This window comes from Anolis sagrei, chromosome X, assembly GCF_037176765.1.
Source record: "Anolis sagrei isolate rAnoSag1 chromosome X, rAnoSag1.mat, whole genome shotgun sequence".
In the NCBI taxonomy this organism is placed as follows: Eukaryota; Metazoa; Chordata; class Lepidosauria; order Squamata; family Dactyloidae; genus Anolis; species Anolis sagrei.
In genome coordinates this window covers 72,479,874-72,551,962 of record NC_090034.1, presented here as the reverse complement: position 1 = coordinate 72,551,962, position 72,089 = coordinate 72,479,874, and the positions used below count along the sequence as shown (strand labels likewise).

Below are 72,089 nucleotides of genomic sequence, written 5' to 3'. Positions count from 1 at the left end.
CTGTTTGATACCAGATTCCACCTTAAATGGGTCACTTTGGGAGCTATTGCTGTCCAAAACTGTTGCCATAGGACGGGATACAAATGCCCTAACCCTCTCCTCTGTGCTTAACTCATGCCAGTAAATCCTCAACCCCATTGCCAACAGACTCAGGCTCACTATCAGGAACATCATCCCATTCCCATCATGAACATCAGACACAATCACAGGCTGATCAGGCTGACTTACAACATGAGGGGAAAGGGGGGAATGGGAGGAACTTTGCTATTCCCAGTAGACTCAGGTGAAAGCAAACTGGTACACGGTAGACTCCTGCAGCGGTGAGAGGATCCCTCTTGTCCTTTGCTGAACGTAGCATTTGTTGGATTTTCTTGGTGGGTTGGATTTTCTTGTGTTTCCTCATCAGCTTCCCTATGCGGTCAGTGGTTCCCTTGATGTATGGCAAGAACACTTTTCCTCTGGGTGGATCTTCATCTTTACTCTCGTGCCTTGTTCTTGGTCTTGCAGCTCTTCTGATGTCTGAGGTGGAGTATCCATTGGCCTGTAGAGCCCAGTTGAGGTGGTTCAGTTCATCTTGGAGGAGGTGGGGTTCACAGATTCTGTTTGCATGGTCTGCCAAGGCTTTAATGGTGCTTCTTTTTTGACTTGGGTGATGGTTGGAGTTTTTATGTAGATATCTATCTGTGTGTGGGGGTTTTCTGTAAACGGTGTTACCCAATTGTTGATCTAGTTTACGGATGACTAGGACATCTAGAAAAGGCAGTCTTCCTTCCTTTTCTTTTTCCATAGTGAACTGGATGTTTGGGTGGATGCTGTTAAGATGTTCCAGGAACCTGTTGAGTTCTTCTTCTCCGTGGCTCCAAATGGTGAAAGTGTCATCCACATATCTGAACCATATCGTGGGCTTTTTAGTTGCTGTTTCAAGAGCTTGTTTTTCAAAGTGTTCCATGTAGAAGTTAGCTATGACTGGGCTGAGAGGGCTCCCCATAGCTACTCCATCTTTCTGTTCATAGAACTCATTGTCCCACTGAAAGTAGCTGGTGGTGAGGCAATGGTGAAACAGAGCCGTGATGTCTTCTGGGAACCTCTGGTTGATGAGTGTCTTGGTGTCTGCAACTGGGACCATGGTAAATAGAGACACCACATCAAAGCTGATCGGTTTGTCGTTGGTATTTAGCTTGAGATTGCTGATTTTTTCAATGAAGTGGGCTGAGTCCTTGATGTAGTGTGTTGTGAGCCCAATGTGGCTTTGTAACTGTGCAGCAAGGAATTTTGCTAAGTCGTACGTGGGGGATCCAATGGCACTCACGATGGGTCTGAGTGGGGTGGAGTCCTTATGGGAGTTTATGGGAGTCCATAAAGCCTGGGTGGAAGGGCTTCCAATTTACGTAGCTGCTGTCGTATATCAAAGTTGACTGAGGAGTTCTTAATCAGAGTGTTGGTTTTTCTGGTTATTTTCGCTATATTCGCTATAATTACTTGGCCACAGTTTCCATCTACGAAATATTGAAAGGTATGGTGCAATGGAAAGGATCCAAGCTTTTGAACCACTGCCTAAATTCAGATGCTGTTGTGTGCTTTAGTTTTCTAAAAAAAGCCCAAATCAAGTTGATAGCTATGTTTAGGAAAGCAGACCTGCATAACATAGCCCTCCACATAATTATTCAGACAAAATTTCTCTTGGCTTCACTGGATTGTTTTAAATATGCCTAGGACTGCGGTCTTAAATTGCCTATATTTAAGTCATTGACTTAACTACCGTTCTGTAGGCTGCAGTTGGTGGTTTCCGATGGGAAATGCCATTTGTTACAAAGACTCCCCATAAGGAGTTGAAGCAACAATTCATTAAGGTTGGCCAGGTATTTTTCTCTTGCACTTTTGAAGGAAAGGTAGCAATTTTGTTTGAAATGGGTTTTATTTTTTAAAAACTGCAGTTGAAATACTGCTTACAATATTTCCCATACAGTCCTGTGTCTTTCTTTCTCTCTCTTAATAAATGTAGTAACTTTCCGTTCTGATGCGTCATGATGCAGACGGGCAGATCTGTGCGTCACTGGCCAATTTGTACAGAGAAAAGGCCAAGGAGAGGCTTTCTTCCCAGCTGAGTCATGCCTCCTGCATTGGCTCACTTTCATTCAAACGAAAGTTTAACTGTTTAACTTTTACCGCAGCATTTCTCATCCCTGGGGATCGGGACCCATGGGGGGGGGGGGGGTTCGCAAGAGGGTTTCACAGAGGTCACCAAAGACCATCAGAAAATATAAATTTCTGTTGATCGCAGGATCTCCTTTGGCAGAGAAGGCTGAAGATCTCACTGCTTGTCCTTCTCTTCCTTTTTGGAAACAGACGGTGAATCCTCCCACCAAAAGCCCTCCTCCGCTATGATTGGCTGGCCTCTCAGCTGGCCTCTCGGCCAAGGGGGGGGGGGGCTGTTTCTGACACTCCAAGCAGGAAGGGGAGAGCAGGTATGCTTGGCGCTTGGCAGCGTGGTGTGCATGTGTGGATGTGCGGGACTGTGGCGCAGCTGGCTGAGTGTCAGCTGCATCAAGATCACTTCTGACCAAAAGGTCATGAGTTCGAAGCCAGCCCGGGTCGGAGTGAGCTTCCGACCAATTGTGTAGCTTGTTGTTGACCTTTGCAACCCGAAAGACAGTTGCATCTGTCAAGTAGGAAAATTAGGTACCACCTATGTGTGGGGAGGCTAATTTGACTAATTTACGAGGCCCTAAAAAGACTCCAGCAAAGCACTCCAGCAAAAGCATGCGGGGATCATAGAATCATAGAATCAAAGAGTTGGAAGAGACCTCATGGGCCATCCAGTCCAACCCCAATCTGCCAAGAAGCAGGAATATTGACCCTTGATCATTTTAGTCGCCCTCCTCTGGACACATTCCAGCTTGTCAATATCTCTCTTGAATTGTGGTGCCCAGAATTGGACACAATATTCCAGGTGTGGTCTAACCAAGGCAGAATAGAGGGGTAGCATGACTTCCCTAGACACTATGCTCCTATTGATGCAGGCCAAAATCCCATTGGCTTTTTTTGCCGCCACATCATATTGTTGGCTCATGGGGAATGCGGAAGTACTTCATCAGTGTCGCAGATGGACGATGAAAGCGACAGCTCCCCTGGCGGCGTGAAAAGTTAAATAGCCTCTGACTGTCTGTCTATATTTGTTGTGTGTCTTTGGCATTGAATGTTTGCCATATATGTGTACATTGTAATCTGCCCTGAGTCCCCTGCGGGGTGAGAAGGGCGGAATATAAATACTGTAAATAAAATAAATAATGAGGGAAAGCATGCGCGACTGGAGGGAGGGTCGTGCCAGCGAGTCCCTTGGAGGCATGGGGGTTCTGTGTGGGAAGTTTGGCCCAATTCTATCATTGGTGGAGTTCAGAATGCTCTCTGATTGTAGGTGAACTCCACCAGTGTTCACGTTTGGGCATAATGAGTATTCATGACAAGTTTGAGTCTACAGTGCTCTCTGTATGTAGGTGTACTACAATTCCAACTCCAAAACTCAAGGTCAATGCCCACCAGCCCCTTCCAGTATTTTCTATTGGTCATGGGAGTTCTGTGTGCCAAGTTTGGTTCCATTTCATTGCTGGTGGAGTTCATAATGTTCTTGGATTGTAGGTGAACTATAAATCCCAGCAACTACAACTCCCAAATGACAAAATCAATCTCCCTCCCCAACCCCACCAGTAATCAAATTTGGGCCAAATTTGGTCCAGTGAATGAAAATACATCCTGCATATCATAATTTTACATTATGATTCATAACAGTAGCCAAATTACAGTTATGAAGTAGCAATGAAAATAGTGTTATGGTTGGGGGTCACCACAACATGAGGAAGTGTATTAAGAGATCACGGCATTAGGAAGATTGAGAACCAGTGCTATTGAGGATACAGGAAACAGTACAATAATTCATCAGAGGGCTTGGGGTGTTGTAAGGTAAATGTCGAGAGATTTGACCATGTGAGTTCAGTATGCCAATTTTGGTTCAATCCCATCATTGGTGGAGTTCAGAATGTTCTTTGATTGTAGGTGAGGTATCATTCCCAGCAACTTCCAAATGACAAAAGCAATCCCCCCCTCCCAACCCTACCAGTATACAAATTTGGGCATATTGGATATTTGTGCCAAATGTGTTCCAGTGAATGAAAACACATTGTGCATATCAGATATTTACATTACGATTCATAACAGCAGCACAATTACAGTTATGAAGTAGCAATGAAAATAATGTTATGGTTGGGGGTCACCACAACATGAGGAAGTATATTAAATGGTTCGCTGCATTAAAAGGTTGAGAAACACTGCTTTACCAGGTTATAATAATGGCTGCATCCTTCTGTATAAGAAATAGGAGAGCATGCCTTTGGTTCAGGGGTGGAAATTGTGGACCGTATATGTCCTTTGGGTGGCTGCAGTTTGGACTTTGACATAGAATCATAGAATCAAAGAGTTGGAAGAGACCTCATGGGCCATCCAGTCCAACCTCCTGCCAAGAAGCAGGAATATTGCATTCAAATCACCCTCGACAGATGGTCATCCAGCCCCTGTTTAAAAGCTTCCAAAGAAGGAGCCTCCACCACACTCCAGGGCAGAGAGTTCCACTGCTGAACGGCTCTCACAGTCAGGAAGTTCTTCCTCATGTTCAGATGGAATCTCCTTTCTTGTAGTTTGAAGCCATTGTTCCGCGTCCTAGTCTCCAGGGAAGCAGAAAGCAAGCTTGCTCCCTCCTCCCTGTGGCTTCCTCTCACATATTTATACATGGCTATCATATCTCCTCTCAGCCTTCTCTTCTTCAGGCTAAACATGCCCAGCTCCTTAAGCCGCTCCTCATAGGGCTTGTTCTCCAGACCCTTGATCATTTTAGTCACACTCCTCTGGACACATTCCAGCTTGTCAACATCGCCCTTCAATTGTGGTGCTCAGAATTGGACAGTATTCAAGATGTGGTCTAACCAAGACAGAATAGAGGGGTAGCATTACTTCCCTAGATCTAGACACTATGCTCCTATTGATGCAGGCCAAAATCCCATTGGCTTTTTTTGCCGCCACATCACATTGTTGGCTCATGTTTAACTTGTTGTCCATGAGGACTCCAAGATGTTATTTATCTCCTAATGTTTGGCTCAAAGTTCAGCCAAAATGCATATGCCTAATATATATACAATGAGAAGGGGACCTTGGTGTTGCTGGTCTGTTGTAGTGTGACAAAGACTTCACATAAAAGGGAAGGATGCTGATTTATTTCATTCTGGCTTATTGCCCTTGGAAAACTATAAATCCTTAAGGGAAGGTGCTGTGTTCGACAGCACCCCTAATTTCTCCCTCTCATATTTTTCACCAAAAATATTACACGTAGGTTTGGGAAGTTTTAAAATGCTATTGTAGGGCTACCGTGACCTTAGTAACTCCCCTTCCAAAAATGATAAAATAAGACCTAAAAGTGACCAGGCAGGAGGCCTTCCCAGAATGATCTGGCATTGCCAAGGGATGAATTGGTCATCCCTTGCAGGCCAGGCATGTGTTCTTCACTCACTGAGCAGGACTCCTAAATCATGCTTCTTCTCTCCTCAAAGTGCAAAGCAGACTGATAGATAATGCCTAAGCATTGAAGAAAGTCTAGGGGGTGCATCTATACTGTAGAATTAATGCATTTTGACACCACTTTAACTGCCATGGCTCAATGCCATGGAATCCTGGGAATTGTGGTTTGGTGAGGTGAGGGATTTGAGATCTTATTATGAAGCTTTTGGATTGGTATGGTGAAAAGACTGGATGACTTTGCAAAGATGAAATATCCTGACATTAGAGGGGGTAGACTTGAGAAGAGGCTGGCATGCCTACACCTGGTATGATAAAAAAAAGATAGAAAAGAATTTTTCAAATCATTACATAAGAGTAGGATTAATTAAAATCTGGGAAAGATATAAAGCGAGGTTCTACAGTAATACACCTCTTTGGGTGTCACCTTAAAAACTCTGGCATAGACACTGAGAACTGGGAAGCCCTGGCCCTTGAGCGCTCCAGCTGGAGGTCAGCTGTGACCAGCAGTGCTGCAGAATTTGAAGAGGCACGAATGGAGGGTGAAAGAGAGAAATGTGCCAGGAGGAAGGCGCGTCAAGCCAACCCCAACCGGGACCGCCTTCCACCTGGAAACCAATGCCCACACTGTGGAAGAATATGCAGAGCAAGAATAGGGCTCCACAGCCACATGCGGACCCACAAGGAAACCCATAATGGAAGACCATCTTACTCGTCCAATGAGGGATTGCCTAAATAAGTAAGTGGGTGTCACCATTGGAGGCTTTCCAAAGGAGGGAATTAGAGTGGCAGACATGGCCAACTTAATAATAATAATAATAATAATAATAATAATAATAATAATAATCTTTATTTATACCCCGCCACCATCTCCCCAGTGGGGACTCGGAGCGGCTTATATGGGGCCAAGCCCAGACAACATATTACAGCAATAAAATCAAACCATAAACAAAAACACATCAAAATACATTTTTTAAAAAATAAGTAACATTCTAAACACAATCACAATAATGATAACAATGGGCGGGCTACATATACAGAATAAAACAATTAAAAGGCTGTAATGAGATAAAAATAGGAGCAGGACATTTACGGGGAACTCAAAAAACACACAGAGTTGTGAGGCTAAACTTCCCATTTAGAGGGCGCGAGCTCCAATAGCAAAAAGAACATTGAGGGGTGCAAAATGTCATGGTGTGCACCTACTCACCAAAGGCGCAGTGGAAGAGCCAGGTTTTAAGGTTCTTTTTGAACATTTCTAGTGAAGGGGCTTTCCTGTTCTCTCCAGGCAAGGAGCTCCAAAGTCAGGGAGCCACAGAGGAGAAGGCTCTCTTCCTTGTACCCACAAGATGAGCTTGTGAGATTGGTAGGGGTGAGAGAAGAACCTCCCCGGAAGATCGAAGGGCCCGGGTTGGTACATGGAGAGAAATACGGTCACGAAGGTAGGCGGGTCCCAAACCGTTTAGGTGATATGTTGAAAAAAGCAAAAGGAAAATATGAATTGAAAGAGGAAAAAGAAATCAAACAGATGTTCAGCAATTTCTCATGGTTCCAACACAGGTAGGCCAAATAATTTTTTAAGAATGATAAAGACAAAGGTTTCGCAGAAAGAAATTTGTTTTGGGACAAAATTATGAAATCAAAAAGCAAAAAATCACTAAAATGTACAAAAAATTATTAGAATGGACTACAGAAACAGAACAGATAAAAGAATGCATGACTAAATGGGCAGCAAATATACCCCCCCATAAAATTAGAAAAATGGGAAAAAATGGAATCAGAGAATGAAATACACACATACGATTTGAGAGAAAACTGGTTTAAAATGATTTATAGATGGTATATTACGCCACAAACTATTTCAAAATGTTATAAAAATGCATCTAACCAGTGCTGGAAATGCAGACAACAAGTACTGGTAGGTATTTTTTTTCATACATGGCGGACCTGCTCAAAGGCCAAAAAATTCTGGAATAACATACATGGAGACATCCAAATGTTTTTACAAATCAAGATTCAAAAGGAACCAGAACATTTTTTTATTAGGAATGTTGGATCTAGACAACGATGTAGATAAAGAGATACTATTTAACTACCTGGCTATTGCTACAAGAATAGTATATGCGAAAAACTGGATGTCCAAAGAGACACCAAGAAAAGAAGAATGGTGAAACAAGATTCTGGAGATAATGAACAAGGACAAACTGACGTATTGGGTTTCTCCAAATCAGGGTCTACCCAAGAAACAAACAAACTAGTACCCAGTTAAGGAATACCTTGAACAAATGAACACATCACTTATAAAGAGAAAGGATCACAAGAGGACATATAGGGGACAAAGGGGAAGTAGAGGATTTTATCATTTAATTTTTTTTGTCGTGTCAGGAGCGACTTGACAAACTGCAAGTCGCTTCTGGTGTGAGAGAATTAGCCATCTGCAAGGACTTTGCCCAGGGGACGCCTGGATGATTTTGATGTTTTTATCATCCTTGTGGGAGGGTTCTCTCATGTCCCCGCATGAGGAGCTGGAGCTGATAGAGGGAGCTCATCCGCCTTGTCCCAGACTCGAACCTGCGACCTGTTGGTCTTCAGTCCTGCCGGCTGTCATTTTAAATGACAATATAGAAAAAAGAATAAACGACCACCAAAGATTAGATGGAAGTCAACCATTTTTTAAAAAAAATATTTTTTTTCTTTTGTCTTTCTTCTCTCTCCTATCATGTCCTACTTTCTTGTAACCAAAATGTTCCCTTGCTTTCGATATTAAGGGAAAATCTTCCTTTCACCTTTTTTTGGTTAAAATTATTGGTTTGTTTTTCATTATCATAAAAAAACTCATTAAAAAGATCTGTAAAACAACAACTCCAATGATTCTATAGCATTAAGCCGTGGTAGTTAATGTGATGTCAAACTGCATTAATTTTACAGTCTAGATAAGTGGTTTCCAACATGTGGTCTGTGGACCACCAGTGGTCCCCAAGAACTAAAATATGGTCCACAGCCTCACCGTTACTTCATTGTCTTGTCGAAGGCTGTCATGGCCGGAATCACTGGGTTTTTGTAGTATTTTTTGGGCTATATGGCCATGGTCTAGAGGCACTTTCTCCTGACGTTTCGCCTGCATCTATGGCAAGCATCCTCAGAGGTAGTGAGGTCTGTTGGAAGTAGGAAAATGGGTTTATGTATCTGTGGAATGACCAGAGTGGGACAAAGGAATTTTATCTGCTGGAGCTAGGTGTGAATGTTTCAACTGACTACCTTGATTAGCCAACAAATGCTTCGTTCAGCAAAGGACAAGAGGGATCCTCTCACCTCTGCAGGAGTCTACCGTATACCATGCAGCTGTGGACAAGTCTACATAGGGACCATCAAACGCAGCATTGCCCAAACACGAATCAAGGAACATGAAAAGCACTGCAGACTGATTCAACCAGAGAAGTCAGCCATAGCAGAGCACCTGATGAACCAACCTGGACACAGCATATTATTTGAGAACACAGAAATGCTGGACCACTCTCACAACCACCATGTCAGACTACACAGAGAAGCCATTGAAATCCACAAGCATGTGGACAATTTCAACAGAAAGGAAGAAACCATGAAAATGAACAAAATCTGGCTACCAGTATTATAAAACTCAAAAATCACAACAGCAAAACAACAGAGAGTAAACAATCAGGCACATCAAATCACCTCTCAACAAAAGATTCCCCCAGGCACTTCCAAACCATTAAATGCTAATGAAGGTGGTCAGTTGAAACATTCACACCTAGCTCCAGCAGACAACCCCGTTACTTCATTGTTGCAACAAGAGTGACAGGTCTCACAAAACCCTCTTAGAGTGCCGAGGCAGCAGGGTTGTCAGGAGGGGAGAGGCTGACTACCCACGAAAGGCGCCACAACAAGCCTCCTGACTACTGCTTCTCCTCCTCCTTCCTCCCCCTGAGTGGAGCCATTCCATGTGGCGCCATGTTGCGCCTTGGTGCCTTCGTTTTTAAGCCTGTTCCTGGAGTTACTTGGGGTGCTGATTCAGAAAATTGCACTGGATAGGCCACATCAGCTATAGATTATTAAATATGGTTTTCTGTTGATGAGCAGATGTCTACTGGATAGCATATGTTTTGAATCAGAAACTAGAGCTGATGTTGTCTATCCAATGCAATTTCCTGAATCAGTACCCGAAATAACCAATGTTGGAGAGTGGTCCTTGGTCAAGTGGTCCCTGATCAAAGTGGTCCCTGGTCAAAAAAAAGATTGGGAACCACTGTTCTAAAGAGACCATAAATGCATTGGATCGGGAGCTATTTCAATAAATAGGTTCTTGTGGGTTTTTTCGGGCTATAGAGCCATGTTCTAGAGGCATTTCTCCTGACGTTTCGCCTGCATCTATAGCAAGCATCCTCAGAGGTAGTGAGGTCTGTTGGAATTAGGACATTTCAATCAAATTTCAATCAAATTTTAACAGAGAGGAAAAAGCAGCCGGCACAGGAAGGATACTCCCATTATGCCAGAGTTTCTGTCTCTAATGAAAAAAGTGGATTTCTTTTCTTTTTTCCTCTTAAAAATCTTCTTCAATGATTCTTTTCCGCAAGCCTCATCCGTCCCACATAATTGAGGAAAAAGCTGATTTGCAAATATACGTAATCGTCCATGAGGTGGAATGGGGGATAGAATAGGAAGTTTTAAAACCAAGCTGTTCATTTCATGCTATTAATTGAAACCCTCTGGGAGATAATGTGTTCCTTCTCTTATCTGAGCCCTCTAAGCTGCTATTAAAATGATCCTTTCGAGCCCGCTTCTGGCCAATGAGCTCTGGATGAGATTAAGGCAGCAGCTAGAACAGAGCCGACCTGCTTTGCCTTTCTCTCCTCTTCCTGGGAGTCCCCATTGATTTTTCAAGGGAGTCAACATGGCATTTTATGGTGATTGTTATCTGCTTTTCTCCAATGTAAAATCTATTTTGGGATTCAGGAAAGATGGTTAAATGGAAGGTGGTAGATCAGGCATGGGCAAACTTAGGCCCTCCAGGTGTTTTGGATGTCAAAACACCTGGATGTCAAAACTCTGCCCCGGAGTGTGGTGGAGGCTCCTTCTTTGGAGGATTTTAAACAGAAGCTAGATGGCCATCTGTCAGGGGTGCTTTGAATGCAATATTCCTGCTTCTTGGCAGGGGGTTGGACTGGATGGCCCATGAGCTCTCTTCCAACTCTATGATTATGCTGGTATGGCTGTACCAGGAGCTTCAGCTTCATTTTCGTTCTATTGAGTGTTTGCACGCATTCCAAGGTTTCAGGCATTCTGCAAAGGTGACTTCCCTTGGTTTGCAATTATAGGGCCAATGACCCATCAATCATTGTTAAATTTTGTTTCCGCCCCTTTCCCCAGGGACCTGGGAGAAGAGGGAGCCATTTTTAGTTCAGTCTTACAGAAGGAAACTAAGCTAAATGACGTGGACCAGCTTCACCTGCAGAAAAGCTTCATTTCTTGAGAAATTCTGGGGAGAAAAGTCCCAAAGCTCTGGCTGGGAACTTACAGCCTCTCAGCCTTACAGCATCTGAGGGAAACAGCCCTAAAGTTTCTGAAGAAATTCCGAGGGAAAACGGTTTTACAGACCCAAAGAACTCCAGCTGGGGAATCTACAATCCTTGACTGGTAGGTCTACTTGGTGCCCAAGAAGCAGTTTGGATCCGGTAGTAGAACCCACATCAGCAAAGCCTAGATAGTAGACAGCCCGGGAGAGGTTAAAAATGGGTTTTCCTCTTAAAGAGAAGGAACAGTTAACAAAGCCAGTTGCCTGTCCCTTGTGGACAAGAATAAGAAAGCCACCAGTTGATTCAAAGCCTTGAAGCATTTGTTTGACTCATTGAAGATCTGAGAAGTATTTGTTTAATTTGTTCAATAATAAAGGACTTTATTAAACCTTTCAAGCCTCTAAGACTATTGTACAGGAAAATCCTTGAGGACCTCTCTTTCGAGGCGCCCTGGCTTCCCACTGGGCACAAAGTGCACGTCCTATTCAAAAGACAATTATTACAGGCCCAGCACGCGACAGAACAATGATTCTATGATTCTATGATTCAACTTTCACCATTCCTAACAGCCTCAGTCCCTTTCCTCCCCGCTCCCCCCCCCCCCCCGCCCCCAGCTGCTTAACAGGGAAGTTGTATGCTCCCTATACGCCGATCTGGTGAGCAACCTGGCTGCTGCCCGTTGGACTACTTGAAGCTTCGGAACAGTCTTCAAAGGCAACCCCATGTAGAGTGCATTGCAGTAATCTATTCAAGGTGTGACAAGAGCGGGGACCACCGTGGCCAAGATATGGGAGCAGCTGGTGCACCGGTTTCAATTGTGTGAATACTCTCCTGGCTACTGCCAAAACCTGTGGTTCCAGGCTCAGCAATGAATCCAGGATCACTCCCAAGCTGTGAACCTGAGCCTTCAGGGGAACCTGAGCCTTCGGGGGAAGGCTCAGGTTCACAGCATAGGATGTAACCCTATACCCTGTTCGGCCTTGTGACTGACCAGGAGTACTTCTGCCTTGTCTGGATTCAATTTCAATTTGTTCACTTTCATCCAGACCGTCACTGCCGCCAAGCACTGGTTCAGAACCTGAACAGCCTCCTTAGCAGCAGGTGGAAAGAAGTGATAGAGTTGGATGTCATCTGTGCACAGATGGCATCAAACTCCAAAACTCTGGATGATCTCCCCCAGTGGCTTCATGTAGATGTTAAACAACATGGGGGGCAATACCAAACCCTGCGAGACCCCACAGGATAAAGGCTGAGGGACCGAGCATGTGTCTTCCAACAACACCTGGGAGCAACCCTCTCGGAAGGACCAGAGCCACTGCAAAACAGTACCTCCAAGACCCATTTCTGCAAGGTGTCCCAGAAGGATACTGTGGACTACAGTATCAAAGGCCACTGAGAGGTCCAGGAAAACCATCAGGGACACACTTCCCCTGTCCAGTTCCCTGCGTAGATCGAGGCGACTAAGGCGACTAAGGCGACCAAGGCTGTTTCAGTTCCATGTCCTGGCCTAAAGCCAGACTGCGATGGATCCAGATAATCAGTTTCCTCCAAGAATACCTGGAGTTGTGAGCCACCACACATTCCACGACTTTGCCCAAAAAGGGGAGACTGGAAACTGGCTGAAAGTTGTGCGGGGTCCAGTCCAGTGATGGCTTTTTCAACAGCAATTTTATGACGGCCTCCCTTAGGCCGGCTAGAATCTTGTCTTCTTGCAAGGAGGCACTAACCACAAACTTTACCCACTCTGCCAAATATATCTGGAGTTCACTATACTGAGGAAAGAAGCTTGAGTTGATTTTAATAAGGATAATAGTGAAATCACACTATTCACACTGATGTATAATGCAGTTTGAAACTGCATTATATGGTCAGTATAGACTCAAATAATGCAGTTCAATCCAATCAAACTACATTATATGAGTCAACTCACATATGGCAGTGTAGATGCGGCTAGTTAAACCCTTGTGCTGGCAGGACTGAAGACCAACAGGTCGCAGGTTCAAATCTGGGGAGAGTGTGGGTGAGCCACCTCTATCAGCTCCAGCTCCCCATACATGGACATGAGAGAAGCCTCCCACAAGGATTATTTATTTATTTATTTTGTATCAAAAGCATTGCATAAATTAGTATAAAACCGATAAAAATAGAAGGAGTGCAGGTGGCTAAATATCTTCTGACCAAAAACGGGCAACAGCAATGGCATTGTCTGTAGCCTCCAACAATTCTTCCTCTGTACATGAGGCAGGGCATAGTGGACAAGCATACAGATGCGGAGTTGTCTGTTTTGCTCCACAGTCACATAAAATGTGGGATTCTTTTAGGTAGTGCCATTTTGCCAGGTTGTCTTTTGTTCAGCCCACGCCACTTCTGAGTTTGTTCAGGGACTTCCAAGTTGCCCATTCTTGGTTTGCCCCTGGAGGAAGACCCTCATTGAGGGCTATCCAGTTGGGGTTTCCTGGTTTAGCTGCCCAGAGGGATACCCTTGCTGTTGCTGGGGGGACGCCAAGAGGAGTGGTAGTTCTCCTAAAGCTTTCCCTTGATTTGAGTCTACTGGGAGGAGGCTGGTAGCCATGTAGTGTATGGCTTTCACAGTGTTCAACCTTATTTCTCTCACATTTAGCAGCAACTTCCTGTTGCACATCGGAGGGGGGGGGGGGGCAATGCCAGCTAGCTTGTAGAGTTTATCAACAGGTATAGGGTTAAGACATCCTGTGATTATTCTGCATGTTTCATTCAATGCTATGTTCACCTGCTTTGCGTTGGCAGACCTATGCCAAACAGGCCAGGCATACTCGGCAGTTGAGTAAGACAAGGCTAGGGCTGTTGTTCTTATTAATTTTGGGTCTGCGCCCCATGTGTTGCCAGTAAGTTTCCTCAGGATGTTATTGCATGCAGCTATTTTGTGCTTCATGTTCAAGCAGTGTTTCCTATATGCTAGTGTTCGATCTAAGGTGACACCGAGATATTTAGGATGGAAACAATGTTCAAGCACTTGACCTTCCCAGGTGACTTTCAATTTCCTGTTGGCTTCACAGTTGCGTAGGTGAAAAGCACATACTTGTGTCTTGGCAGGGTCAGGCTTCATCTGGTTGGCCTAACAACACAAGCAAAAGTCTTTGAAACAGTTGAAATCCAACTTACTAATGCCTTGAAAGATCTCTCCAGCTACTACAAAGATAACCAGCTGAAGCCCACAAGGATGGTAAAACATCAAAAAAATCTGGGTGTCTGGAAAATAATACAGGAAGCAATACAGAAAATACTGAAAAGTGACATCCCTTTCAAACCAGAATGTTATCTATTAGGACTAAGAAATGGGACAAGAACACTGATAAATTATTTACTTATCTAATAACAGCTGCCCGCATCCTTCTGGTGAGAGTATGGAGACAAAACAAAATACCAACAAAGGAAGAATGGATGGAAAAGGTACTGGACATTATGAACATGGACCACCTAACATACATATTGGCTTGTGCACGAAACACACCCATCAGAGCAACAGACTGGAATCCAGTTAAAGATTGGTTAAAGGAAAACAAGGTCAAGATATTGATATGACCAGATTAAATAGGAAGAGGAATTAGATCAACAACAAGTCAAAGTAATATGAGGAACGAGAAAAAAAAAGAAAAGAAAATAGGAAGAAAAGAGAAGAGGAGAGAAGAGTGAAGGAAAAGAAAGAAATGAAGGAATAATCAGAAGAAGTAGGAAAGGGGGAATGTAGGGAAAAATACAAAAAAAACCTGTACACAGAGAAAACCCCCTTGTGGTTATCCCCCCTAGAGGGAGATCAAAGAAGACTGCTAGGCTGGAAGAAATGGCCTACATACAGGACTTCAACCATCAAAACAGAAGGATCACGCCAACTAAGAACGAAAGAAGATCTAGCCAACGACTTCAACTCCTTTTCTTGGCTCCATTATTTCCAGCTAAGAGAGCATTTCAACAGAGACCAAAAAGGGGGCTTCATGGAAAAAGATACGTTATGGGAAAAGATCTTAAGAAAAGACAAGAAAAATATCACATCCATATACAATTTACTATTAGATTGGGCAACAGAACAAGAAAAAGTCAAGGAATGCATGATCAAGTGGGCAAGGAACATCGGCAGACCGATAAGTTTACATGAGTGGGAACAAATATGGACGAAAAAGATCAGGTATACCTACGCCATAGCACTAAAGGAAAACTGGTACAAAATGTTCCATCGCTGGTACATGACGCCCCAGAGACTGGGACAGATGTACAAAAAAGCAAGCAACAAGTGCTGGAAATGTGAAGATCAAGTAGGCCTTCTTCCTTCAAGTAGGCCTTCAACCTTCTTCCACCAATGGTGGTCATGCCCCATAGCCCAGAAGTATTGGAAAGGAGTAAATGAAACCTGCGAAAAAATCCTGAAAATTAGGATCAAAGAGAGAGCGGAGTGTTACCTATTAGGTATATTCAAAGAGGAATGGGAATTAGGCGTAAACGAAGATATACTGCTCACTTTTCTAACGACGGCCGCAAGAATAGTCTTTGCCAGGAAGTGGAAATTAAAAGAAATCCCAACGGAACAAGAATGGATGGACAAAATATTAGAGATAAGAGAAATGGATAGGCTAACTTATGCTCTGAAAGACTCTAACGGCCGTCCCTTAAAGAGGACGGACTGGAGCATACTAAACGGTTTTTTAGGAGAAGACAAGAAACATAGCGAGATGAGAGAAACCTAAACAAGAAATAACTTAGAGCCTAAAGGGATAGGCCTCAGATCGCACTAAGTTAAGAAGAAATCAAACCGAGAACGCGGTGAAAACGGAATAGGAAGTCACTCTTTTCCTCCCCCCCCTTCAACTTCCATGTCCCCTTAGCCCCTTTCCTCCCCCTCTTATCTTACCTCTTTTCCCATCCCCTCCTTCCCCCCCTCCTCAATCCCCCTCTTCCCCTCCCCCCTTCCCCTCCCCCCTCTGTCTTTTAAACTCTAATGTATAGTGAACCCCCTTTCCCTCTTTGTATCTACGCTGTACTTTGTATTTTGTATTATTCTGAAAAAGTATTCTAATAAAAATAATTTTTAAAAAAGGAAAGGGGGAATGTAGATAAAAGAAGAAGTAAAAGATCAGAAGAACAGAAGAAAAAAGGAAAGAAATAGGAAACTACTGACGCTCGCAAATAGGAATAGGAAAACTTGGAAGAACGGATTAAGTATATTTGTTAGGCCTGGGTAACAACGGAAAAATTTGTTTCTAAAATCGATTCGTTTTTTGGTTTTTTTTTGCGTTTCGATATTTAAAAGAATTCCGAATTTTTTTTTAAAAAAAGTTCGATATTTACGAAATTTCGTAAATGGTAAAAAAATTACAAAACAATAACGAAACAATAACGAAACAATACGAATCGATTCGTTAATGGCGGACGCGACCGCGCAATACGCTAAAAAACCTCCAAATGGGACAGGGGGAACTTCTGAAGCTTCCCTCTCCCTCTGTTGTTGACTGTTGGTGTGATATTATAATTGTTTTTCACTAATTAAACAAAAAACAACTATAAAACTTGCCCCAGACATGCGGAAATAATAACGAAACGACCTCAAACCAATAACGAAACGAATACATAACGAAATACGAAGCATTTACGAAACGTATTGAAAAATTCGTTTCGTTTTTAAGTTGCTCCAGAATGGTTCGTTATCGCTTCATTAACAAAAAAAATAACAAATTTTTAACGAATTACAAATTAACGAAACGAAACCGCCCAGCCCTAATATTTGTAGAATATCATGATAGAGAAGAGTGGAAGTTTTAACAACTCACTTGTTGCCATTTGTCTTGGCTGGTGTCTTTTTGTAAGCTGTTACTTGTGTGTGTGTTTTGTTTGTTTGTTTGTTGGTTGGTTGGCTGGTTTGTTTTTTCTTTTTCTTGTTCTTTCCTAATTTAACATTTGTGATTTTAATATTGTACTTTTGAAAACTTAATTAAAAACTATTAAAAACAACAACAAAACATCTGGGTGTCCCCTGGGCAACGTCCTTGCAGACGGCCAATTCTCTCACACCAGAAGTGACCTGAAGTTTCTCAAGTCGCTCCTGATATGAAAAAAAACCACCCTGTTGAGTGTTAGATAGATAGATACGTTTTATTGATTGGCCTATTGGCCGTATCAAAACATTTAACACATAACACATTTAACACATAACACATTTAACACATAGTCATACAACATACAACGCTCGGTATAAGAGAGGTTAAAATAAAAGAGGTTAAAATAAACAAACTGTTGGCAGATCCCGTTCAGGTCAAATATCTGTGTCACCTCCACAGTTTACCCCAATTGATTCTAAATGTGCAATTCTCAGCTGTGTTGCTTTGAATAGAAAAAGGGCTGTTTTGTGTGTTATTTTAGGATTTAATATGTGGATCCCAGTGTGTTTTGTGAATAATGTATGGTCCAAGGCAATGGCCTCTCTCTTTCTTATACAGCTCACAGTTGAACAGAACATGTGTGATATCCTCCACCTCTGATGCTCCGCAAATACAAACTCGATCATTGTATGGGACCTGATTAAACCTTCCGTGCTTGACCATTGAATCCAACTGCTCAAAACGAGCTCTGGTAAATACCCTCCTGAGGTGTTTTGGCATATCTGTTTTTAGATATCGAGCTGTTTGGAAGGTGTGTTTAAAGCGGCTTAACCATTTCAATGAGCCAGCTTTACTGAGAGTAGCAATGTCTTTTTGGCCTTCTATATCCAATACTCGTTGAGCAACTATTTTTGGGTCTAGCTCTTCTAAGAGGTTCGGATACCGAGTCGGGAGTCCACAGCTCCTAATATATTTTGTCAGGAAAACTAGCCAAGAGGATTGATGTTGATTTTCTTTCTGCTCCAATAGGCACAATTTTGGAAGTCTATCATTTGCCATGGCAATCAGTTTTGCCCAGTAGTTGTAGGCCCTGATTTTAGATAAGCCATCCACTGTATATACTCCCAGTTCCGCTCTTACTGCGGCAGCTGGGGTCGTCCTGTCCACTCCTAGAAAACTTCGCAGGTGCTGTGATTGTGCTTGCTCTAATAATGGTACCTGGTTTAGACCCCAAACTTCAGCTCCGTATAAGAGCATGGGAGTTACTTTTGCTTTATATACTTTAAGAAGTGGGTCTAAGGATCCTGGATGGTTGTGATTTATCAATTTAAGTAGTTGATTTGCATGTACTCTTGCCCTAACTGAGCTTTTTTGGTGGTGTGGTAGCCAAGAGCCGGTCTCAGAAAAAACAATTCCCAGATATGTGAAAGTACAAACTTGCTCTATTGGTTCACCGTCCCTGTTGAGTGTTGTTAACTTTGATCATGGATCTTCTTCAAAAGAATTTTAGACATGGAGTAGTATAGGTACCAGGTAAGAATGTGACATGCAAATGAGGTGGGTGTGTCCATGTTGGAGGTGGGTTTGTGACACGTGCTGCTCTAACTCAGAGTGATGGAAGCATTACCTCATAGACACCAAGAATAAACGTGCTGCTCAATGATACTGATACCACAGTGACGCATTTGTCTGAGCAGAAGGGATAAGATGGCCAGATTTGGACTGATGTTGTTAAGGTTATTCTTGCTCCTGTTGGCCTTCTCACAGCCAGCTAGTGCAGGAAAGGGAGCGCCACAACATAACAACACAGTAATTATCGGCATGAGGTTGGAGAGCAGTACCAAGCCAGGAGCTGTACACTTAATAAAAGGAGTCATCCAAGTGATGGAGGGAAGTGTCATCCAGCTTCGAATCTTTGGCCAGGGCATCCATGAATCTACTTGGGAGATTGTCTATTTTTCTGAATTGGCTACAGCAGAGCCTGATTTTCACAATTTTAATGATAGCTCCTGTTTTGAGGAGAGCAACGACTTGCGGGTGCAACCGTTCAGTCAAGACGTCCAGGAAACATCTGCAGTACTCACCATTGTGGTCAAGACTCTGCGCAGGGACGTCCACACCAAGAGCTATGTGTTATGCCTTGAAAAAGATCCCGGGCAGTCACAGCAGCCGGTTGACAGGCACAATTTGTACATCCAAGTGTTGGAGGACGTGAAACTGGAGCTCCCCCTCTGGCTTATTATCATCTTAATGATTGTACTCTTGTCACTCTCAGGTATATTCAGTGGGCTTAATCTGGGCCTGATGGCTCTGGATCCCATGGAGCTGCGTATAGTGCAGAATTGTGGTAAGCCCAAGGAGAAAAAATACGCCGCCCGTATTGAGCCCCTCCGTAGGAAAGGCAATTACTTGCTGTGCTCTTTGCTGCTAGGTAATGTTTTAGTCAACGCTTCTCTTACAATACTGTCCGACATTCTTGTTGGCACAAACATGGTGGCTATTTCGATCTCGACCCTTGCTATTGTCATCTTTGGAGAGATAATCCCACAAGCCCTCTGCTCCCGTCATGGCCTGGCAGTAGGTGCCCACACTGTCCCCCTTACCAAGCTTTTCATGTTGTTGACCTTCCCACTCTCTTATCCCCTCAGTAAAATCCTGGACTATGTGCTTGGTAAAGAAATAGGCACCGTATACACCCGGGAGAAACTGATGGAGATGTTGAAACTGACACAGCCCTACAACGACCTGCTGAAGGAAGAGTTGAATATAATCCAAGGAGCCCTTGAACTGAGGTCTAAGACAGTGGAATGTGTCATGACACCATTGGAAGACTGCTACTTGATCAGCAGCGATGCCGTCTTAGACTTTGACACCATGACAGAGATCATGGAGAGTGGCTATACCCGCATCCCCGTCTATGACAGATATTATTCTAATATTGGGGATATGCTCTATGTCAAGGATCTAGCCTTTGTTGACCCTGACGACAAGACCCCACTCAAGACGATCACGAAGTTTTATAACCACCCAGTCCATTTTGTTGCTCACAATACCAAACTGGATGCTATGCTTAATGAGTTCAAAAAAGGTAAGAAAGGGCTGCATCTAGGTTCTATTTTAGAAGAACCAGATTTGAAAACAAGCAGGTATTTAGATCTTTAGAGCAGGGGAAAAAATATTGATAGTCGTACTTACTTACTTCGGAGCCCCTGGTGGGGCAGTGGGTTAAAGCACTGAGCTGCTGAGCTTGTTGATCGAAAGGTTGCAGGTTCGATTCCGGGGAGCGGCATGAGCTTCCGCTGTCAGCCCTAGCTTCTGCCAACCTAGCAGTTCGAAAACATGCAAATGTGAGTAGATCAATAGGTACTGCTCTGGCGGGAAGGTAACGGCGCTCCATGCAGTCATGCTGGCCACATGACCTTGGAGGTGTCTACGGACAACGCTGGCTCTTCGGCTTAGAAATGGAGATGAGCATCACACCCCAGAGTCAGACATGACTGGACTTAATGTCAGGGGACTACCTTTACCTTTACCTTACTTACTTACTTAGGCGATCCCTTGTTGTCCGAGTATGGTGGCCTTCCAAGTTTAGTGTCTTGGAGGTGAATATGTAGGTGACTGTGGAGCCCTATTCTTGACCCGAATGTTCTTCCATAGTGAGGACATTGGTTTCCAGGTGGAAGGGGGTCCCAATAAGGGTTAGCTTGATGTGCCTTCCTCTTGGCACATTTCTCCCTTTTGCCCTCCATTCATGTCTCTTCAAATTCCACAGCACTGCTGGTCATAGCTGACCTTCAGATAGAGTGCTCATGGTATCCTTCTGGAGCAGCTCTCTGGAATGGGTCTTGGGGGTATTGCACTGCAGTGGCTCTGCTCATTCCTGGAGGGTTGCACCCAGTTGGTGAAGCTGGGAGACACCTGCTCAGACCCCTAGTCATTGACTTGTGGGGTCCCACAAGGTTCCATTCTATCCCTCATGCTATTCAGCATCTACATGGAACCACCGGACGAGGTTATCTGGAGATTTGGAATTCGGTGTCATCTCTACGCAGATGACACTCAATTCTACTATTTCTTTCCACCAAATTCCAAGTAAGCCTCCCAGACCCTGGACCAGTTCTTTGCCGCTGTGATGTACTGGATGAAGGCTAACAAACTGAAGCTTAACCCAGACAGAGGTCATCCTGATCAGTTGTGAGGCCATTTGGGGTATTGGGTGGCAACCTGTGCTTGACGGGATTACACTCCCCCTGAGAACACAGGTACGCAGTTTGGGGGTCCTCTTGGACTCAGCGCTGATGCTTGAAGCTCAGGTGTTGGTGGTGGCCGGGAGGGCCTTTGCACAGATAAATCTTAGGCTCCAGCTGCAACCGTACCTCCAGAAGTCTGACTTGGCCACGGTGGTCCATGCTTTAGTTACCTCCATATTGGATTACTGCAATGCTCTCTACATGGAGCTGCCTTTGAAGACAGCCCAGGAATTGCAATTGGTATGAAAGTCAGCAGCCAGGTTGCTAGCTGGAGCGAATTACAGGAAACGGACAAGCCCCCTGTTGAAACAGCTCCATTGGCTGCCGATAAATTTTCGGTCCCAATTCAAGGTGGAGGTTATTATTATTATTATTATTATTATTATTATTATTAAACTTTATTTGTACCCCGCTAGCATCTCCCGAAGGACTCGATGCAGCTTACAAAGGCCAAGGCTTCAATACACAACATAACAATACACTTAAAGCAAATTAAAAACAATTAAATCAGTATTAAAACAACAAAACCACAAGCAATACATCAAACAAGATAAAACTGGGCCGGGCCAGAGTAAAGGGTACAGGATTAAAAAGTGCTGATGTGACAGGTGATATTATAGGGCAAGTGCAGTGTGCAGTGTGCGGCAGTCTTAATTCTAATAAAGTTCTTCTGGGACTTGGTATTGAAGATTTCCTAATCGGGAAAGGCACATCGGAACAGCCAGGTCTTCAAGTTCTTTCTGAAGACTGCCAATGTAGGGGCCTGTCTAAGATCAATTCTCAAAGCTCAATATCTATTTTTCTTTATACTCTATAACCAGAGGTGGCCCTAGGTAATTTTCAAAGGTAAGCAAACAGTATTTTGCCCCCCCCCCCAACCAATCATTGATATATATTTTCTGTTCGTCGTGGGAGTTCTGTGTGCCATATTTGGTTCAATTCCATCATTGGTGGTGTTCAGAATGCTCTTTGATTGTAGGTGAACTATGCATCCCAGTAATTACACTTGCCGCACTTGCTCCCTTTCCTGGCCCACTTTGGGTCCGGAGGCATGCCTGAAGACCCCGGCGTGTGCACCAAAAGTCACCTCTACTCCTGACTTTCTCCTCAGCCATTGGGACCGAGAGAGAGAGAGAGAGAGGTGGAGATGCCCACCTTTCCTGAAAGTAGGCGCAAAAACAAAGGAGGGAGTGGAGGTGGGAAATACCTCCAGCCGGAGGGGCTCTCTCTCTCTCTCTCTTGGTCCCAATGGCTGAAGAGAAAGTCAGGAGAAGAGGTGACTTTTGGTGCACACGCGTCGGTCTTCAGACATGCCTCCGGACCCGAAGCGGGCCAGACGCGGCGGCTCTGCCCCCTGGCCCACTCGCGGATTGGGGATAGGAGAGGAGGCGGGTGGAGTGCTGGGGGATCGGGAAAGGGAGCCGGTCATGGGGAAGGGATCGAACGCGGAGAACAATTGAGCGCCGGCTCTGCTCGCGCACCTGGTGGCCGGGTGGAGCAGGAACGAGAGGGGCTAGGCGAGGCTCAAGGGCCCGGCCCCTTTGGAAAAAGGATCACCCGGCAGTGAGGCAAGAAAGCCGAGGCTCCCCCCGGACTGCTAGGGCTGTTGTGAGCTGAGGGTGCGCTCCTCAAGTGGCGGTCGAGGGGCATTTACAGAGGCGCCTCTGCGCCCCTGGCAAAAAAAAAAGTGTTCTGCGACCGCTTACTTCGCGTAATGGACGAGCCACCCCTGTCTATAACTCTCATATAATCTATCTAACTATAGCTCAATTCTTTTCAATAAACTTCTCTATCTTAATTTCTCAATTCTCAATAGTTCTCAATAATTTTTACAGTGGTTTGTCGGAACTACCTGTCTGGCCACCAGCATATCAGATTCCTTCTTCAGAACTGAACAGGCAGGGAGGACTACAAAATGGAAGTCTTTCCCCGGGAGCAGGGGCGGGCTCAAAGAGCTGCTCCCTAGGCCAATCATTGCAAAGAGTTTGCAGACTGGCTTTTCCCACCTTTGGCTGTTAAACTCCAGGCTTTGCAAGGCTGCAGCAGCTCCTGGGAGAAAGGCAAGGGGCAACAACTCCAAGCAACTAAAAAAACAATGCAAGGAGACGGAACAGGCAGGATACAAAAATAAAGTAGTAGTAGTAGTAATAATAGTAGTTGTTGTTATTGCTATTATTATCATTATCATTATTATTATTGGCCAGGGCTTCCCAGTCTGGAGAAGGGTCTGGAGAACAAGCCCTATGAGGAGTGGCTTAAGGAGCTGGGCATGTTTAGCCTGAAGAAGAGAAGGCTGAGAGGAGATATGATAGCCATGTATAAATATGTGAGAGGAAGCCACAGGGAGGAGGGAGCAAGCTTGTTTTCTGCTTCCCTGGAGACTAGGGCGCGGAACAATGGCTTCAAACTACAAGAGAGGAAATTCCATCTGAACATGAGGAAGAACTTCCTGACTGTGAGAGCCGTTCAGCAGTGGAACTCTCTGCCCCGGAGTGTGGTGGAGGCTCCTTCTTTGGAAGCTTTTAAACAGGGGCTGGATGGTCATCTGTCAGGGGTGATTTGAGTGCAATGTTCCTGCTTCTTGGCAGGGGGTTGGACTGAATGGTCCATGAGGTCTCTTCCAACTCTTAGATTCTATGATTCCCAGTTCTCAGTGTCTATGCCAGTTTTTAAGGTGAACTTTAAGCCCATCTTTAAATATCTTTTCCTGTCCACCAACATTCTGTTTTCTGTTCTTGAGTTGGGAATAGAGTTACTGCTTTGGGAGACGGTGGTCGGGCATTTGGATTATGTGGCCAGTCCAGCGGAGTTGATGACGGAGGATTATCCTTTCAATGCTAGTGGTCTTTGCTTCTTCCAGTGCGCTGACATTTGTCCGCCTGTCTTCCCAAGAGATTTGCAGGATTTTCTGAAGGCAACACTGATGAAATTGTTCCAGGAGTTGCATGTGACATCTGTAGACGGTCCACGTTTCACAGGCGTTTAACAGGGTTGGGAGGACAATAGCTTTGTAAACAAGCACCTTGGTCTCCTTAAAGATGTCCCAATCTTCAAACACTCTCTGCTTCATTCAGACGAATGCTGCACTCGCAGAGATCAGGTGGTGTTGTATTTCAGTGTTAATGTTGACTTTTGTGAAGAGGTGGCTGCCAAGGTTCAGAAGATTTCACCTTACTTTCTGTCCCTGTGACAATTGGATTTTGAAAAGATTGCGTTCTCATGGAAACAAGAATTGGTGAGAAAGCTTCAGTGGAGACAACTTTTCCCCATAATAGATATTCTAGGAGTGAATTTCCTTTCTGAGGGGTCAATTTCTCTCACTTCCTGTTGTCTCAGGGATAGGAAGTGAGTTTAAATCTTTCTATTGAGCAGCATTTCTCAACCTAGGGGTCATGAGGGGGTGTGAGATGGTTCACCAAAGACCATCAGAAAACACAGTATTTTCTGTTGGTCATGGGGGTTCTGTATGGGAGTTTTGGCCCAATTCTATCATTAGTGGGGTTCAGAATGCTCTTTGATTGTAGGTGAACTATAAATCCCAGCAACTACAAGTCAAGGTCTATTTTCCCCACACTCTACGAGTGTTCACATTTCGGAATATTAAGTATTCATGCCAAGTTTGGTCCAGATCCATCATTGTTTGAGTCCACAGTGCTCTCTGGATGTAGGTGAACTACCACTCCAAAACTCAAGATCAATGCCATCAAACCCTTCCACTATTTTCTGTTGGTCATGGGAAGTTCTGTGTGCCAAGTTTGGTTCAATTCCATCATTGGTGGAGTTCAGAATGCTCTTTGATTATTATTATTATTATTATTTATTTTATTTTGATACATCCCAACAAACAATAAAATTTTTGCCATACAGGGCTTATTTCAATAAACATTATTCCAAGAGTAAATATTCCTTAACTGACATTCTATACATTCCTTAGTTATGTATCACCCAACAAACCCCCCTCCCCCCTTCCCTCCACCCCCCCTGGAAGAGCAATTCTAAATCATGTCATTACATCAATTTAACCGTGTGGAAAGCCTGGTTCAAAATACTGTATTTGTCGTCTCCGTCTATTTTGTCAATTAACACAGACCATTTCCTAAACCAGTCTTGTTCTCTTTGACTAAATATATACTTGTTTTTCCTTTGATTGATAAAATCATTAATTATATATTCTGATAGATAGGCCCACCAGGTTTCCAAACCCCATTTTGTATCGTCTCTCCATCCCCGGGCTATTGTGGCCTGTATTGCAACTGTCATATATTTTAGGATTTCTGTCTAATTATTGTTATCTTCCTTTGCCTTTATGGTGAGGGACATGAACCTGGCTTTATCCCACCTTAATTCTTTCCCTATTATGTCTTCCATTACAGTCCTTATTATGCCATAATAGTTCTGAATTTTGATACAATCCCACCACATGTGGGAGAATGTACCTATCCCCCCACACTTGTGCCAGCATTTGTCTGAGATATTTCCCATAACGTGTGCTAATTGGGTGGGTGCCAATTGGTTTTGCCAATAGAATTGTAGGCAAAATACTTGCTTATTTCAACTATATCAATCTTGCAGTTGCTATTCAATTACAGAAACCATAGTCTGGATAAAGTCAAGCTGTTGATATTCTGTTTTCCCCCCAATAAAGTATTAATATTAAAGTTTCAAAATTAAAAGAAAAAAAAGAAAAAAAGAATGCTCTTTGATTGTAGGTGAACTACAAATCCCAGCAACTAAAATTCCCAAATGACAAAATCAATCCCCACCAGTATTCAAATGTGGGCATATTGGGTATTTGTGTCAAATTTGGTCCATTGAATGAAAATATATCCTGCATATCATAAATTTTCATTACAACTCATAACAGTAGCCAAATTACAGTTATGAAGTAGCAATGAAAATAATGTTATAGTTGGGGGTCACCACAACCTGAGGAACTGTATTAAGGGGTCGTGGCATTAGGAAGGTTGAGAACTAGTGATATTGAGGATACAGAAAGCAGTACAATAATTCACCGGAGGACTCTGGGTGTTGTAAGGTAAGTGTCCAGAGATGGTAGACTTACTGACGCCTCAATGATAAGGCATATGCATATTATTTATTGAACATAATGCTTCAAGCCATAAAATGTATTCCATAAAAAAATCTTTAAAAATATCATTTGATGAGACCCTGACCATCGTAACATAATTAAACTCTGTCTCACAGGTAAATCCCACCTGGCCATTGTCCAAAAGGCGACCGATGTTGAAGGCGAGCATGAAGTGATGGGTGTGGTGACGCTGGAGGATATCATTGAAGAGATCATCATGTCAGAAATCCTGGATGAATCAGACATCTCCGGTTAAGTGAACCCCTCATTTCCTCATCTCCTTCTGTATGTGTAGAAGAGGCAGAGGCCCTTCTATAATGCCATATAATCCACATTATCAAAGCAGACAATCTACATTATTTGCTTTGAACTGGATTATATGAGTCCACACTACCATATAATCCAGTTCAAATCAGATAATCTGGATTTTATATGGCAGTGTAGAAGGGTCCAGAGAGAGAGAGAGAGAGAGAGAAAGGAAGGGCACGTTCTTTAAGATACGTTATGTGATTGTCACAGCATGCTCAAATTACATGGTTTGAGCATGTAATTTTACATGACCCTTCAGATGCTGGATCACAACTCCTATATTCCTCATTAGACATCACGACTAGAGCTGATGGGAGATGGGATACAGTAACATCTGGAAGACTGCAACTAGTTCCGTTGAGTCAATATAATCAGGTTTGGATTTATATCCAAGGCTTGTGGATATATTTGACTCTAAAATGTCCTTTAACCTGTCCCCATGCTCAGAGCGACAAGTTCAGTTGAGCTGCAGTTCCCATTATCCACAGTTCACATGTCAGATAATCCAAAACGATGGAGGTTGTCATTCAATAACATCTGGGGACCAAAATTCGGTAAAAACTAAAGAGCAGCGATCACAATGTGAAAAATATATACCGTATATGCTCAAGTATAAGCCGACCCGAATACAAGAGGAAAACGGGAAAACGTATTGACTCGAGTATAAGCCGAGGGTGGGAAATGCAGCAGCTACTGGTAAATTTCAAAATAAAAATAGATATCAATAAAATTACATTAATTGAGTCATCAGTAGTTTAAATGTTTTTGAATATTTACATAAAAGTGTAATTTAAGATAAGACTCTCCAACTCTTCTTAAACCATTATTCTAACCTTCTTCAATGTAAACGTGCTTACGTATTCCTCCAATAATAATAGGGTAAAATAATACATGTAATAAAAATAATAATGCAGTAAAATAATGGGAATGTAATAATAACAGTAATAATAGAGTACAATAATAAATGTAATAATAAAAATAAAAAATAGAGTAAAATAATCAATGTAATAATAATAACAACAATAATAAAGGAAAATAATACATGCAATAATAATAAATGTAATAATAATTATAAATAGAGTAAAACAATAAATGTAATAATAACAATTATAATAGATTAAAATAATGGAAATGTAACAATAACAGTAATAATAGAGTAAAATAATAATGTACCGTAATAATAATAAATCGAGTAAAATAAAATTAATAATAATATTATTATGGCATGGCTCGAGAGCAGCATGTGTGAAAAAGATCTGGGAGTCCTCATGGACAACAAGTCAAACATGAGCCAACAATGTGATGAGGCGGCAAAAAAAGCCAATGGGATTTTGGCCTGCATCAATAGGAGTATAGTGTCTAGATCTAGGGAAGTAATCCTACCCCTCTATTCTACTGCAACGCTCTCTACGTAGGGTTGCCTTTGAAGACTGCTCGGAAGCTTCAAATGGTCCAGCGCTCTGCAGCCAGGTTGCTAACAGGAGCGGCACTCAGAGAGCATACTACTCCTATGTTGCGCCACCTCCACTGGCTACTAGTTTGCTACCGGGCACAATTCAAAGTGCTGGCTTTAGCTTATAAAGCCCTAAACGGTTCTGGCCCTACTTACCTCTCCGAACGCATTTCCTCCTATGAACCAACTAGGACACTAAGATAATCTGCGGAGGCCCTGCTCTCTGTCCCGTCTGCATCACCGGCCCGCTTGGCGAGGATGAGAGACAGGGCCTTCTCAGTGGTGGCCCCTCGGCTGTGGAACGCCCTGCCTGCAGATATCAGATTGGCCCCCTCCCTGCTGGCGTTTCGGAGGAAAGTGAAGACCTGGCTGTTCGAACAAGCATTTGATTAAACAGTGTAATTGAACATAGGAATACGGAATAATGGATGATAAGACTGGATTCTGATTTTACTGTTGAGGCGCTAATGATTGTTATACTGATGTTAATGATTTATGTGATAATTGTTTTTAATTGCCCTCTACTTGTTTTGTGATATTTTGTACTGATGTTGTTCACCGCTTTGAGTCGCCTGAGGGCTGAGAAAAGCGGTATAGAAATAAAGTAAATAAATAAATAATAAATATTCTGACTTGGTTAGACCACACCTGGAATACTGTGTCCAATTCTGGGCACCACAATTGAAGGGAGATGTTGACAAGCTGGAATGTGTCCAGAGGAGGGCAACTAAAATGATCAAGGGTCTGGAGAACAAGCCCTATGAGGAGCGGCTTAAACTGCTAGGCTTGCTAGGCTGAGAGGAAATATGACAGCAATGTATAAGTATGTGAGTCATAGAGAGGAGGGAGCAAGCTTGTTTTCTGCTTCCTTGGAGACTAGGACGCGGAACAATGGCTTCAAACTACAAGAAAGGAGATTCCATCTGAACATGAGGAAGAACTTCCTGACTGTGAGAACTGTTTAGCAGTGGAACCCTCTGTCCCGGAGTGTGGTGGAGGCTCCTTCTTAGGAGGCTTTTTAAATAGAGGCTGGATGGCCATCTATCGGGTGTGCTTTGAATGCAATTTTCCTGCTTCTTGGCAGGGGAATGGACTAGATGGCCCATGAGATCTCTTCCAACTCTATGATTCTATGATTCGAATAATAATAAAGTAAAATAATACATGTAATAATAAATGTAATAATAACAATAATAAATAGAGTAAAATAATAAATGTAATAATAATAGAGTAAAATAGTGTAAATGTAATAATAATAATAATAATAATAATAATAATAACAGAGTAAAATGATAAATGTAATAGTACTCATAATAACAGAGTAAAATGATAAATAACTTTGACTCGAGTATAAGCCAAGGGGAGCTGAAAAAAGGCTGAAAAACTTGGCTTATACTCAAGTATATATGGTAGTTGTACCTCTGTATGCATAGATGCTCTGTTGATGGATTCTATGTATCCTTCGAAGGCAACCACAAGGTGGACAGCAATGAAAATTAGTTTGACAGCCCTGCCTTAGGGTGTCTATAGACTGGAAACAACTATTGCATGGCAACTATGACAGAATAACCTTTCTTTCACCTTCCTCCTTTGTAGCTGAGACCCGTAGCAAAAGAAGAGCCACCCAAACAAGGAGGTGGGACTTCTCTGCCTTCAGGGCTGTTGGCAATGAAGCAAAGATCTCCCCGCAGCTCCTCCTGGCTGCCCATCGCTTTCTCTCCACAGGTATGAGCTCTCTAGTTGCCAAAGACTACGTGGCATGGGCAAGGCTGCCAATGTGCCGGGTAACTTATTGCATGGTGGTTCCTGTCATCCAGCAGAAGAAAGGGGTCTGTTTCAGGTGGCACCCCAACTAGTGGATAGATAGATGAAGCCAAACTTTATGTCTGAATCAGAACATGTTGGGTGGGGGTATTCTAGAGGGGGCTTTTTAGAATGAAAATATCCCTATAATTAAATATAATCAATTTTTTGTTGTTGTGAGCCTAACTTACATGTATTGAATCAATACACCTGTAAGGTCAAAGCTCTATGCTAATTTACTAAAATTTACTAAAAGTGCATGTATGCTCTGGCCAAAGCTATCGTTATTACCACCTTACAATGATGCTTCAAATAATAATATAATAATAATGCTAAGTACTAATCTTGTTGTGTTTCAAATAATGTTGTTCATTCGTTCAGTCGTCTCCGACTCTTCGTGACCTCATGGACCAGCCCGCGCCAGAGCTCCCTGTCGGCCGTCACCACACCCAGCTCCTTCAAGGTCAGTCCAGTCACTTCAAGGATGTCATCCATCCAGCTTGCCCTTGGTTGCCCTTGGTTGCCTTCCACTTTCCCCAGCATAATTGTCTTCTCTAGGCTTTGCTGTCTCCTCGTGATGTGGCCAAAGTACTTCAACTTGGTCTCTAGTATCCTTCCCTCCAATGAGCAGTCAGGCTTTATTTTGTTTCAAATAATAATAATAATAATAATAATAATAATAATAATAATAACTAGCTTTACCCACCACACGTTGCTGTGGCCAACCTTCTCTCCCTCTTTCTCCCCTTCTTTCACTCCTTCCTTCATTTCCTTTTCTTCTTTCCTTTCTTCCTTCTCTACCTGTTTACTTCCTTCCTTAGCTTTTTGCTCCCATCCTTCCTTCTCTTTATTTCTTTCCTTCCCTCCCTCTTTCTCTCCTTCTTTCTCTTCTTCCTTTGCTCCGTCTTTCCTCCCTTCCCTTTTTCTTTCCTTCTCTCCTCCTTCCTTCTCTTCCTCTCTCCTTCCTCCTCCCTTTTTATTTTCCTTCCTCTTTCTCTCCTTTCTTCCCTCTCTATCTCTTTCCTTCCTTCCTTCGCTCTTGACTTCCAGACTTCCTTTTCTTTCTTTCTTTTCTTCCCTCCCTTTCTCTTCTTCCTTTGCTTTTTTCCTCTCTTCCCCTTCCCAAATTCCCCTTCCTTCCTTCCTTCCTTCCTTCCTTCCTTTTGACACCTTCCCTTCCCCTTCTTCTTTTTTTCTATCTTTCTTTCCTTTCCTCCTTCCTTCCTTTCTCCCTTCTTTCCCATCCTCCTTCTCTCTCTTTATTCTTTCTTTCCTACCTTTCTTCTTCCATATACCTTCTCAACTTCTCCTTCCTTCCTTCATACACCTTCCCTCCCTTCCTCCCTCCCTCCCTTCCTTTCCTTCCTTCCTTTCTCCGTTCTTTCCCATCCTCCTTCTCTCCCTTTCTTCTTTCTTTCCTTCCTTTCTTTTCATATACCTTCCCAACTTCTCCTTTCTTACTTCCTTCATACACCTTCCCTTCCCTTCCTTCCTTCCTTCCTTCCTTCCTTCCTTCCTTCCTTCCTTTCTCCCTTCTTTCCCATCCTCCTTCTCTCCCTTTCTTCTTTCTTTTCTTCCTTTCTTGTTTCATATACCTTCTCAACTTCTCCTTCCTTCCTACACCTTCCCTTCCCTTTCCCACTTTTCTTCTTTCTTTCCTTCTTTCCTTCTTTCCTTCCTTCCTTGCTATTTACACCCCTTCCCCTCATTTCCGTCCTCCCTTCCCTCTCCCGCTTCCTTCCCTCCTTCCCCTTCCTCACCGATGGTGGAGCCAGATGGCGATGTGCGGGGGCGGCCTGGGCTGGGCGTTGCGGTGGCCAATGGGCTGTCCTTGGCAGAGCTGGGCCGCGGCCTCTCCCGGCCGGGCCAGGAAGCCGCGCAGCGGGGGCCTCCCGAGCAGCCTCCGCAGGTCGCGCAGCATCCTGGCCCCTAGCGAGCACAGCCGGCCGAGCTCCAACACCCAGGCCGGGGCTTCAGCATCAGCGGGTAGGCTGCGTTCTAGAACTACAGTTCCCAGAGTGCATTGCGTGTGTACTTCCTCCCCTGGGCACTGCGCATGCTCAGTTGGTTTTTGTAATTGTGAGTTTGTTGAAATGTTTTTGGAATTTTGATTCGCGTTGTGCATACCTTGTGGGTTGAGGTGTGTGCACGGCAAATTTGGTGAGTTTTCGTCGGGGTTTTTTCGCGTTTTGCTGTCCCGTTGAACGCCCTTTCCATTTTTATATATATAGATAATAAGTGCAAGTTTATTCAATGCTTAGACCACAGGTATTTCTCATGTAAGGCAAACAAATAAATACATGAAAACAAGATTATTAAATACAATATAAAATACACCATTGATCTATATAAATAAAAAAGTAATGTTCGTTTGTGCTATTCACAGAACTCAAAAACCCCTGGACCAATTGACACCAAATTTGGACACAAGACACCTAACAACCCAATGTATGTTCTCCACTCAAAAAACCCCACGAAAACAGAAAGCAGAAAGGACTTCTGAACTACATGTTCACAAAGGAGAAACTGCATTGCGCACAAAGAAACCCATGGCCATGCCCCCTCCTCCTCGCGAGGAAACAGCCGGCCGGCTGTTAAAGCATGAGGAGCCAGGCGTGCGTGCATGGCCACACACACACAAGTGAGAATGGGCACCATGGGAGTGGAGGTGGAGGCTTGCGCGAGGAAGTCCGGCAGGTGGGGGAGGGACTTTAGGAGCCTACCAACTGTCCTCCTCCACTTCCTCTCCTTCCTCATCTGAAACCGCACCACCACCGCTTTAGGAGTGAGGAAGAAGAGGAGGAAGATGGTGGATGGGCTCCTAAGTCTCTCCTTTGCCAGCAGAAGCAGCAGCCTTTTCCTCTTGGCTGCCCCCCCCCCCTTTCATCGCCTCCTCTTCCTCCAAGATGCCCCAGTGGAAGCAGCAGGCAGGAGGGAGGAAGGGAGAGAGACTGTTGCCTTCTTTACCAACTCTTCCTTGCCGCCCTCCCTTCACTGCAAGAAGGAGGAAAGAAAGAAAGAGGCAGAAACAAGTTTAATTTTCAATTCTCCCATTCCTCTGCGTCCTTCTCCCTTCTTCCTCCTCCAACTCCTTCTTTCTTTCCTCCCTCTCCTTCTCTCTCATTTCTGTAGATCTGTCTCCGACAACAGGAGCACACATTTAATTTTCTCTCTCTCTCTTTCTTCTATTATCTTCTATTAACATGTGGCAGAGGGAGGTAGCTCCCTCTGCCACACTCCTTTTCTCCCTCACTCCCTTCCCTTCTTTCCTCCCCCCTTTTCTTCCTTCCTTCCCTTCCTTTCCTTCCCCCCTCCTTCCCTTCTTGTCCGACCCTCCTTCCCTTCCTTCTTTCCCTCCTTCCCTTCCATCCTGTCCCTCCTTCCTTCTTCCTTTCCTTTCCTTCTTTTCCTTCCACCCTCCCTTCCTTTCCTTCTTTCCCTTTCTTCATTTCCTTCCCTCCCTCCTTTCTTCACCCCCTCCTTCCTTTCCCTCTCTCCCTCCTTCCTTCCTTCCTTCCTTTTTCCTTCCTGTCTCTCCTTCTTTCCTTTCCTTCCTTCCCTTCCTTCCCTCTTTCCCTCCCTCCCTCCCTTTTCCTTCCTTCCTTCCTTCCTTCCTTCCTTCCTTCCTTCCTTCTCCCTTTCCTTCTTTCTATGTAATATATAAAAACAATATTTTATATATTGTTATATACATTACTATATAATATGTTACTATTATATATTACTACTAGCTGTCCCCTGCCACGTGTTGCTGTGGCCCAGTTTGTTGATCTAAAAAATAAAGCAATTAGAAAGTGCTGGTTTCTAATGTATGTAATATCTTTATGCCTGTGGGTAAACAGTATTTCTTGATGTTTCTTTGACAGTGTTGACGTAGAGATTGTCTGGTTTGCCTACTCTGAAACATGCAACATGTAATTGTCCTTCTTTAGGGATCCCTTTCAAATCTATGATACGCTATCTCTGTGTGTGTGAACCATATCTTTCTATCTATCTATCTATCTATCTATCTATCTATCTATCTATCTATATCTATGGCTGTTTGGCTGTTTGGAGGGCTTTGATTACATTTTCTTGCCCTGCTGAAGGGAGTTGGAATGGATGGCCTTAAGTATATTCTCTTGGTCATGGGGGTTCTGTGTGGGAAGTTTGCCCCAGTTCTGTCATTCATGGGGCTCATTCAGAATGGTCTTTGATTGTAGGTGAACTATAAATCCCAGTAACTACAACTCCCAAATGCCAAGGTCTATTTTCCCCAAACTCCGTGTTACTATTTGGGCATATGGAATATTCATGCCAAGTGTGGTCCAGATCCATCATTGTTTGAGTCCACGGTGCTCTCTCTATGTAGGTGAACTACAACTCCCAAACTCAATATCAATGCCCACCAAACCCTTCTAGTGTTTTCTGTTCGTCAGTGAAGTCTTGTGTGCCAAGTTTGGTTCAATTCCATCATTGGTGGAGTTCAGGATGCTCTTTGATTGTAGGTGAACTATAAATCCCAGCAACTACAACTCCCAAATGACAAAATCATAATTTTTTGAGTGATGGTCATTCCTTGTGTAGTGAGATGTTTTGTTGCCAAATTTGGTGTGCTTTCGTTCCTTGGTTCTTTTGTTTTTAAGGTACTCATTATGCACAGAGCATTTATATATATATAGATATAATACAAATTAAATAGACATACAGAATAGAGTTGGAAGGGACTGTCAAGAAGTACTGAGAGAAGGAGGGAAAGAGGGCAGGAATGAAGGAGGGAAGGGGGGAAGGAGGGAGGAAAAGAAGGAAGGAAGGAAAGCAAGGGAGAGAAACAAGGAAGGAGAGAAGGAAATAAAAAAGTGAAAGGGAAAGAAGGAAGGATGTAACCAAAGAGCAAAGAAATGGAGGAAAGAAACAGGTAGAGATGGAAGAAAGAAGAAGATAAATAGGAAGGGAAAGAAGCAGAGGAAAGGAAGGAGAGAAAGAGGGAGGGAAGGTTGGCCACAGCAATGGTTCGATGTATCATTTCGGTCCCTCTCCTCCTGGTACAGAGGTGCAATGGTTCTACCCAAACATCATCACTGAGAAATGCCTGCTGTGCCTCCTGAAACACCGAGATGTCATCTGTGAGCTGAAGTTTGATGAAGGGAACAAGGATGCCCCCCACCATTTCCTATACCAAAGGAATAAGACAGCCGACTACTTCATCCTCATCTTGCAGGTATTGGTTTTGTTCTCTGAGCTCCTTGCTTTTGGACAATCAGCACACAATGAGCCAAGTACGTAAACTTTGACTTCCAGGTATTCTGGACTTCAGCTCCCAGAATCCCTGATCATTGGTCAAGGCAACTGAGGCCCTTTATACACTGCCATATAACATCTAGATCAGTGTTTCTCAACCTGGGGGTCGGGACTCCTGGGGGGGGGGGTCTTGTGGGAGTTTCAGAGGGTCGCCAAAGACCATCAGAAAACACATATTTCTGATAGTCTTAGGAACCATTTGGCAGAGAAGGCTTAAGATCTCTCCATCTATCCTCTTCCTTTTTGGTGTTAGTGAACTACAACTCCCAAAATTCAAAAACAGCATCCCCAATGGAGAAATGCCTCTAGAACATGGCCATATAGCCCGAAAAAACCCACAAGAACTGAGTGATCCCGGCCATGAAAGCCTTCGACAATACAGCATCCCCAATTCTCACCAGTATTCAATGTTGGCCATGTAGGTAGTGTGCCAAGTTTGGTGCTGATCCATTGTGGGCTGGGTTCAGGGTGCTCTTTGATTTTTATTTTATTTGTCGTGTCAGGGCAACCAGTCAATTGTATTACATTTCTAACAGAACAAAACAAACAAACAGACAAAATACAAAATTTGCGAGTTTGGTAGTTGATTAAATGTCCTTTGACCAGTATCTGGCCACTTGGAGTGCCTCTGGTGTTGCTGCAAGAAGGTCCTCCATTGTGCATGTGGCAGGGCTCAGGTTGCATTGAAGCAGGTGGTCTGTAGTTTGCTCTTCTCTGGTCTCGCATGTCATGGATTCCACTTTGTAGCCCCATTTCTGAAGGTTGGCTCTGCATCTCGTGGTGCCAGAGCGCAGTCTGTTCAGCGCCTTCTAAGTCGCCCAGTCTTGTGTGTGCCCAGGGGGGAGTCTCTCATTTGGTATTACGCATGGGTTTATGCACCCACGCATTCACTTCGTTCATCTGGAGAGGCCCGCTCGCGATTCCGCCTGCATCGCAGGCGCGTCTGATGGGGACGCGAGACAGGGCCTTTTCTGTGGTGGCCCTCCAACTCTGGAACACCCTCCCCAAAGATCTTAGACAGGCCCCTACGTTGGCAGTCTTTAGGAAGAACTTGAAGACATGTTCCGATGTGCCTTTCCAGAATAGGAAAATTCCAACAAGTCCCAGAAGCACTTTAGTAGAAATTAAGATTGCCGGCACACTGCACTTACCCTATAATCCTACATATCACCTGTCACATCAGCAGTTTTAATTCTGTACCCATTACTCTGGCCCGGCCCAGTTTTATTGTGTCTTAGTGTATTGTTTTATTGTTGTTGTTTTAATATTGCTTTAACTGTTTTTGATTTGCTCTAGGTTGTGTATTGTTATGCTATGTTTTGAGGCCTTGGCCTTTGTAAGCTGCATCGAGTCCTTCGGGAGATGCTAGCGGTGTACAAATAAAGTTAATAATAATAATAATAATAATAATAATAATAATAATAATAGCCATTTATTGAGGTTCTGGGTTTGAGCCTGCCACTTTTGGACTCTCACTTGCTGAGGTGTTTCAGCGAGTGTCTCTGTAGATCTTAGAAAACTATTTCTTGATTTAAGTCATTGACGAGCTGGCTAATAGCCAAACAGGGGATGAGCTGGAGATGTCTCTGCCTTGGTCCTTTCACTATTGGTTGCTACTTCCCGGCAAATGTCAGGTGGTGCAATACCGGCTAAACATTGTAGTTTCTCCAGTGGTATAGGGCGCAGACACCCCGTGATAATGCGGCATGTCTCATTAAGAGCCACATCCACTGTTTTAGTGTGGTGAGATGTGTTCCACACTGGGCATGCGTACTCAGCAGTGGAGTAGCATAGCGCAATGGCAGATGTCTTCACTGTGTCTGGTTGTGATCCCCAGGTTGTGCCAGTCAGCTTTCGTATGATATTGTTTCTAGCACCCACTTTTTGCTTGATGTTCAGGCAGTGCTTCTTGTACATAAGAGCATGGTCCAGAGTGACTCCCAGGTATTTGGGTGTGTTGCAATGCTCCAGTGGGATTCCTTCCCAGGTGATCCTCAGAGCTTGGGATGCTCTTTGATTGTAGGTTAAGTATAAATCCCAGCCACTACAATTCCCAATGTCAAGGTCTATTTTCCCCAAACGCCACCAGTGTTCACATTTGGGCATATTGAGCATTCGTGCCAAGTTTGGTCCACATCCATCATTGTTTGAGTCCAGTGGTCTCTGGATCCATCACAACTCCAAAACTCAAGGTCAATGCCCACCAAATCCTTCCAGTATTTTCTGTTGGTCATAAGAGTTCTGTGTGCCAAATTTAGTTCAATTCCATTGTTGATTGTAGGTGAACTATAAATCCCAGCAACTACAACGCCCAAATGACAAAATCAACCCCCCCCCCCACCAACTACACCAGTATTCAAATTTGGGCGTATTGGGTATTTGTGCCAAAGTTGGTCCAGTGAATGAAAATACATCCTGCATATGAGATACTTACATGACGATTTATAACAGTAGCAAAATTCCAGTTATGAAGTAGCAATGAAAATAATGTTATGTTTGGGGGGGTCACCACAACATGAGGATTGTCATTCGGAAGGTTGAGAAACACTGATCTAGATTATCTGCATCAAACTGGATTATATGACAGTGTATCCAGTTCAAAGCAGATAATGTTGATGGGGAGATATTGGAAATATAGATATTTATACATATATTGTATGTACATTACAAGCACTGATATATAGAGAAAAAAAAATCAGATTCTCTCTGTATTAGGAAGCCAAACTAATAGGGCAGAAAGAATGCTGAAGGAAATCTGTGTTGAAAGGGGGAGGAGAAGGGGGGCATATTATCTATACAGACTAGTACAGCTTAGCCCAGGCCATACCTTCTTACTTCTTAGTAAGGAATCTCTCTCCATCCTGATAGGTCAAAGTAAGCCCCTTGATGGATCGGTGTAAGCTGTAAACTGCTCTTAGAAACTTTTTTAGAGACATGCCTCTTGCATGTTGGAAGATAGAATTTGATATTACTATGATGCTTAAGGTGATGTAGTGATGATGTTAACGTATGTAGAAGCATGTTTCTTTGTTTGCCTGCATTTGCAGATGTATAAAAGGGAAAGACAACTCCTTTATCCTTACTCTGGTTGGCTTTTGGATGTAATTCCACCCCAGAGTCTCAGCTGACAATAAACACACTTTTCTATCTCCCAGATTGCTCTTGGTATTATCTCTCCTATCTGCTGCTACAATGTGGATTATCTGATTTGATAATATGGATTATATGGCAGCGCAGAAGGGGCCTGAAGCTTCTAGGGAGTTGACGTATAAGGCTGGATCTACACTGCCACATAAAATCCAGATTATCTGCTTTGAACTGGAGTATATGGCAGTGTAGACATATAACCCAGTTCAAAGCAGATAATTTGGATTCAGAAAATGGATTATATTTATTATTTTATTTATTTACAGCATTTATATTCCGCCCTTCTCACCCCGCAGGGGACTCAGGGCGGATTACAATGTACACATATATGGCAAACATTCAATGCCAATTAGACATACGTGTATAGACATACACAGAGGCTATTTAACTTTTTCTGGCCACCAGGGAAGCTGTCGCTTTCATTGCCCATCTGCGACACTGAAGTATTTCCGCATTCCCGGCATGCTTTGCTGGAGTGCTTTTTGCTGGAGTCTTTCTATGGCCTTATAAATTAGTTAATTATCCTCCCCACACATAGGTGGTACCTAATTTTCCTACTTGACAGATGCAACTGTCTTTCGGGTTGCAAAGGTCGACAACAAGCTACACAAAATTGGCCGGAAGCTCACTCCGACCTGGGCTGGCTTCGACCTCATGACCTTCTGGTCAGAGGGATCTTAATGCAGCTGACACTCAGCCAGCTGCGCCACAATCCCGGTGTAGATCCAGCCGAAGGGCTTTTCTACATTGCTATAAAATCCAGAATATTGAAGCAGATGATCCACTTTGAACTGGATTCATAGAATCAGAGTTGGAAGAGACCTCATGGGCCATCCAGTCCAACCCCCTGCCAAGAAGCAGGAATATTGCATTCAAAGCACCCCTGACAGATGGCCATCTAGCCTCTGTTTAAAAACCCCCAAAGAAGGAGCCTCCATCACACTCCGGGGCAGAGAGTTCCACTGCTGAACGGCTCTCACAATCAGGAAGTTCTTCCTCATGTTCAGATGGAATCTCCTTCCTTGTAGTTTGAAGCCATTGTTAGGCTTCCTAGTCTCCAGGGCAGCAGGAAACAAGGTTGCTCCCTCCTCCCTGTGACTTCCTCTCATATATTTATACATGGCTATCATATCTCCTCTCAGGCTTCTGTTCTTCAGGCCAAACATGCCCAGCTCCTTAAGCCGCTCCTCATAGGGCTTGTTCTCCAGACCCTTCTCTGGACACATTCCAGCTTGTCAACATCTCTCTTCAATTGTGGTGCCCAGAATTGGACACAATATTCCAGATGTGGTCTAACCAAGGGGTAGCATTACTTCCCTAGATCTAGACACTATGCTCCTATTGATGCAGGCCAAAATCCCATTGGCTTTTTCTGAGTCTACACTGCAGATAAACCATATGCTATCCCACTGAGCTGTTATTATGTTTCAATGCTCAATGATACCTTGATCATTGATATATCTGGTATTCCTCATGATAACGTCTTAATAATAATGGTAATAATAATAATAATAATAATAATAATATGTGCCCCACTTTATCTCTCTAAAAAAGAGAGATCAATTAGGCATTAATAAAAAACATAGGATTATCTTGTTTGTTTGCATGCATCCAGTACTGGGGAAGGGAGGAAATTATATAAATGTATTAATTAATAAACAGGATGCATAGAAACATTACAGGATGCATAGCCTCCTGACTATTGCACCTTCCCATGCCTCTACCAAGGAATCACTGCACTTACTCTGAGCTTCTCATTGTTGGCCAGCCAGGGAGTTGTTCTTATAATGTTAATTGATTTTAATGTTTTAAATATTTGTTGTTATTGATTGTATTTTACTGTGTTTGTTTTAACTTGTAATCCTTGGACTTGTCCCTTTGTATGCTGCCTCGAGTCCCTTTGGGGATATGGAGGCGGGGTATAAAAATAAAGTTATTATTATTATTATTATTATTATTATTATTATTACACTGCCATATAATCCAGTTCAAAGCAGATAATCTGGATTTTATATGGCAATGTAGAAAGGGCTGAAGACATCTAGAAGACTAGAGTTTTGGAGTCATTGCAGATCATTATGCCATGCTAGCCCTCACCTAAATCTGAATAATAATAATAATTCACATTAAGGATGGCTGGGACTGAATGGAAAATTGCCATTTAGAGTTTGTTGATATGCTGCAGGAATCAAGCCATTTCATCCTTGTACTCCAAAGTAGAATTTATGAGCCCAACATGAATTGAATCAGGCCCCTTCTACACTATCATATAAAATCCAGATTATCTGCTTTGAACTGGATTATATGGCAGTGTAGACAACACACAATCCAGTTCAAAGTAGATACTCGAGTATAAGCCTAGTTTTTCAGCCCTTTTTATAGGCTGAAAATGTTCCTCTCGGCTTATACTCGGGTCAAGGTTATTTATTATTTTACGCTGTTATTATTATTTTTATTACATGTATTATTTTACTCTATTTATTATTATTATTACATTTATAATTTTACTCTATTATCATTACATTATTATTTTACTTTACTATTGTTGTTATTATTGCATGTATTATTTTACTCTATTTATTATTGTTATTACAGTTATTATTTTACTCTATTTGTCCTGTCACACCCAGATCCTATAAAAATAAAACTAAGATGTGCTTCTCTCTTTGTCTGGGTGGACCGCGGGGGTCTTTCTTTAGAAGCTTCAGATTCCCAGCACCTGAGGCTACTACAGGTTTTGAACACTAAAACAGAATATTTATTTCTCAAAGTCCTTGCAGACTTGGCACAGCTTGTCAAAGTTACAAACAAAACAGTCAATTGGTGAAACCATAGAGATGATCTTTCTTTCTTTTTTCTTCAGTTACTCAGGTAACTCTTCCCCAAAAGGTAGAAAATATCCTGGAATCCTTTCACCCTAACCCTGAGCTGCTTTGGTTAGAAAAAACAGGTTTTTCCCTATCTATAGATCAAGGTTAGATTTGGAGATAAAGTAATGCTCAATAATATTCAATAACTCAATATCTATCTATGACTCAATAACCTTCTCTATCTTTCTTTCTATCTATATGACTTAGTTACTCAATTAACTTTTCTATATCTCGGTTGCTATCTATAATTCTATTATATCTCAATTCTCAATTAGACTCAATATTACTCAATCATATCTCAATTAGCTTCTTTATCTATATAACTCAATCATACTTACAATGTTTTTTTCAGAGCTACCTGCCTAACCAACAGCACATCCGAAACTTTCTTTCTCTACACTGAAGGAGGCAGGGAAGATTCCAAAATGGAGACCTTAAACCCTAGGAAAAAGGGCGGTCTCTAAACCCAAAGAGATACCGTATATACTCGAATATAAGCCAAGTTTTTCAACCCTTTTTTTGGGCTGAAAATTTCCCCCTCGGCTTATATTCGAGTCAAGCCGGGTAGCTGCGAAGGCCATCGACTGGAGCTGGTTATGGAGACTTGCGCTGGCTGCGGAGGCCAGCGCAGGCTTCCGCAGCCCCGGAAGTCTCAATCAATCAAATCATTTATTTCAGTCATTGACCAGCACAGGAAATAGAGTCACATTTTCATACAAACTTGATATGTTTGGTACATTAAAAATATAAATATAACTACTGAAGCACAATATGGGTGAGGGAGCGGAAAGGAAGGGGAAACAGGGTAAAAACATACAATCCCAGATCCATCACCCAATTGTAGATTCAGAGAAGAAGATTACTGGACACATAGTTAACTTTTGGGACTAGTCACTCCCTGACGGATTTGGTATGCTGCTGCACAAAACTTTGCAACATTGTAGGTTGTAGCTGAATTAATATCTGCAAGTAGCATGGAGGTATAAAATTGTCCTGAATGGCCTGGGTACTTGTATAACAGAGGTAAGATAAGCCTGGCACGGGTATCCCTGTAGAACGGGCACTGAAGGAGCACATGTTCTATTGTTTCTACATGACCCGAGTCACAGGGGCAGAGTCTCTCTGGGAAAGGGATCTTCTGGTAGCGGCCTTCGAGTACAGCTGGTGGGAGAGCGTGGCATCGAGCCAGGGTGAAAGCCCTTCAATGAATAGGAACCTCTAAGTTTGTTAAATATGCCATAGGGGAGGCAAGGTATCTGCTGTCTTCATTGATAAGGAAGGTTGGAGCCGAGGCCAGATCTAGTTGTTGCTCTGTGTCTGTGATACGTTGTTTAATAAGTGCATTGGCTTGATTGTAATCCATAGCGAATAGTAGACCTGGAGAAAATCCCAATGGGGAGATTTTTGATGCTACCGCCTGCTTCCATGTGGATTGGAAGTTATCCTTTATGGTTAGTGGGGCAAGACCAAAGGGTGCACGGGATAGTCTGAGCCAGAGGTTGAGTATGGCCACCCACACCCTGGCCTCCACTCTCATAAAGCCCGTCTCTAGTTGCAGGGTGGCATTAGAAACACATTTAGGTACCTGCAAGGCCGATCTCAGAAACTTTGACTGAACCAGCTCTAATGGGGCAAAACTGGAGAAGGGGCCCAGCTGAGCACCATACAAGAGTTGGGCTAATGACTTAGCTTCAAACAGTTTGAGCGCTGACGGTGTAAAGTGGCCCCCTCTTGTCTTAAGTTATTTAGGAATGGCAGTTGAGCTCCTCTGCGCGGTGTTGGCTACTTGATCCCCATGAGCTCTTCTGCTACATTAGATTGGAGAACTACACCTAGATATTTGAAGGAGTCTTAGTCAACCAAAAGCTGAACATGAGCCAATAGTGTGATGCTGCAGCTGAAAAGGCCAATGCCATTCTAGGCTGCATCAACAGAAGCCAGAAAGAAGGTAAAAGGGAACTGATATGACACTTTACTTCAGATGGTTTTTAAATTGCTTTCAATGATAATTATTTGATGCAACTGTTTATTTTAATTTATTGTACAATGTTTGGTATTGCCTTTTGTTTATAATTTTTATGTTTTTTGTTTTGTTTATATAGGCATTTAACGTTTGCATGTTACTATGTTGGAAGGCATCCTGAGTCCCCATTATTATAAAGTTAATGTTGATACCATATTATTTTTCCACTTACATAGCTAGTTTACTAATTTACTTTGAAATGTGGTAAATATTCAAAAACATTTAGCTTACTGATGCCTCAATTAATGTAATTTTAATAATAATGTATCCATTTTTATTTTGAAATTGACCAGTAGCGGCTGCATTTCCCACCCTCGGCTTATACTCGAGTCAATAAGTTTTCCCAGTTTTTTGTAGTAAAATTAGGTGCCTCGGCTTATATTCGGGTCGTCTTATACTCGAGTATATACGGTATCTACTTTGATAATCTGGATTATATGGCCATGTAGAAGGGGCCTTGGTCTGCATAAGAACACAGTAGGACAAAAATGCATCACCACAGGTTCCAAATACCGAAAGTAACAAGCCATTAGTGAATAAAGAAATGATTAATTATGTATTGATGCACTTAAACCATGACACCATCTATAATTCATACACTCATCTAAAATGAATGCAGTCTAGTACGTTTACAAAGTTTCCACTGTGTTACAGGGGAAAGTGGAAGTCGAAGCTTGCAAGGAAAACATGAAGTTTGAGAACGGACCCTTCTCCTATTACGGGGTCCTGGCCTTGGGTCCCTTGCCCGTAGGAGGTAATGTGCCAAACTTCTTTCCTTCACACCACATGTGAACCAGGCCTCATCTACACTGCCATATAATGCAACTTCAGAATGCAATTTAACTGCATTGAATTGCCTTATATAGCAGTGTAGATAGAGCCCCATTTGTTACTGTAAATAGTGGAAGAGCATGGGCTTTGGTGATCCTTGTGAAGGGGACATGGGGCACCTGATTTAATTTGATTTATTCTGATACAGAAATAGCAATAGTGTGGAGAGTGAGTTTGATTAAATAAGTAGCCTTAGTCTTTAGTGTTAGAACAGTGTTTCTCAACCTGGGGGTTGGGATTCCTGGGGGAGGTTGTAAGGGGGTATTAGAGAGGTCACCATCAGAAAACACAGTATTTTTATTTATTCTGTTGGTCATGGGATTCTGTGGGGGATGTTTGGCTCAGTTCTATCGTTGGTGTGGTTCAGAATGCTCTTAGCTTGTGGGTGAACTATAAATCCCAGCAACTACAACTCCCAAATGTCAAGGTCTATTTTCCACAAACTCTACCAGTGTTCACATTTGGACATATTGAGTATTCGTGCCAAGTTTGGGCTAGATCTATCACTGTTTGAGTCCACAGTGCTCTCTGGATGTAGGTAAACTACAACTTCAAAGCTCAAGGTCAGTGCCCACCAAACCCTTCCAGTATTTTATGTTGGTCATGGGGATTCTGTGTGGGAAATTTGGCACAATATTATCATTGGTGGGGTTGGTGGGGTTCAGAATGCTCTTTGTTTGTAGGTGAACTATAAATTCTAGCAACTACAACTCTCAAATGTCAAGTCTTGTGCTGGTACGGTCGTACTAGAAGCTCCAGCTTTATTTGCTTTGTATTAAATGTTTGCTTGCAGTCCAAGGCTTGCGATTCTGCAGAAGGGTGGCTTCCTGTTAAAGCTTGCAGTTATAGGGCAGGCCACATGTCCATCATCATTAAGCCTTGGTTCCACCCCCTGTTCAGGCTCTGAGAGGGATAGGAACCATTTTGGTCAGTCTCAGCAAGGATAGCTAATGTACAGGACTGTGCAGGCTTCTCCTGTGCAAAAGCTTCAACCCTTTAGACTTTCCGTGGGAAAACAGTCTTAAGAGCATCCAAAGATTCCCAGGGAAACAGCCCTAAAGCTCTGAGGAATTTTGGAGGGAAAAACAGCTTTGAATATCAAAGAACTCCAGCTGAAGAGACTACAGGCCTTGCTGGTAGGTCCACTCGGTGCTTTGAGACGCAGTTCAAACTGGTAGTGGAGCCCACATCAGTTATGTTTAGGTTCACAGTCAGCCTGGGAGAAGTTAGAAAGGGATTTTCCTTTAAAGTAAAGTGACAAGTAAAGTAGAAGCCACCAGTTGCACAAAAGCCTGGAAGCATTTGTTTAACCTTTTGAAGGCAAGAGAAGTTTCTGTTTGATTGTTCCTCAATAAAAGACTTTGTTATACTTCACAAGCCCTCTAAAGACTGTTTGTGGTGGAAAATCCCTAAGAGCTTCTCTTCGGGCCCCCTGGCTTCCCGCTGGGCTCAAGCTGCACGTCCTGTTTTAAAGGCACTTCATTTCAAGCCCAGCGCGCGACAGAACAAGTCTATTTTCCCCAAACTCCACCAGGGTTCACAGAGTATTCGTGCCAAGTTTGGGTCAGATCTATCATTGAGTCAACAGTGTTCTCTGAATGTAGGTGAACTACAACTCCAAAACTCAAGGTCAAGGCCCATCAAACCCTTCCAGTATTTTATGTTGGCAATGGGAGTTCTGTGTGCCAAGTTTGCATTGTTGGTGGGGTTCAGAATGCTCTTTGATTATAAATCCCAGCAACTACAACTCTCAAATGTCAAATCAATTTCCCCCAAACTCCACCAGTGTTCACAACTCCACCAGAGTATTTGTGCCAAGTTTGGGCCAGATCTCTCATTGTTTGAGTCAACAGTGCTCTCTGGATGTGGGTGAGTCAACAGTGCTCTCTGTGCTCAGTGCTCTCTGGATGTAGGTGAGCTTTAACTCCCAAACTCAAGGTCAATGCCCACCAAACACTTCCATGGGAGTTCTGTGTGCCAAGTTTGGTTCAATTGCATTGTTGTTGGGGTTCAGAATGCTCTTTGATTGTAGGTGAACTATAAATCCCAGCAATGACAACTCTCAATAATCAATCAGCTCCCCCCCCCCCCCCCCCGACCAGTATTCAAATTTTGGCATATTGGGTACTTGTGCCAAATTTGGTCCATGAATGAAAATAAATCCTGCATATCAGATATTTACACGATAATTCAAATTACGATTATAAAATAGCAACAAAAATAATATTTGGTTGGGGGTCACCACAATGTGAGGAAATGTATTAAGGAGTCACAACATTAGGAAGGTTGAGAAACACTGTTCTAAATGTATCCACTCTCTCATACAAGTCAAATTTATTATGAGGCTGACAAGCAGGGGCGGCTCATCCATTACGCAAAGTAAGCGGTTGCAGTACACTTTTTTTTTGCCAGGGGTGCAGAGGCGCCTCTGTAAATGCCCCTCGACCACCACTTCAGGAGCACCCCCTCGGCTCACAACAGCCCTAGCAGTCCGGGGGAAGCCTCAGCAACCTATTACGCAAAGTAAGCATTTGCAGTATAGTTGATTTTGCCCAGGGGCGCTCTTGAGGCGCTCTTGGGGGAAAATAGACCTTGACATATGCGAGTTGTAGTTACTGGGATGTATAGTTCACCTACAATCAAAGAGCATTCTGAACTCCACCAATGATGGAATTGAACTAAATATGGCACACAGTACTCCCACGACGAACAGAAAATATATATCAAAAATTGGGGGGGGGGGGGGCGGCGCCAAAATACTGTTTGCTTACCATTGAAAATTACCTAGGGCCGCCTCTGCTGACAAGCAACCCCTATATTCTGCATGAAATGAAAAAAAATATGAAATATTGTTGAAAAGCGGGTGATTCCAAAGGGAATGGAGGCAAGTAGATCCAAGGAGTGGAAAAGCAGATTTAGCAGAGCTTGCATTCAAAAGTGATAAGAGGAAGGGACTACCATTCAAAAGAGAAATGGCCAAGTTGCTTATACTTTTCCTGAGGATTTTTTTCCAAAGCTTCGTCAAATCACATGTTGATTTGGTGCCATCTGGTGGTTTAATTTGGAGACAGTTTACAAATAATCCAGAGTTTTCATAAATTGTTGCTTTGGAACTAAAGAGTGCATCATCCTACACTGTAGAATTAATGAAGTTTGGCATCACTTTTAACTGCCCTGCCTCAATGCTGTGGAACCAAAGGAGTTGTAGTTTTACAAAGCCTTTACCTTCCTCTGCCAAGGCACCTTTCCACAAAAGTCAACATTGAAATACATCACCACCTGAGCTCTGCGAGTGCAGCATTTTTACAAATGAAGCTGAGAGTGTTTGAGGACCAGGACATCCATAGGGAGACCAAGGTGCTTGTTTATAAAGCTATTGTCCTCCAAACCCTGTTCTACACCTACAAAACGTGGACTGTCTACAGATGTCAGACTCAACTCCTGGAACAATTCCATCAGCTTTGCCTCCGGAAAATCCTCAAAATCTCTTAGGAAGAAAAGTGGACAAATGTCAGTGTGCTGGAAGAAGCAAAGACCACCAGCATTGAAGTGATGTTCCTACGCCATCAATTCCGCTGGACTGGCCACGTTGTCCGAATGCCTGATTACCGTCTCCCAAAGCAGTTAATCTACTCCCAACTCAAGAACGGGAAATTTAATGTTGGTGGACAGGAAAAGAGATTTAAAGATGGGCTTAAAGTCAACCTTAAAAACTGTGGCATAAACCTCGACAACTGGGAAGCCCTGGCCCTTGAGTGCTCTAACTGGAGGTCAGCTGTGACCAGCAGTGCTGCAGAATTTGAAGAGGCACAAATGGAAGGCAAAATAGGAGAAACGTGCTTGGAGGAAGGGGACGCATCAAGCCAACCCTGACCAGGGCTGCCTTCCATCTGGAAACTGATGTCCTCACTGCGGGAGAACATGTGGATCAAGACGAGGGCTCCACAGCCACCTACAGACTCACCCCCAAGACGCCACACTTGGAGGACCATCATCCTCAGGCTACAAGGGATTGCCTAAGTACAAGTGCTTCACGAAATGATAACTCCCTGGATTCCATAACACTGACTCAAAATCAAGCTGCATTAAATCTACAGTGTGGATGTACCCTAAGAGAGATAGATTTCTGGGGGTACTTCTAGAGCAGATATGGGCAAACTTGGGCCATCCACGTGTTTTGGACTGCAACTCCCACAATTCCTAACAGCTGGTTCTAGACAAACAGCTCTTTTACATTGGCAGTAAAAAGACAACAAGATTTAGCATGGAAAGAGAAAGAATTGACAACATGGCAAAGAAAACATGGAAGAATTACAAGCTGAAAACATCATCCTATCAAATTCCATGCATGGATTATATCGCTGTCACCAGTATCTCCTGACCTTTAATTCAATCGTGAGAGATCCCTTAAAGAGTGAGAAGAGGATGGATGGGGAACGTGTGGTCTTCTACATGTTGTTGGACTTCAATGCCCATCAGTCCTGCCCACCAAACCATTTGGTTTTTTAAAATGATTTTTATTAGAATATTATAAAGTTACATCGAAAGAGGGGGAATATTTAGAGAAGATAGAGAAGTAGGAAAATAGGAAATAAAAAAACTTCCCACCAACCGTTCCTTTTTTTTTTTTTTGTATCAGACACGTAAAGAGGGGGAATAATACTGGTAATAGGAAAGTAGGAAAATGCCTGCCAAACCAATTGTGATGGATGAGGGGAGACAAAGTCTGTGCACATTTGGGGAGTCATAAGTTTGCCCTCACTGGGCGCAAGATCGTCATTATATTTCAAGAACATTATGGTACTGTTCCATTATCCAGAGGGAGGCCACTAGGGGGTGCTAGAGAGAGAGAAGTATAGTTCATTTTACAGGGAGGGATTTGAAGAAGGAAAACCATTTCCCCCATTTTTTTCTAGTCAATCCCCTCCCCACTTCCCATATCATAAACTATGGTTGTTTTGGAGACGGTGACATGGGTGGGAGGAATAACAGGAAAATGAGGAAATGATTTTACTCCTTCAATCCACCATCCACCCGATAAAATAGATTATTCTTCTTTCTCTAGTGCCCCCTAGTGGTCTCCTCTCCGATAATGGAATACAGTGTTCCCTCACTTATCGTGGGGTTCCGTTCCAGAACCCCACGATTTTCACCTGCAATAAGTGAAAATCCGCGAAGTAGGGAAGCCATATTAATTTTAATATGATGCTTTTGAGCTGTGGTGTTGGAGGAAAGTGCTGAGAGTGCCTTGGACTGCGAGAAGATCCAACCAGTCCATCCTCCAGGAAATAAAGCCCGGCTGCTCACTGGAGGGAAAGATACTAGAGACAAAGTTGAAGTACTTTGGTCACATCATGAGGAGACAGGAAAGCCTAGAGAAGACAATGATGCTGGGGAAAGTGGAAGGCAAAAGGAAGAGGGGCCGACCAAGGGCAAGATGGATGGATGGCATCCTTGAAGTGACTGGACTGACCTTGAGGGAGCTGGGGGTGGTAACGGCCGACAGGGAGCTCTGGCGTGGGCTGGTCCATGAGGTCACGAAGAGTCGGAGACGACTGAACGAATGAACAACAACAACATTATTTTATATCTATCTATATATATATATATAAATGCTCTGTGCATAATGAGTACCTTAAAAACAAAAGAACCAATGAACGAAATCACACCAAATTTGGCAACAAAACATCTCACAACACAATGAGTGACCATGACTCAAAAAAATATGATTTTGTCATTTGGGAGTTGTAGTTGCTGGGATTTATAGTTCACCTATAATCAAAGAGCATTCTGAACTCCACCAATGATGGAATTGAACCAAAGGTGACACACAGAACTCCCATGACCAACAGAAAATACTGGAAGTGTTTGGTGGGCATGGACCTTGAGTTTGAGAGTTGTAGTTCACCTACATCCAGAGAGCACTATGGACTCAAACAATGATGGATCTGGACCAAACTTGGCACAAGCACTCAATACGCCCAAATATGAACACAGATGGCATTTGGGGGAAATAGACCTTGACATTTAGAAGTTGTAGTCACTGGGATTCACAATTCACCTACGATCAAAGTGCATTCTGAACCCCACAAACGACAGAATCAAGGCAAACGTCCCATACAGAAGCCCCATGACCAACAGAAAATACTTATCCAACTTCCTTCATCAGGGCAAGAAAACATAATGAAAGTCCTCCTGACAAAGAGCCACTCAGCCATAGATATAGATAGATAGATATGATTCACATACAGAGAGAGATAGTATTATATATTTGAAAGGGACCCTTAAAGAAGGACAATGATATGTTGCATGTTCCAGGGTGGGCAAAACAGACACTCTCCACATCAACACTGACTGTTTACCCACAAGCATCAAGACATTACATATATTAGAAACCAACACTTTCTCATTACTTTATTTTCCAGATCACTAGGTTGGGCCACAGCAACGCGTGGCACGGGACAGCTAGTATATTATATATTATTTTCTTATCCGCACTTCCTTACCCGCCTCCCAGCCCATCCCAAGGGCCCCTGCCTGCCTCCCTGGCCTTTGCAGAGCCAGCAGGCCAGGAAGACAGGCCTTCCCCGCCGTGTCTCAGGCCAACAAACTTCCGGGATCCCTGGCCTCCCTGGTCTCCACTGGACGTAAATCTATATAAATAAAAATGTAATGTTCGTTTGTGGGATTAACATAACTCAAAAACCACTGGATAAATCGACCCCAAATTTCGACACAATACACCTATCAGGCCAACGAGTGACCATCACTCATAAAAACACTGAAAAATACAGCACAAGAGACTTTAAAGCAAAATAAAATAAAATTACAATGAATGCACAACACATATAGAAACAAACACACATATATACACAAATATACACACACATATACACATATATATACACACAAAACACATATACACAGATTGGGCCACAGCAATGCATGGAAGGGGACGGCTAGTATTTAATATATTTTTTATTTTTTATTAATATTTTCAAAAACCCGTGAAACAGCGAGTCCGCTAAAAGTGAACCACGAAGTAGCGAGAGAACACTGTAGTACCAAAGTTATAATTAAAAGTATGTTTCAGTGTGATAGAAGAGGCTGGGCTCTGGGACAGAAGGAAGTTCTGTGGACCAAAAGGAAGTTCTGTGGACCAAAATGGTTTGGGAACATGTGGATTTTCAGATATTGTTGACCTCTGAAGAGATGTGAAATGTTAGATCAGTGTATTGTCGAAGGCTTTCATGGCCGGAATCACTGGGTTGTTGTAGGTTTTTTCGGGCTATATGGCCATGTTCTAGAGCAGTGGTTCTCAACCTGTGGGTCCCTCAACCTGTTATGAATCGTAAGGTAAATATATTGTTGAAGGCTTTCATGGCCAGGATCACTGGGTTGTCAACCATCAACCTCTGAAGATGCCTGCCATAGATGCAGGCGAAATATCAGAAGAGAATGCTTCTGGAACATGGCCATACAGCCTGGAAAACACACAGCAACCCATAATGTAAATATCTGATATGCTGGATGTATTTTGATTCACTCGACCGAATTTGGCACAAATATCCGATACACCCAAATTTGAATACTGGTAGGGTTGGGGGGGTTGATTTTGTCATTTGGGAGTTTTAGTTGCTGGGATTTACAGTTCACCTACAATCAGAGAGCATTCTGAACTCCACCAACGATGGAATCAAACCAAACTTGACACACAGAACTCCCATGATTAACAGAAAATACTGGAAGGGTTTGGTGGGCATTGACCTTGAGTTTTGGAGTTGTAGTTGACCTACATCCAGAGAGCACTGTGGATTTAAACAGTGATGGATTTGGACCAAACTTGGCATGAATGCTCAACATGCCCAGATGTGAACACTGGTGGAGTTTGAGCAAAATAGACATTTTGACATTTGGGAGTCGTAGTTGCTGGGATTTATAATTCACCTACAATGAAAGAGCATTCTGAATCCCACCAACGATAGAATTGAGCCAAACCTCCTATACAGAATCCCCATGACCAAGAGAAAATTGTCTTTGGTGACATTTTTGACATCACCCTGGCAACCCCCCCCCCCAGGGGCCCCGACCCCCAGGTTGAGAAATACTATGTTAGATGATAGAAGGTGCTCAATGAAAGGAAGATGAAGCAAGAGGGGCAATGGAAAAGAAAGAAAGGAAGGGGAAGGGAAAGCATCTGGGTGGGAAGAGGTTGAGCTTCCAATTCCTGCCTCATTGTTTCTTCTGTATGCTTTTAGATAATACTAGTGGATTCCTCTCAGGCAATATAACTCGTCCCAGCTTTGAGCATATGGTAACTGTGTTCGGCAGTTCTGGCAGCAGCAACCAAGTTCTTCCCAGCGCCAACTTGCAGTATATGGCAGACTTTACTGTCCGTGCCCTCAGTGACCTCCTGTACATCAAGGTGAGACTTCTATGGGTTTGATTCAGGGAGAGGTGAAAGCTGGGTATGCCTCAAGAGTAAGCTGGTTGATCAGACTGCCGAGGGAACAGTTGACCTTGAGAAAGATAACTGGACTCAGGCTGGCTCTACACTGCCATATAATCAGGTCTGTAGCCAGAAAAAAAAAATCAGGGAGGGGTTGAAACTCCCCCCCTCCCCCAAGATTTTTATTTTTCGTATCAGAACCGTACAGTGGCCCTTATTTCTCATGCCAGTAAGGTAATGCTCAAGATCCTGCAAGGAAGACTCCAGCAATACATGGAGTGAGAGTTGCCAGATGTTCAAGCTGGGTTTAGAAAAGGCAGAGGAATGAGAGACCAGATTGCCAATATCCGCTGGATAATGGAGAAAGGCAAGGAGTTTCAGAAAAACATCTACTTCTGCTTCATTGACTACTCTAAAGCCTTTGACTGTGTGGATCATAATAAATTGTGGCAAGTTCTTGGTGGGATGGGCATCCCAAGCCACCTTGTCTCTCTCCTGAGGAATCTGTACAAGGACCAAGTAGCAACAGTCAGAACTGACCACGGAACAACAGACTGGTTCAAGGTTGGGAAAGGCGTACGGCAAGGCTGCATACTCTCACCCAACCTTTTTAACTTGTATGCAGAACACATCATGCGATGTGCGGGGCTTGATGAATGCAAAGCTGGGGTGAAAATTGCTGGAAGAAACATTAACAACCTCAGATATGCAGATGACACCACTTTGATGGCCGAAAGCGAGGAGGAGCTGAGGAGCCTTCTAATCAAGGTGAAAGAAGAAAGCGCAAAAGCCGGATTGCAGCTAAACATCAAAAAACCCAAGATTATGGCAACAAGAATGATTGACAACTGGAAAATAGAGGGAGAAAACGTGGAGGCCGTGACAGACTTTGTATTTCTAGGTGCAAAGATTACTGCAGATGCAGACTGTGGCCAGGAACTCAGAAGACGCTTACTTCTTGGGAGGAGAGCAATGTCCAGTCTCGATAAAATAGTAAAGAATAGAGACATCACACTGGCAACAAAGATCCGCATAGTCAAAGCCATGGTATTCCCTGTAGTAACCTACGGATGTGAGAGCTGGACCTTAGGGAAGGCTGAGCGAAGGAAAATGGATGCTTTTGAGCTGTGGTGTTGGAGGAAAGTTCTGAGAGTGCCTTGGACTGAGAGAAGATCCAACCAGTCCATCCTCCAGGAAATAAAGCCCGGCTGCTCACTGGAGGGAAGGATACTAGAGACAAAGTTGAAGTACTTCGGGCACATCATGAGGAGACAGGAAAGCCTAGAGAAGACAATTATGCTGGGGAAAGTGGAAGGCAAAAGGAAGAGGGGCCGACCAAGGGCAAGATGGATGGATGGCATCCTTGAAGTGACTGGACTGACTTTGAAGGAGCTGGGGGTGGTGACGGCCGACAGGGAGCTCTGGGGTGGGCTGGTCCATGAGGTCACGAAGAGTCGGAGACGACTGAACGAATGAACAACAACATCAGAAGCGAACCAAGGGCCCTCCTGGTCAGTTATAATGTATTTAAAAACACAAAGTTTTTATACTAAATGTCCTTTGACCAGAAACTGGCCACTTGGAGTGCTTCTGGTGTTGCTCTAAGGTTTTCCATTATGCATGTGGCAGGGCTCAGGCTGCACTGTAATAGGTTTGCTCTTCTCCACACTTGCATGTCGTGGACTCCACTTTGTGGCCCCATTTCTTAAGGTTGGCTCTGCATCTCATAGTGCCAGAGCACAGTCTGTTCAGTGCCTTCCAAGTTGCCCAGTCTTCTATGTGCCCAGGAGGTAGTCTGTCATTTGGTATCAGCCATGGATACCAAAGCAAAAAGTGGGTGCTAGAAACAATATCATACGAAAGCTGACTGGCACAACCTGGGGATCACAACCAGACACAGTGAAGACATCTGCCCTTGCGCTATGCTACTCTGCTGCTGAGTATGCATGCCCAGTGTGGAACACATCTCTAAAACAGTGGATGTGGCTCTTAATGAGACATGCCGCATTATCACAGGGTGTCTGCGCCCTTCACCACTGGAGAAATTACACTGTTTAGCTGATATTACACCACCTGACATCCGCCGGGAAGTAGCAGCCAATAGTGAAAGGACCAAAGCAGTGACATCTCCAGCCCATCCCTTGTTTGGGTATCAGCCAGCACGTCAACGACTTAAATCTAGAAATAGTTTTCTAAGATCTACAGAGCGAGAGTCCAAAAGTGGCAGGCTCAAACCCAGAACCTCAACCAATGGCTGATACCAAATGAGAGACTCCCCCCTGGACACACAGAAAACTGGGCGACTTGGAAGGCTGCGCTCTGGCACTGAGCTCTGGCACCACAAGATGCAGAGCCAATCTTAAGAAATGGGGCTACAAAGTGGAATCCACGACATGCGAGTGTGGAGAAGAGCAAACTACAGACCACCTGCTGCAATGCAACCTGAGCCCTGCTACTTGCACAATGGAGGACCTTCTTGCGGCAACACCAGAGGCACTCAGAGTGGCCAGATACTGTCAAAGGACATTTAATCAACTACCAAGTTTGCAAACTTTGTGTTTTTTTATCTGTTTGTTTGTTTGTTTTGTTCTGTTAGAAATGTAATACAATGGTCTGGTTGCCCCTGACACGATAAATATAAATAGCCATGGATTAAGGTGCTGGGTTTTAGCCTGCCACTTTTGGACTCCCATTTGCTGAGGTGTTTCTGCGAGTATCTCTGTAGATCTTAGAAGGCTATTACTTGATTTAATGCATTGGTGTGCTGGCTGGTATCTGAACAGAGAATGGGTCAGAGATGTCACTGCCTTGGTCCTTTCATTATTGGCTACTACTTCTCGGCGGATGTCAGGTGGTGCAATAGGGGCTAAACAAATATAATTTATCCAGTGGTGTAGGGCGTAGACATCCTGTCTCATTAAGAGCCACATCTACTGTTTTAACGTGGTAAGATGTGTTCCACACTGGACATGCCTACTCAGCAGCAGAGTAGCTAAGTGCAAGGGCAGATGTCTTAACTATATCTGGTTGTGATCCCCAGGTTGTGCCAGTCCGCTGTCATATGATATTGTTTCTAGCACCTACTCTTTGCTTGATAGTCAAGCAGTGCTTCTTGTAGGTCAGAGCATGGTCCAGAGTGACTTCCAAATATTTGGATGTGCTGCAATGCTCCAGTGGGCTTCCTTCCCAGGTAACCCTCAGAGCTCGAGATGCTTGTCGGCTCTTAAGATGAAAAGCACACATCTGCATTTTAGATGGATTAGGAATCTTCTGGTTTATGCAATATGCAGTAAGAGCACCTAAAGCTTCAGAGAACTTCTGTTCAACCATTTCAAAGCTCCCTGCTTGGGCAGTGATGGCACGATCGTCAGTGTAGATGAAACTCTCTGTCCCTTCTGCCAGTGGCTGATGATTTGTGTAAATGTTACCATTGATAGAGCAAGCATGCTACCCTGAGGCAGGCCGTTCATCCTCCCAAGATGACTTCAGGCCAGTGTCTCCTGATCTGGCACGAGATCTCAACAAGGCCCTGAGATTTATTTATTTATTTATTTGGGGTTCTTGTACCCCGCCCTTCTCACCCCGAAGGGGACCCAGGGCGGCTTACACGGTAAAGGCAACAATTAGATGCCAGCATCATAACAATCATCACAACTTACAGTAAAATTTCACAATTAATAACAGCTTCATGCATTATTTCAGTAAAAAATCAATAAAATCAATACAAACCTAAATTCCTCCCTTACATTGTCAGTGTTTGCTGTCTCATAGTTCCGTTTTTAATACCATTTTATCCATCCTGCTGGTCTTTAATTGCCTGGTTGCCCAAAGGCCTGGTCCCACAACCAAGTTTTCACCCTCCTCCTGAAGGAGAGGAGGGATGGTGATGCTCTGATTTCCCCGGGGAGTGAGTTCCACAGGTGAGGGGCCACCACTGAGAAGGCCCTGCTCCTCGTCCCCACCAGCCTCACTTGTGAGAGTGGTGGGGTCGAGAGCAGGACCTCCCCAGATGATCTCAAGCTCCGAGGTGGGACGTAGCGGGAGATACGTTCGGACAGATACACTGGACCGGAACCGTACAGGGTTTTATAGGTCAGGACCAGCACCTTGAATTGTGCTCGGAACTGAACCGGCAGCCAGTGGAGCTGGCATAGCAGGGGGGTGGTATGCTCCCTGTATGTCGCCCCGGTGAGCAATCTGGCTGCCGCTCGCTGGACTAGTTGAAGTTTCCGAACAGTCTTCAAGGGCAACCCCACGTAGAGAGCGTTGCAGTAGTCTATTCGGGATGTAACAAGAGCGTGGACCACCGTGGCCAGATCAGACTTCCCAAGGTACGGGCGCAACTGGTGCACAAGTTTTAATTGCGCAAAAGCTCTCCCGGCCACCGCCGAGACCTGGGGTTCCAGGCTCAGCGGTGAATCCAGGATCACTCCCAAGCTGCGAACCTGCGACTTCAGGGGGAGTGTAACCCCATCCAGTACAGGCTGTAACCCTATACCCTGTTCGGCCTTGCGACTGACCAGTAGGACCTCTGTCTTGTCTGGATTTAATTTCAATTTGTTAGCTCTCATCCAGTCCGACACAGCAGCTAGACACCGGTTCAAGGTCTGGACAGCCTCCTTGGTGACAGGTGAGAAGGAGTGACAGATCTGGACATCATCTGCATAGAGATAACATCGCAGTCCGAAACTCCGAATGATCTCCCCCAACGGCTTCATGTAGATGTTAAACAACATTGGGGACAGAATTGATCCCTGAGGGACCCCACATAACAATGGCTGTGGGGCCGAACAGGTGTCACCCAGTAACACCTTCTGGGACCGTCCCTCCAGAAAGGACTGGAGCCACTGCAAAGCAGTACCCCCAAGTCCCATCTCTGTGAGGCGTCCCAGAAGGATACCGTGATCGACGGTATCGAAGGCCGCTGAGAGGTCCAGCAGAACTAACAGGGACACACTCCCCCTGTCTAGCTCTCTGCGAAGATCATCTACCAAGGCGACCAAGGCTGTTTCCGTTCCATGTCCCGGTCTAAAGCCAGACTGTGCCGGATCAAGATAATCAGTGTCTACCAGAAACCCCTGGAGTTGTGCTGCCACCACACGTTCCATGACTTTGCCCAAATAGGGGAGATTGGAAACTGGCCGATAGTTGTCTAATTGAGTGGGGTCCAGTGATGGTTTCTTCAACAGCGGTTTGATAATAGCTTGCTTTAAGCTCGCTGGAATCTTGCCCTCCTGTAGGGAGGCATTAACCACCACCTTCACCCACTCTGCCAAACCCCCTCTGGCTTCTTTTATCAGCCAGGATGGACAGGGGTCTAGGATGCATGTGGTGGGTCGCACCTCTCCAAGGATCCTGTCCACATCCTCAAGCTGAACCAATTGAAAAGAATCCAATAAAACCTGACAAGCAGATGCACTCGTTACATCCTCAGAGACTGCAGGTAAAGTGGCGTCGAAATCCGACCGAATCCGCCCAATTTTATCTGCGAAGAATCGAGCAAACGCTTCACAGCGAGCTCCTGAGCTGTCAGGGATCTCGCTTTTCGGCGGATTTAACAAACCCCTGACAACTCGAAAGAGCTCAGCTGGACGATTCTTCGCAGATGCAATATTGGCGGCAAAGGATGTTTTTTGTGCTGCCTCTATTGCCACACCGTAGGACCTTAGAAAGGCATTCAGATGTGTTTGGGCTGATTTGGTCGGATTCCTTCGCCACACGCGCTCTAGCCACCTCTTCTTTCGCTTCATTGCCGCCAGCTCCTCAGTAAACCAAGAGGCTGGATTGGCTCGGTTACTCGAGAGGGGGCGTTCCGGAGCGATTGTGTCAATTGCCCTAGTCATCTCGGTGTTCCAATGAGAGACCAAGGCATCGACAGAGTCGCCAGCCAGGGAGGTGGGAAATTCCCCAAGAGCCATCAGGAAGCCATTTGGATCCATGAGTCTCCTGGGGCGGACCATTCTAATGGGTCCACCACCCCTGCGGAGGTTAGAAGGTACAGTCAGTCTAAACCTAATCAGGTGGTGATCGGTCCATGACAATGGAGCGATGGTCAGCTCCTCCGCCCCGACACTGTCACCCCATCCCTGAGAAAAGACCAAATCCAATGTGTGTCCGGCCGTATGGGTGGGACCAGTTACTAGTTGGGACAGGCCCATGGTTGTCATGGCGGCCATAAAGTCCTGAGCTGCACCTGAGAGAGCGGTCTCGGCATGGATATTGAAATCCCCCAGGACTAAAAGCCGCTGGGAGCTCAACGCCATGTCCGAGACCACTCCTGCTAGCTCAGGTAGGGAGACTGTCGTGCAGCGGGGTGGTCGGTACGCTAACAGAATCCCTATCCTGTCCCGGTCACCTAACCTAAAGCCGGCACACTCAAATGACGATGATTGTGGGATGGGGCACCTGATCAGGGGAATGCACACCTTATAGACGACTGCCACTCCTCCTCCCCGCCCTCCGGATCTTGGCTGGTGCTGGACAGAGTACCCTGGCGGGCACAGTTGGGAGAGGTTCACCCCTCCCCCCTCGTCCAACCAGGTCTCTGTTATACATGCCAGGTCGGCTTGTTCCTCCTGAATTAGATCTCGAATGATGGAGGTTTTTCCATTTACCGACCTGGCATTGAACAGCACCACCCTTAACCCAGAGGGACCACCATCCTGGCATCTCAGCTGTATCTTGTCAGGAGGATTTTTTGGAGTTGCCAATATATTCCTATTGTTTTCGGGCCGAATCGTTTGTAAAGTTGTAGTATAAGTAATCTTTGGAAATGCCAATGTTCTATTGTACTTTTTGGGCCGGGTTTGTTTTTGTCTTGCATCCTTAAAATGTTTTGAATTCGCCAGATTATTGTTAGAAATTTTGGGTCGGATTGAGTGATTTGTTCTCCCTTTCCCGTATCTCCCTCTACCTGTCACCACCCCTATAGCAGCCCCTTCACCCGTAGAACCATCTACCCCGGGGAGAATTCCTCCAAACTCCTCATTTACAGTATCAGGTGTTGATGCATAGTAATGGTAGACATTGTTGTAATTGTATAATTCTGAACCCCTAGGGTCCTCCACCCCCCTGCTTCCAACTCCTTCCCATGTGTTGGGGAACATAAAGTGCATTTGAGTAACACTGGCGGAGAAGGCTGTCAGTAGTAACAAAATTGACAAAGATGGTAGCATCAGTCAATTACTGGTAGCTCGTAATGTAGAGCTAGGGTCGGACTAGGGGTACAAGGCTGTCTAAAGTGCTATAGTGCCAACACCTCAACAGCAGCTTATTGGTTTGGGACCAGTTGATAGCTTATAATTACCCAGGCGTTCTAAAGTGCTATAGTGCCAACACCTCAACAGCAGCTTATTGGTTGGGACCAGTTGATAGCTTATAATGACCCAGGCGTTCTAAAGTGCAGGATTAAAGTGCTAGAGATTAAGTGCTAGGTGGTTTTCTATGGTTCAGATTCTAATAGTACCATAAAGTCTCAATGATGGACTAAAGTGCACAATAGTTCAATAGTTCAATAACTCAAAGTCAGTGCCCACCGAAAAAACCTGATGTCAATCAACTAGGATGGGCAATTAGAACCATAGGGCCCTGCTTCTAGGGCCCGTGGACAGCAAGCCGGCACCCCTTGGCCTGGCCCCTAGTTCTTCTTGGCCGTCCCGGTGAGAAGCTGATGAAGCTTCGTGGGTTGGTCTTATATATTGCAGGCAGTGACTCCAAGGAGACAATTTCTAGCAGCTGTATGGAGAGATGTTAATTGCACCTCCAGCCAGAGGGGGCGATGTTGCAGGAGGTAACAGGATTTCTGTTGCTATGAGTTCTGGATGGTAGCAGCAACACTGCACAAAGCTCTCAAGGTACCTTACAATAATACAAAAGATAATATATATTCTTTATAAAAGAACTGACAACAGAGGTAATTAGTACCTAGCAATGTGTGTATTTGTGTTTGAAGAGATATCATTTGAATTTCTCCCCCATACTCCAAAGTGTTTTGGACTAGTCCTGCCCACAATAAACTATAAAATTCTCAACACGGTGCTGCTGTTTCTTCTATTGCTAAACACACAGAGACATATGCACATACAAGCCCCAAATGCATAACCATTGCTGATATTTCTCATTTCAGACAAAGGCAATTTGAAGTGATGGAAATGTTGGGTGAACAAAAAAGAGGTCCCCTGAGTTTCAAGCTGAACAGCCCAATATCAGCTCCAAGCAGGTTTCCATAAAACACACAGCATGCACCATAGAGCAATGCTGATTCTTGTCTCTTCTCTTCTAAAGGGGCTTTTGGTTTTATGGAGATCATTATGCATCATTGTGCAAAGGTTCTTCTGTTGCGATTAACTTCACAATTCAGCAGCAGATCAGTTGCACAACTTCAGCGCTTTCCAGTAGTTTCTTCCTGCACAGTATTTTCAGTCAACTGCTCCCACAGCCTGCAGTCACTCTGGAACCTTTTACAGACACTTGAGCACATGCCCGGCCATTGTCAGTTTTACCATTGTCTTTCCCCCAGTCTAGATGATATTACAAACTTACCACAGCATACAGTTATATCTTGTCTTAACAGACAGGTTCTTTAACTACATATAGCCTTCAACAAACAACATCACAGCACAAGGAGAGATATACACTGTACATGACTTCCTTATATACAATTCATTTACACATAGAAATCTCTGATTGGTTCCCAACTCATTGACTTAACTCAGACTCAGGATTACATCATTCACAATCACCTGGACTAGGCCAGAACACATTCCCCAAATGAAGTTCTATATACAGTTAATGCAGGACTCAGCATTTCCAATAGAAGCCCATTAGCAGTGCATGACTCAGCTATATTACATTACAATATATTGTAAAACCTGACATCTTCATAGGTAAAAAGTTCTGAATCATTGCTCCCTCTTTAAGTCAGTTCTTGTTGGCCACAAAGGACAATAGTTTCCATAATTTCTGTTTTCTACTGATTTCTTCTAATTTCTTTTGTCATCAAGACGTTTTCCATTGTGAATTAGCAAGACGTTTTCAGCTAAGCACAAGTTGCTCTGATGGTACTCTGTTTTTTCGTGTCTATGGAAGGGCCCTTTGGCTTAGAAATTGAGATGAGCACCCCCCCCCCCCGAGTCTGATGTGACTAGAATTAATGTCAAGGGGAAACTTTTACCTTTACTTATATCTATATCTACCGTATATTCCGGAATACAAGGCAACTGTGGCTATAAGGTGACCCCCCAACTTTTAAACACAAAATAGAGAGTTAGGGATATACTCACCATTTAAGACGATTCCGCATTCCATTACTCCGAAGGCCACTAGGCTCCCAGAATGCTTCCTTCCATATCTTATGGTCACGCTTGAGGTTTCTAGATCCAAGGTGCGGTGACGTCATGGCTATGGTGGTTTCTTTCTCGTTGCCACTACGCCTGGCGTGCGGTTGCGTCATGGCGTAGTCTCACGGAACAAGAGCCACTTCTTGAGAGGCTTGGCGGGGCTGGGAGGCACCGGGATTGTGGCGCAGCTGGCTGAGTGTCAGCTGCATTAAGATCACTCTGACCAAAAGGTCATGAGTTTGAATCCAGCCCGGGTTGGAGTGGGTTTCCAACCAATTGTGTAGCCTGTTGTCGACATTTGCAACACGAAAGACAGTTGCATCTGTCAAGTAGGAAAATTAGGTACCACCTTAAAGTGTGGGGAGGCTAAATTAACTAATTTATGAGGCTATAAAAAAAGACTCCAGCAAGCACTCCAGCAAAAAGCATGCGGGGAATGCGGAAGTACTTCATCAGTGTCGCAGATGGACGATGAAAGCGACAGCTCCCCTGGTGGCCAGAAAAAGTTAAATAGCCTCTGTCTATGTCTGTATATGTTGTATGTCAAAATTGGCATTGAATGTTTGCCATATATGTGTACACTGTAATCCGCCCTGAGTCCCCTGCAGGGTGAGAAGGGCGGAATATAAATGCTGTAAATAAATAAGTGCGATGGTGGGGAGTGGGGTCGGTGCCAGGAAGAAGGAGAGTGGCCCGAGCAGCGCGGGAGGCTCTTCCTGTGCCCCTAATCCCTGTGGAAGTGGAGGGCCTTATGTATCTTTCTGAATATGTGCTTTATTGTTAACACAGATCACACGGATGCAGTATCAGGACGGTCTGTTGGCCTCTGTGTTGGAGACCAGTATGGCAGCCGCTGAGACCCAATCGGTAGAAAATGCTGATGGTCAAAAAAACCTGTCCTGACCTTATAACGCCATCCTAGGCCCCACCTAGTTTGTTCCAAGTTGAAGAAAAGTAGCCTGTGTCAGAATGAAGACGGTGCTATTTCTTTTATATGGACCACATGGACCCGACTCCAAAGAACACGCCTGCTTCCCCCTCCAGCTAACCCTCTCCAGTTATTTAATCCCTTTGATAGAATCAAGGAGCATCCTTAAGAGAAGAAACACAAATTGGAAAATGAAAAATTGTTGTCTGCCTTCTGTTGTTTCCCTACACATTACATCCCCTCCCCCCTTTTTTTGCTGTTGACTCTTATAAATTGTTGTTATTATGGATTTGTCCTAGTGGAAGACATTTTTCTATACCTTATAGCAATTTGAGGAAGATGGAAAAACAATTTTCATTGGATTGTCGAAGGCTTTCATGGCTGGAATCACTGGGTTGTTAAGAGTTTTTCAGGCTGTATGGCCATGTTCCAGAAGCATTCTCTCCTGAGGTTTCACCTGCATCTATAGCAGGCATCCTCAGAGGGGAACTCCAGACAAGAAACAATCAGGGACAGCTAATCAAGGGTCTGGAGAACAAGCCCTATGAGGAGCGGCTTAGGGAACTGGGCATGTTTAGCCTGAAGAAGAGAAGGCTGAGAGGAGATATGATAGCCATGTATAAATATGTGAGAGGAAGCCACAGGGAGGAGGGAGCAAGCTTATTTTCTGCTTCCTTGGAGACTAGGACGCGGAACAATGGCTTCAAACTACAAGAGAGGAGATTCCATCTGAACATTAGGAAGAACTTCCTGACTGTGAGAGCCGTTCAGCAGTGGAACTCTCTGCCCCAGAGTGTGGTGGAGGCTCCTTCTTTGGAAGCTTTTAAGCAGAGGCTGGATGGCCATTTGTCAGGAGTGATTTGAATGCAATATTCCTGCTTCTTGGCAGGGGGTTGGACTGGATGGCCCATGAGGTCTCTTCCAACTCTTTGATTCTATGATTCTAATCACCTCCCAACAAAGGATTCCCTCAAGCAGTAAGAAACCACATCTTGAAAACTGCTAGGCCATTAAATTCTAATCAAGGTGGCCAATTGAAACATTCACACCTACCTCAAACAGACATAAATTCTTTCTCCCACCCTGGTTATTCCACAGATATATAAACCCAATTTTTCTAGTTTCCAACAGACCTCACAACTTCTGAGGATGCCTGCCATAGATGCAGGCAAAACACCAGGAGATAATGCTTCTGGAATATGCCCCGAAAAACTCAACAATCCAATTTTCACTGGGAAAAGTATCTTAAGGGAGTCGTCCCTTGACTCCTCGGTATTAAATAATTACCATTCTAGAACCTTGCCCTTTTTTGGGCAAGGTTCTAGAATGAGTGCTGGCTTCTCAGCTCCAGGGATCTTTGGATGAAACCAATTATCTTGATCCCTTGTAGTCCAGTTTTAGACCTGGTCACGAACGGAGACTGCTTTGATCACCTTGGTGGATGACCTCCACAGAGAACTAGACGGGGAGTGTATCCCTGCTGGCCCTCTTGGACATCTCAGCAACTTTCGATACCATCGACCATGGTATCCTTCTGGGTCGGCTCTCCGGAATGGGTCTTGGGGGCATTGCACTGCAGTGGCTCTGCTCCTCCCTGGAGAATTGTATCCAGATGGTGATGCTAGGAGACATCTGCTCGGACCCCTGGCCATTGATCTGTGGTGTCCTGCAAGGTTCCATTCTATCTCCCATGCTTTTTAATATCTACATGAAACCACTGGGTGAAATCATCCAGAGTTTTGGAGTTGGGTGCCATCTCTACGCAGATGACACACAACTCTACTGCTTTTTTCCACCTAATTCCAAGGAAGCTCTCTGGATCTTGGACCGGTGTCTGACAGCTGTAATGGACTGGATGAGGTCTAATAAGTTGAGGCTTAATCCTGACAAGACAGAGGCCCTCCTGGTCAGTTGTGAGGCGAATTGGGGCATAGGGTGGCAACCTGAGCTCGATGGATTTACACTCCCTCTGAGGACACAAGTCTGGACTCAGTGCTGTCACTTGAAGCTCAGGTGTCGGCGGTGGCCAGGAGGGCCTTCACACAGCTAAAACTTGTGCGCCAACTGCGACCGTACCTCAAAAAGTCTGATCTGGTCATGGTGGTCCACACCTTAGTTACATCTCGATTGGATTACTGCAATGCACTCTTCTTGGGGCTGCCTTTGAAGATGGCTTGGAAACTGCAATTTATGCAAAGAGTGGCAGCTAGATTACTAGCTATAGGGCTAGCTATAGGGAGCGTACCATGCCCCTATTGAAGCAGCTCCATTGGCTGCTGATAAGTTTCCAGGCTCAATTCAAAGTGCAGGTTATCACAGTAGAGTCTTGCTTATCGAACCCGTTCATCCAATGTTCTGTATTATCCAACGCAGTCTGCCTCCTGCCCAGATCCACGGTTGTTTCAATATGTTGCGATGTTTTGGTGCTAAATTCATAAATACAGTAATCACTACATAACGTTACCGTGTATTGAACCGCTTTTTCTGTTGATTTGTTGTAAAACATGATGTCATGGTGCTTAATTTGTAGAATCATAACATAATTTGACATTTAATAGGCTTTTCCTTAATCTCTCCTTATTATCCAACTTTTTGTTTATCCAACGTTCTGCCGGCCCGTTTATGTTGGATAAGCGAGATTCTACTGTACCTAATAAGCTTGACACGGTTTGGATCCAGCCTATCTTCGTGATCACATCTCTCCCAATGAATCGGGGGGGGGGGGGGGGGGGCTCTTGGTCCCACCTCTGTCTCAAGTGTGGTTGGTGGGAACGAGAGAGAGGGCCATCTCAGTAGTGGCCCCTTTGCTCTGGAAAACCTTCCCCAAGGAACTTCGGCAAGCTCCCACACTACAGCACTTTCGGAAAGAACTAAAGATTTGGTTCTTTCAACAGGTCTTTGATAACGCTTAAGATAGCAGCCAGACTATTCTTTAGCCAGGGAAGGCGAAAATTGATTACATGGTTTTAAAATCAATAACTATTGCTATATTTTATTTTTGCCAATTTTATATGTCTGGTTTTAAATATGTTATTGTGTTTTTAATGTTGAGAAACTGTATTTTATATGTGGTATGGCAAGTCCTTATGGGAGATGGTGGCGGGGTATAAATAAAAGTTGATTATTATTATTATTATTATTATTATTATTATTATTATTATTATTAAAGTAAGGTTAAATCTTCAATCCCTGCATTCAGTGAACTCTCTCTTTTCTATAGGCTTGTTTAAATAAATAAAGAAAATTGATGCACGCTTTCTGACAACTACTTTAGCATCCTGTGTAGTTTGGCCTTCAGGTCCAGTGTCTCAAGAAGTTCTTCCCTTCAAGCACCTTTCAAAAAAAAATCTCGAAAGACGGTTCATTTACTCTGCAAAACAATGGCAGAACCATTTGCATGTGGCAGTAGATTCTCCTGGAGGATCATGCCCAGAGGACAGCATAAGATTATTCCCATCTTGTTTTGAAAAATTCATGATTAGACTAATGCAGTGGTTCTCAACCTTCCTAGTGCTGTGACCCCTTAATACACTTCCTCATATTGTCATGACCCCCAACCATAATATTTTCATTGCGACTTCATAACTGTAATTTTGCTACTGTTGATGAGGAGATATTGGAAATATAGATATTTATTTATGTAAAAATTGTATGTACTTTATAAGCACTGAAATGTATAGAAAAATCAGGCTCTCTCTCTGAATAGAAAGAATGCTAATGGACAAGCAAGCTGCTGTCCAGGCACAGCAAGAGGGGAGCTGAAGAGGGGGCATGTCATCTATACATTCCAGGAGAGAGATAAGCCTGTCCTAGGAGCAACAGGCTGGTACAACTAGGCTCTAAAAGGAGCCCCCCTCTCTCTCCTGACAGGTCAAAGTTAGGCCCCTTGATTGATGAATGTAAGATGCTTGCTCTTCAGAAAGACAGAGACATGCCTTTTGTATGTTGGAAGATAGAATTTGATGCTAAGATGGTGCAGTGAATAATGTCAATGTATGTAGACACATGCTCTTTGTTTGCTTGCATTTGGAGACTATAAAAGCCACAGACCGCACCTATATCATTGCTCTGGTGCTTTTGGAGACAACTCCTCACCAGAGTCCCAGCTGGAAATAAAGCCGTACTTTTCTTTTCTCCGGAAAGGGTCTCTCTTGATAGTATCTCTCCTATCTATGCTGCAACACTGTTACGAATTGTAATGCAAATATCTGGTATGCAGGATGTATTTTCATTCACTGGATCAAATTTGGCACAAATACCCGATATTCCCACATTTGAATACTGGTGGGATTTGGGGAGGATTGACCTATGATTTTGGGAGTTGGAGTTCACCCACATCCTTATGCATTTTCTAATGGGAGCATTAATAAAAAACAAAAGGAAAGACTTTTCCCCTAATAAATAGCATTACAAATGACCTAAGCTGCTTCTGCTCCTGCTGTTCCTCCTGATGCTGGTGGGCCACTCTCAGTCCTATGGGCACTTTTCCCCCTGCCTTTCGCCTGCTCTCCCCTCTCTACTTGGAGTCTCAGAAACAGCCCTCCCCTTGGCTGAGAAGAGAAGGAAAGTCGGAGAGATCTTCAGCCTTCTCTGCCAGAACGGTTCTTAAAACCATCAGAAATATATGTTTTCTGATGGTCTTTGGTGACCCTTTGAAATCCCTCCCCCAGGGGTCCCAACACCTAAGTTGAGAAATGCTGGATCAATGGTTCATAATAGGCTTGGGCGGTTTTGTTCGTTAATTTTGTAATTCGTTATTAATTCGTATTTAAATTAGCTTACGATCCAATATTGAGCCATGCAGGAATAGTGTGAGGGGTAAATTAGATTCGAAACAATTTTTTTCAATTTATTTCGTAATTATTTCGTTATTATTTTGTAATTATTTTGTTATTATTTCGTAATTATTTTCGCATGTCTGGTGCAAGTTTTATAGTTGTTTGTTTTATCACACCAACAGTCAACAACAGAGGGAGAGGGAAGCTTCAGAAGTTCCCCCTGTCCCATTTGGAGGTTTTTTTTTAGCATATTGCGCAATCGCGTCCGCCATTAACGAATCGATTCGTAATTTTACGAAATTTCGTATATTTAGAAATTTTCGGAATTATTAAAAAAAACGAAACGCAAGGGCCCCCTAAAAACAAAACGAGTTTAGAACCAAATTTTTCCGTGGTTACCCAAGCCTAGTTCATAACCATTTTACTGCGTTTCTGGTGTTCTCCCCTTCTGCCCTTTTCCATCGGTACTGTTGTTTTGGTGATTCACCAGAAGTTGTGTCCTCTTCCCATTTTCGGTGATTTACTATTCCAGTGAAATTATGCAGCTTATTCTGTATGAGATTTCTACTTTTTAATTACATAATAAAATGCATATTTACCGTACTTCTTCCAATTCTTTGGTTTTGTTTATATGAGAGTGAGGTTTCTGTATTCCAACAAGAAAGAGAATCAGAAACAAGGACCCTGTTACATTTGAAGTCCAGAGAAGTAGATTTGAAACTTTGTAATATCAAGGGCCATGCCAAATTCTAGACTTATTCATAATCTAGGGAAATATGATGGTGTGGAATAGTTCTGAAATGGTGAGCAAATATATCAGAATTGATACACACCCCCAACAGATACCAAGGGCCCACTGTAAAGAACTGTTCAGGTATCATACATAAGTAATAGGCTTGGGCGGTTTCATTCATTAATTTCGTAATTCGTTATTAATTCGTATTTAAATTAGCTTACGATCCAATATTGAGCCATGCAGGACTACTGTGAGGAGTAATTAAAAATCGAAACAATTTTTCCAATTTATTTCGTATTGTTTCGTAATTGTTTCATAATTGGTTCAAAATTGTTTCGAAATTGTTTCGTAATTGTTTCGTAATTATTTCCGTATGTCTGGTGCAAATTTTATAGTTGTTGTTTGTTTTATCAGTGATAAAAAATAAATTATCACACCAACAGTCAACAACAGAGGGAGAGGGAAGCTTCAGAAGTTCCCCCTGTCCCATTTGGAGGGTTTTTTAGCATATTGCGCAATCGCGTCCGCCATTAACGAATCGATTCGTAATTTTACGAAATTTCGTATATTTTGAACTTTTTTAAAGGAAAATTTCGGAATTCTTTAAAAAAACGAAACGCAAGGGCCCCCTAAAAACGAAACGAGTTTAGAACCAATTCTTTCCGTGGTTACCCAAGCCTAATAAGTAAGCATAAACAAGGAAGTAGAATGTTATCAAATAGCTCCATCTATAACATGGCAGTATTTCATTGCTCCACTCCCAGACAAGCATCCACAAGTACACATTTGGCAGTGGAAAACTTTTGAACATACAGCTGCATATATAACCTCATAATGCCTCACAAAAATATCAAAACCGAACATAAAGCAACAATAACATAAAACTATCAATTATATCATAAAACATAGCAACTTTTAAATATTAAAACATGGAGTTAAAAACATATATTATAAATATTAAAATCACATGAGTGCTTTCTGGTCCTGCATGCCATGCGCACTTTCCAAGGCAAGGAGACAAGTTTACTCCAGAGGAGGTGCTCAGCTGCAGGCAGGTGCGTGCGCTTTCTGGGCCTGCACGCCACACACACTTTCCAATGCAAGGAGGCAAGTTTACTCCAGAGGAGGCGCTCGGCTGCAGGCAGGAGCACAGACTTTCTGAGCCAGCACATCACACGCACTTTCCAAGGCAAGGAGACAAGTTTACTCCAGAGGAGGTGCTCAGCTGCAGGCAGGTGCGTGCGCTTTCTGGGCCTGCACGCCACACACACTTTCCAATGCAAGGAGGCAAGTTTACTCCAGAAGAGGCGCTCGGCTGCAGGCAGGAGCACAGACTTTCTGAGCCAGCACATCACACGCACTTTCCAAGGCAAGGAGATAAGTTTACTCCAGAGGAGATGCTTGGCTGCAGGCAGGCACGTGCGCTTTCTGGGCCTGCACGCCACACGCACTTTCCAAGGCAAGGAGGCAAGTTTACTCCAGAGGAGGCGCTCGGCTGCAGGTAGGAGCACACGCTTTCTGAGCCTGCACGCCACACGCACTTTCCAAGGCAAGGAGGCAAGTTTACTCCAGAGGAGGTGCTCGGCTGCAGGTAGGAGCACACGCTTTCTGAGCCTGCACGCCACACGCACTTTCCAAAGCAAGAAGGTAAGTTTACTCCAGAGGAGATGCTTGGCTGCAGGCAGGCACGTGCACTTTCTGGGCCTGCATGCCACACGCACTTTCCAAGGCAAAGTGGCAAGTTTACTCCAGAGGAGGTGCTTGGCTGCAGGCAGGCACATGCACTTTCTGGGCCTGCACGCCACACGCACTTTCCAAGGCAAGGAGGCAAGTTTATTTCAGAGGAGGCGCTTGGCTGCAGGCAGGAGCACATGCTTTCTAAGCCTGCATGCCATGCGCACTTTCCAAGGCAAGGAGGCAAGTTTACTCCAGAAGAGGCATTTGGCTGCAGGCAGGAGCACACGCTTTCTGAGCCTGCACGCCACACGCACTTTCCAAAGCAAGAAGGTAAGTTTACTCCAGAGGAGATGCTTGGCTGCAGGCAGGCACGTGCACTTTCTGGGCCTGCATGCCACACGCACTTTCCAAGGCAAAGTGGCAAGTTTACTCCAGAGGAGGTGCTTGGCTGCAGGCAGGCACATGCACTTTCTGGGCCTGCACGCCACACGCACTTTCCAAGGCAAGGAGGCAAGTTTATTTCAGAGGAGGCGCTTGGCTGCAGGCAGGAGCACATGCTTTCTAAGCCTGCATGCCATGCGCACTTTCCAAGGCAAGGAGGCAAGTTTACTCCAGAGGAGATGCTTGGCCGCAGGCAGGCACGTGCACTTTCTGGGCCTGCATGCCATACGCACTTTCCAAGGCAAGGAGGCAAGTTTACTCCAGGGGAGGCGTTCGGCTGCAGGCAGACACACATGCTTTTTGGGCCTGCATGCCACACGCACTTTCTAAGGCAAGGAAGCATGTTTACTCCAGGGGAGGCGCTCGGCTGCAGGCAGGCATGTGCGCTTTCTGGGCCTGCATGCCACACACACTTTCCAAGACAAGGAGGCAAGTTTACTCCAGAGGAGGTGCTTGGTTGCAGACAGGCACATGAACTTTCTGGGCCTGCATGCCACATGCACTTTCTAAGGAAAGGAGGCAAGTTTACTTCAGAGGAGGCGCTCGGCTACACGCACTCGCACACATTTTCTGGCTCTGCACACCACAAATGCACTCTCTTTCCAAGGCAAGAAGGTAGCTCACGAAAACCAGGCGAGGAACTAGGATCGGCTCCCGCTTGCTTTCGTGTTGTGTTGATTTTCGTACCGGGAGGGGGCTTCCCGTTATGTGCTTCTCAGGTAATGAAACTAACAAAAGAATGGATGTAGCGAAGCAAAATGCACAACCCTAATGTTTATGTTTCATTTCTTGTTTTCCTATATTGCATTGATGTTATATGTCTTTGGGTCCTTTCCAACTTACGGTAACCGAAGAAGATACTATTATGGGATTTTTTTACATGATTAGTTCAGAGGGGGTCGCATTTGCCTTAATCATAGAATCATAGAATCAAAGAGTTGGAAGAGACCTCATGGGCCATCCAGTCCAACCCCCTGCCAAGAAGCAGGAATGTTGCATTCAAATCACCCCTGACAGATGGCCATCCAGCCTCTGTTTAAAAGCTTCCAAAGAAGGAGCCTCCATCACACTCCGAGGCAAAGAGTTCCACTGCTGAATGGCTCTCACAGTCAGGAAGTTCTTCCTCATGTTTAGAGGCTGACAGTATGTGACTTGCCCAAAGTCCTCCGACTGATTTCCATGGCTGAGTCAGGATTTGAACCTTGATCTCTAGAGTTTTAGTTCAATGCTCAGATCGCTGCATCTTGCTGGATATATGTTGCGTAGCTTTAGACTGTCCTATAGATCTGTGCAAATAAATTAGCACATAACATTTGTTGTGCAATTTCTTTGGTGTTGCTTTTGCTCTTTTCGAAAGGATGGTACCCTATGAGAGGGTAAAGCTTGGTTTTAGTAATAAGAACCTTAGAAGGTTCTTAGAAGGTGGAGTGAGGAGGAAAAAAGGTTTTATGGTGCATTGACTTGTTCTAGGATTGCTGACTCATGAAATTCTATGGGATGATTCTTCTTGGAAACAGATGAGTTTGCCAGCCCTGCCTTCTCTTGCTGGGTCAGCAGTGACTCAGCCCTTTGCAAAAAAACTGGTTCAGAGAAATTGCAGCGAGTGCTGATCTTTTCATTGCAGGAGTGGGATTCTAGCTGCAACCACCTTTAGTTTCTGAACTGGGGAAGGTGGTGGATTTGGTATTGTCCCTGGGTCAGATGCAGACAGCTTTCTGAAACCCTGGGAGGAGACAGGATTAGGGAAGCAG

The 72,089-nt window shown here is 43.9% G+C and overlaps 1 protein-coding gene across 1 annotated transcript; it reads left to right on the top strand.

The window, feature by feature from the left end:
* The first annotated feature begins 18,661 nt into the window (after nt 1-18,661).
* On the top strand, nt 18,662-62,859 carry LOC132781450 (metal transporter CNNM4-like). The gene is made up of 7 exons (XM_060785724.2): nt 18,662-20,024; nt 26,392-26,526; nt 29,634-29,762; nt 34,871-35,040; nt 43,815-43,914; nt 52,250-52,416; nt 62,568-62,859. The coding sequence occupies exons 1-7, from the start codon at nt 18,662-18,664 to the stop codon at nt 62,679-62,681; spliced, it is 2,178 nt and encodes a 725-aa protein (XP_060641707.2). The 3' UTR covers nt 62,682-62,859.
* Nucleotides 62,860-72,089: the final 9,230 nt, after the last annotated feature.

Coding starts and splice junctions, on each gene's coding strand:
- LOC132781450 (XM_060785724.2), top strand. CDS start 18,662: ATGTTGTTAAGGTTATTCTTGCTCCTGTTGGCCTTCTCACAGCCAGCT. Junction 43,915..52,249: donor GGGTCCCTTGCCCGTAGGAG/GTAATGTGCCAA, acceptor GTATGCTTTTAG/ATAATACTAGTGGATTCCTC. Junction 52,417..62,567: donor GTGACCTCCTGTACATCAAG/GTGAGACTTCTA, acceptor TTGTTAACACAG/ATCACACGGATGCAGTATCA.